Consider the following 72,089-nt stretch of genomic DNA (forward strand, 5'->3'; position numbering starts at 1 on the left):
TTAAGCAAAATGTCATCAAAATAGTGGCAAAGTACTCTTTCCACCTCTGAGATTAAGCAACGGATGAGGGAAAAACGTTCTGATTCATTATCTTTGACAATGTCAATTAAAACATCGCAATGAACTCTCAAGCGTTCAAAAATGTTCAACTTTACGCGTACAACGTCCCGTAGAAATGCTAAAAATTCAAAATCTAAATATTTAACTTAAAGACAAGTGGGTGAATTTCTGTCGTTCCACTCTCTGGTGTGACCGGGGCCTGAAAATCCACTAAGATCCACGTTGTTTATGAGTTTTTTGCTAACTTTAAGCCTTTGTACAGTGGGTGTTTATCATGAAACAATGTGCTGTGACCCCATTACGTAAAGAAGAAAAAACAACAAGTTTTAAATTTCAAAGGTTCAACCTCGTGTCCCGATAAAAACGACCATCCCTCAAACACTGTTTTTGAACTGATCTGAAGTCGCAGGTGACTTTTTCTTCTTCTTCTTCTTCTTCTTCTTCTTCTTCTTCTTCTGTTGTTGTTTTGCGACTCATCGCTGTTAAGCAGAACCTTCCCGTGTGTCTGCGACGTCACATGAGCTGCTCACTTCGTACGAAAAAAGGACGTGGGCAGACGGGTCCAAGGCCGCGGGGACGCCGGACACTCCGCACTAAGGGCTATTCCGAACTATCTTTGTGTACGTGTTTGTGTTCTGTAACGTTGTCTGCTTCTCTTTCTCATTGTCGTACGTTTCCCGGGAGGCGTGCTCACGCAAACACTCACCGTTTTTCTCCATGCAAAGAAATTTAAACGTAAACTCGTGATTGCCGGGGATGCGGCGGCCATATTGATGTCATAAATATCGTCCATTTTTTCCCGTTTCTCTTGCCGTGAGTAGGAACCTGTTGTGGTGCGTTCACATCGTACGGGAAGCTGTTTTTCGCACTACGATGTGCCCGATATACGTTACGTATACGACGAAAGATGACCTAGCGTGAAACTAATTATTTCGTCGTAACGTAAAAAGGTTCAGATACAATCAAGGCTAGCCTGCATCATAGCCCACGTTTCAACTTTATCGCACATTCTACGTACATTTTACTTCATGTCGTATCTAAATTTACGTGCTACGCAAATTTGCGTCATAGCCTACGATTCATCATCGTTATACTTTTCTATGCACGTCTTACTTCTTCACACCGTATGGGAAGCTGTTTTTCGCACTACTTTTTGCCCGATATACGTTACGTATACGACGAAAGATGACCTAGCGCGAAACTAATTATTTCGTCGTAATTCTACGTCGTAATGTGAAAACGTTCAGACACGATCAAGAATAGCCTGCGTCATAGCCCACGTTTCAACTTTATCGCACATTCTACGTACATCTTACTTTATGTTGTATCTAAATTTATTTGATCTGTGTCACCTTTTCACGTTATACGCAAATTTGCGTGATAGCCCACGATTCAACATCATTACACTTTTCTACGTACATCCTACTTGTTCACACCGCATTGGAAGCTGTTTGTCACACTACGCTGTGCCCGATATACGTTACCTATACGACGAAAGATGACCTAGCGTGAAACTAATTATTTTCGTCGTAATTCTACGGCGTAATGTGACAAGGTTCAGATATGATCAAGACTAGCCTGCATCATAGCCCACGTTTCAACTTTATCGCACATTCTACGTACATTTTACTTCATGTCGTATCTAAATTTACGTGCTACGCAAATTTGCGTGATAGCCCACGATTCAACATCATTACACTTTTCTACGTACGTCTTACTTGTTCACACCGCATTGGAAGCTGTTTTTCACACTACGCTGTGCCCGATATACGTTACCTATACGATGAAAGATGTCCTAGCGTGAAACTAATTATTTCGTCGTAATGTAAAAAGGTTCAGGTACGATCAAGAATAGCCTGCATCATAGCCCACGTTTCGACCTTATCGCACATTCTACGTACATCTTACTTAATGTCGTATCTAAATGTATTTGATCTGTGTCGCATTTTCACGTTCTACGCAAATTTGCGTCATAGCCCACGATTCAACATCATTATGCTTTTCTACGTACGTCTTACTTGTCAGATACGATCAAGAATAGCCTGCGTCATAGCCCACGTTTCAACTTTATCGCACATTCTACGTACGTCTTACTTCATGTCGTATATAAGTTTATTCGATCTGTGTCGCCTTTTCACGCTCTACGCAAATTTGCGTCATAGCCCACGATTCAACATCATCGTATTTTTCTGCGTACGTCTTACTTGATGTCGTACCCACGTTTATTCGATTTGCGTCGCCTAGCGTGATTTGCAATTGTGGTACGGAAAGGACGAGTAACTTGCGTGCGTGAATATTTGAACCGCTGCTTAAAGTCGAGGACGCTAACACGGATTACTTGTTTTCACGGGATTTCGTGTCGCGGTAATTGACGAGCGCATAATCTCATGGCGCAAAAATATTCCTACGTTGTGAACGCACTTTGACGGCCACCATTTTTTCCACCAATTTCCACCAAGTCTTTTTGGTACGTGTTAGCATTTTTACGATTTTTACATGCAAAGATCCCCCCCTCGATCCGATTTTGGGCATTTTTATCACGTTTTATTTTGTTTTTGTCAAATATTTTGCTCAAACTTTTCTTCGTGGAATTTAAAAGAGGAAAAAGGGAAAAACTCCGAAGAACAAACAACGAGCCGATGCAATCAAAGAGAAACGCATGACGATGTCAGAAGCCAGTGTTGATGATGTCATAGTGCTGACTGATGATGTCATGGCGTGTATGTGTGTACATGTACACGTGTGTGTTTTTCATTTGTGTTCCCCGTGTTTGCGTAACTCCCTCTCGCTGTCGTCGTCTTCTTCTTCTTCTTCTTCTTCTTCGTAGGAATGCTAAACCTCATTTTTTTGAGCGAGCTCTGGGTTTTTTTTTCTTTTTCGTCTTCCGAACGCGAAGATGTTTAGAACGACCGGACGACTCACGACGTGTTCATATCAACGGAAACGTTTTTAAAGGACCTGTCGTTTATGTTTTCCTTCCTTTCATCTCTTTGTTTCGGGGGAACATTGACGAATCGCAGCGTTTGCCGTCGAGCGACGTTCACCAAAGCACCGAGGACTTTTGACGAGGACTGCAAAAAAAAAACTTTGAACGGAACTTTAAAATGTGACTCAATGTTCGCTATGAAGTCTGGGAAATTTTTTTTTTACGTCGTCAGGAACTCGCCTGAGACTGAAAACATGGCCGTCAACGATTTTAGCCACTTCATAAAAGGCTCAGCTAAAAAAAAAAATCTACACTCAACTTAAGTCTGTGATCTCTGAAGACGATATTTTCTGCTTTGTTTTGTGATTACACAGCTTTTCTCCAACAAAATAACTGACGTTTGTCTCCCACACCAAAGTCACTCACTCTCCCACACCAAAGCCCATAGAGAAACCGGCGATTCTGACATCACGGCACACAGGAGTTCACAGGAGTTGTTGATCCACTGCTGCCTCCATCACTAACTTCAAACATCTTATTATTATAGTGAATTTGGCTTTTAAAAATCGTCATTCACATTGATCTCAGTGACACAAAGTGACCACACGAGGCAGCAGTAGACCAGCAGCTCCTGTGTCCCCCGTGAGCTAAAATCCCTGATTTTCTCAATGGGGTTTGGTGTGTGTGTGTGGGAGAGAAACTCCAGTTTCCTGTTGGAAAAGTGAAATAAAGACGTGAACATCGTTCTCAAGATGTCGTAGACTTCTTCTTCTTCGTGGGGTTTAGCGGCAGCTTTCGTCCACGACGTTGCATTTACTGCCACCTTCTGGAATTAGAAAGCTGCTGCTGCTCCTTCTCTCTTCGTAAACTGGCGTAGATTTTTTGTGTTTGTGGAGTTTTTTGTTAAGTGGCTCGATTTTTTTCCCCCTCGCTGAATTTAAAATTGACCTTTCAGGATTGTTGTTTGAATGAATCTGCTGCCATAGAAACACGTGTTGTTGTTGTTGTTATTGTTGCTCGCGTCACTCATATGGAGGAGGAGGGAGAATGAGTTGTGACTAAACAATGGAATCTCATTAACCTTTAAAAATAGATTTTCAAAATAAACTCCCCCCCCCCACACACACACACAAACAGGAGGGGAAATGTAAATGACACGTGAACTTTGAGTTGTATTTCTAAACGTCTCATTTCTCCTCATATTTTCAAAGGTCTGATGCACATTGTTCTATAATCTGTGTGTGTGTGTGTGTGTGTGTGTGTGTGTGTGAGCCACTGAGGGGGGCGGGGCTATGGGGTGGGCGGGGTCCACGGGCACATTTGTATTCTCAAAGCTACTCTGCATACCTCAACTTGTAAGATACATTGATTTGTAACATCCCCCCCCCCCCGTTTCCTTCTATCGTCTATTTCCAAGAATAATCCAAACAAAGGCGTCGCGGATGAAAAGTGCAAAACGCCTTTTGTTATTGGTGATCAATTCTTGCGTTTATAGAGATCATACTGTTCAATTGATGATATTAAATTTGAGAAAAAACAAAACATGTCTGTGTCATGAATCCTGACTCTTTTTTTTTCTACAGAAGAAATATTAAAAACTATGGTATATACAGTACTTCTGTACAGTTGCGTCTGTCTGTGACAGGCATATCTCACTGAAATCAGGAAATGATCCATTTGCCCTGATGCACTTTGACAGTGAGCTGAGTTTCTTCTCAAAAATAAAAAGTATCTCGGAATGACTTGAAATTTACCATCATAATAGTCGACATCGCCCTGAACAAGGATCAGTTGAAAATATTTGCATATCTCTCAAGGAATAATTTTGATGAATTTTTGAATATCATGAAATTATCCATTTGCCCTGATGCACTTTGACAGTGAGCTGAGTTTCTTCTCAAAAACAAAAAGTATCTCTGAATAACTTGAAATTTACCATCATAATAGTCGACATCGCCCTGAACAAGGATCCGTTGAAAATATTTGCATATCTCTTAAGGAATAATTTTGATGAATTTTTGAAAATCAGGAAATCGTCAATTTCCCTGATGCACTTTGACAGTGAGCTGAGTTTCTTCTTGAAAATAAAAAGTATCTTGGAATGACTTGAAATTTACCATCATAATAGTCGACATCGCCCTGAATAAGGATCAGTTGAAAATATTTGCAAACCTCTTAAGAAATAATTTTGATGAATTTTTGAAAATCAGGAAATGATCCATTTGCCCTGATGCACTTTGACAGTGAGCTGAGTTTCTTCTCAAAAATAAAAAGTATCTCAGAATGACTTGAAATTTACCATCATAATAGTCAACATCGCCCTGAATAAGGATCAGTTGAAAATATTTGCAAACCTCTTAAGAAATAATTTTGATGAATTTTTGAAAATCAGGAAATGATCCATTTGCCCTGATGCACTTTGACAGTGAGCTGAGTTTCTTCTCAAAAACATTCGCACATTTGCGTTGTGCCTAATGAGGTTGTACAGTGTTTGTATTATGTTAGGGACCGTTCGTGGACCGCGGGCCTCAGGTTTGAAACCTCTGCTCTTGTTTTTAAATTACGTGGTTTTATGTTTATTGGTAAAATAAAAAACACCTCTGGCAGTATGTGTGTGTGTGTGTATGAATAATTACGTGTAATTATGTGCTAAAGGATCGTTTATTATAAAACATAAATGTGTGTCAGTGAGTACAACACACACACACACACATATATTAACTAATTGTAGGCAAATTGGCCACCAGGCAAAACAGCAACAGGATCACACACACACACACACACACACACACACACACACACACACACACACACACACCATGCATCATAGTGATATCTTTAATTGACTAATTAACATTTCACACACTTGGTGTGAAAAGACACACATTCACACAAACATACACACTGACTGGGGGAGGGGGGGGGGTGAATGAAATACAGTGTCACACACACACACACACACACTTGTTTCTCTGCAGTTGTGAGGACACTCAGAGACGTGTATTAAACCTGAACCTCCTCAACTAGAAATAGATAATATCGTATTATGTCTTCAATATCATATAGTGACTTACATATTGTGATAATATCGCATCGTTACTTAAATATTATTATAATATTATATCTCAATAATATCGTGACTCAAAAATTTTGATAATATCGCATCGTGACTTAAAATATCGTAAAAATATTGTACGTGTGTTATCAAAATCGTGATAATATTGTATCGTGACTAAGAATATCGTATTGTGTCATCAAATATCTTGATATTATCGTATCGTGACTCAAATATTGTGATAATATTGTACGCGTCTTAAACATCGTGATACTATCGTATCGTGACTCAAATATCGTGATAATATCGTATCGTGACTCAAATATCGTGATAATATTGTACGCATCTTAAACATCGTGATAATATCGTATCGTGACTCAAATATCGTGATATTATCGTATCGTGACTCAAATATTGTGATAATATTGTACGCGTCTTAAACATCGTGATAATATCGTATCGTGACTCAAATATCGTGATAATATTGTACGCGTCTTAAATATCGTGATAATATCGTATCGTGACTCAAATATTGTGATAATATTGTACGCGTCTTAAACATCGTGATACTATCGTATCGTGACTCAAATATCGTGATAATATCGTATCGTGACTCAAATATCGTGATAATATCGTATCGTGACTCAAATATCGTGATAATATTGTACGCATCTTAAACATCGTGACAATATCGTATCGTGATATTATCGTATCGTGACTCAAATATTGTGATAATATTGTACGCGTCTTAAACATCGTGATATATCGTATGGAGACTCAAATATCGTGATTATTTTGTACGCGTCTTAAATATTGTGATAATATCGTATCGTGACTCAAATATCGTGATAATATCATATCGTGTCTGTGGCGAGTCCCACCCCTCGTCCTTAGTCTCCATGAGGACGCGTCGTCCTGACACGGTCGGTGTTTACGTCAGAAAAAGATCGTAAACAGGTGAGACCGAGTCTGGTTTCCATGACTACAGCTGTCCTCATATCGACTCACATTCATTTCCTGGAGATTTACTCTGACCTTAACCAGAACCCTGACCTTAACCTCATCCTAAGGGTGCTCATTTACCTTATAAGGACTTGATTGTGTCCCCCATGATGGGGACATGATTTGTGTCCCCACAAGGAAGACAAGTCCCCATAATGTGAGTGTACGACCAGATTTAGGTCCCCACAACATGAGGAATACCTGCACACACACACACACGCGTTATTTCTTTAGCTCCACGTTACTCAGGTGAGGGGGAGCAGAGGTGGATGTTAGCGGAGCCGTGCTCGGTGCTCTCTCGGCCGGACACAGCACCGACCTGTGGCCGGCGCCACCCGGAACCATTCTGCAGACAGGAAACGACCATTTTAAGGCTAACAGCAGCAGCAGCAGCAGCGGCACCACCACCACCACCACCACCACCGGAGGAGCCGTCGACTACACGGAGGAGGGGGGAGAAACCTGAACCCGACACGGGCCGGAAAGCAGCGAAAAAGAGGGAAAAAAAACACGACGGAATCAAAACAAAGAGGCGGCGAGAGGCCGGAGAGCTGCGGGGGAGAGGCGGACGACAGTGCGGTGACATCGGGCCGGAGCAGCGGGAACACTTTTTTTGTTAGTGAGTGAAAAGCAGCAGCAGCAGCAGCGCCGGCGGCAGTCTTCCTCCTCCTCCTCCCCCTCCTCATCCTCCTCCTCCTGGGCTGATGGAGAACCAGGCCCCGCTCCGTGCTCGTACTCCATGGATGTAGAGGAGAAAGGCCCCGCGGACAGGCAGCCTACAGTAGGGTCCCCGCTCTCACGGAGCTCCCCGTCCTCGGCGCTTCCACACGGCCTCCACCCGCCCGTTGCCCCCGCCTGTTTGTTGACACCCGGTCGGCGCTTGTTTACAGGTAAACAAAAACTGAACTAAGCAAACAAAACAAAATCAGTTTCCAGCAGTGGGAGTGTATTAGCTCGCATGCTAGCTACCGAGCTAACGTGCTAGCTGCCAAGCTAACGCTGCGAGCGCTCTAATGGAATACGTGATTTAAACCTCGTTATTCCGCTGTTTCCTGCGCTTTGGTTCATTTTAAACCGACCGTTGTGTCTTTGCGTCTTTAAATAAAATGTTTTATTGTCACTTTAAGCAGTTTTTTACACCGAACAGACACAACATTTACACGCAGTCATCTGTGATGTTGTGGCAGAAGAACATGTACGTGCACAAATGTTAGCTCCATGTCCAGGTAATGTTAGAAAGAGCAAAACAACAGAGATTACTTTAATAACATGCTTTCACACACATTAAAACAAATAAATAAAGTGATTTTCGTTACATAATCACATAAATTAATAACTACTTTGCATAAAATCAGGTGCACGGATTTAAAGTCAATAACATTAAGTCAATAGTTAACTCAGTGTATTCTGATTACTAGTTTGAGCTTATTTATGAAGAATTAAGTACACAATGGTGTAAAGTTACTATCTTTATGCATTTTTTTTTTTGTTGAAATTGAATATAAATATGAAATGCGATATTTATCAAACAAAATAGTTGTTTTTCACGTGCTTTACTATGTTCTTGATTAATTGATTAGTCTGTTGGTCCATTAAATGTCAGGAATTTTTCCAAATATTTTGTTTACAAACCAAAATTAGTTCCGTTTTAACAGCATTTATATACAGATAATGGATTCAAGAAGGGTTGTGGGTCAAACTGAATTTTTAGTGTTTATTTTCAAATAATTAAGGATAACAATGCAAAGTTACTGTCGTTGTACAGAAATAAACTAGTTAACCTCGTAATGACGCTCACTGTTTGCGTCATTAAAACACACCTGGTTTTTAATGTCAGAGCTGATTGGCATATGTAATTACATCATACGTGACGACTGCACGTGTGTTTAATTCGTGTTTTTATCACTTTACATGTAACGCAGTACGTTTCCACACACATCTGTGTCCAAATTTGAGGATTTCAGTTTAGTATAAGCGTTATATGTGCACGCATGTTTTAAAAATTCCAGTTTTGCGTAGACGGACACAATTATTCATAACATATATAAATATTCATGTACACAAACTGACAGTTGATGGATGTATGCTAACTGTTAACTGCTGCTTAGATGCTACATGTTTCCCGGTCTAACCCGCTCGTATTTCCGTTTCAGACGCTTGGCCTGGAGTTGTCCAGGTTTCGGAGGAGGAAGTGGACATACTCTACGCTCGGACCCAATACACGACGTCAGAAGAAGAAGAAGAAGAAGAAGGAGCAGCAGACGCCGGCGGCGGCGTCCAGCAGATGAGCTCCAGATCAGCAGCTCAGCAGGTAAAATACTTTGTTTAATGTGTAAACACTGTAATTGTTTGGTCAGTAAATGCTGAAAAATGTCTTGGTTTTTGTCCACAAACCAAAATGATTCAGTTTTACTGATTTCTTTCTTATGTGGAGCAAAAATAACAGAAAATATTCACATTTAAGAAGCGGAAAAATCACTTAAAATTCACTGGTACCTACTATCACTGCACAGCTGTACAACTCTTTTACTTTTACTTAAAAATCTGTGTTCTTATATTTATATTGTTATATTTTTTCATTTCAATAGTTTTTGTTTAGAGATTGTTGTTTGTCGTGCACCAATGACACCAGAAAAAAAGCTTTTCTGATTCTGATAAACCGATGAATCGATGATCAAAATAGCTGACTATTAATTTAGTAATCGATTAATAATCCAGTAATTGTTTCAGCCTCTGTCAAAAACCCAGTTTTAGCTGCAGTGTCACAAGGGGGGGGGGGAATCGATTCACATAGGATTTTTTTTTTTAAGTTTCTATTTTGAAAAATACACCAGTTTGTGTTATGTTTATGTTTGTAACTTCTGGGAGGAAAAGGCAGCTAGCCTCAGCTTTTATTAATTTTAAGTTAATTTAAGTTATTTGTTGTACAGTTTTTATTAGTTTTGAATGAATAAATGTGAACTTTTGTCTTAAATTTGCCTTTGTGTGATCACATTATCACATTATCTTATGCAAACTCTATTGTTTTGATGCCATAATTTGCCTTAACGCACTATGCATCGTATCAATTTTTAAATGGAATCGTGACCCTGAGAATCGGAATCAAATCGAATCGTGAGCCACCCAAAGATTCACGTCCCTCAGTGTCACAGTGTCGTTGTTTTGCTGATCTGCTCACGATCAGATTCACTGACGTATATTTGTTTCCGTCTCGTTTACAGCGGAGCTCCATGAGAGGAAGGAAGAACAGGCCGTGAAGCGATGGATTAACGTTAACACCTTTCATGGAACTGTTGACCTGGAAATTGCCGTACGCTTATGGAACACTTTAAAGAAACACTACAGTTTCATTTTTTAAGTATTATTTAGTATATTGTCTATTTATGGCCCCCCCTATTTTTTTTTTTTTTTACATATAACCTCCCACAAAAGCACTTGAGGGCTCGACTCTTTCCGATGTGAGAAAATCAAACACCGGATTTTGATAGGTCAGTCAGGGTAGAAGCCACAGCAAGGACTACCTCTGAAAATCGGACCTTTTATTAGTTCCAAAGGAGCTCACTGCTGTTTCCAGCTACTCACGGACTGAGAGTACGGACTTGTTTTTTTTGCCCCGGACACTTTGCTACAGCTGCTCGGCAAGATGTTCCAGTTCAGCAAGTACCCCATGGACATTTTAGAGATGCTGAGTGGCCACCAAGCCCACCAGTTCAAAGGCCTCGGATTAGAACGGCAACTGAGCCACCAACAGCAGGTCCAGCTGCAGCATCAGCAGCAGCTGCAGCAGCAGCACCAGCCCTCTGCAGACTCGTCCGGGAGCCTCCTGTCGGGCCTCGGACTCGGCTCCCTCCAGAGCTCCCGCAGCAATGCCTTCGCCGACTCCTCGTCGTTATTTGCCAAAATGAGTGCCCCGCCCCCGTCCATCTCCCACCAGAGCCAGTCGTCCTCGTCGTCTCACAGCTCCCGGAAGTCGAGTAAGATGAGCAGCAGCAGCGGCAGCGCCGCATCAGGGTATCCGCAGTTCCTGCGGCCTTTCCACCCGGCCGAGGCTGCGCTGGCACAGGAGCAGCTCCACTCTGGGATGGGACGTTTTGACTTTGGGGGGGGCAGCAGTGGGGGAGGCGCCGGGGTCATCGGGGGCGTGGTCACACCTGCGCCTCCGCCTCCACCGCTGCATCCAGGCCTCTCTGTGCCCCAGCCTTCCACTGGTCCCTCCTCCTCCTCGGCCTCTCCCGCCACCTCTGCCTCCAGCAACCCCCCCAGCAGCACTGCGGTCCCTTTAGTCGGCCAGTCCGACCCCCGCAGCCTCCACCAGCAGTTCAGCTGCATGCTGGCGGCCAACCAGTACTTCCTGTCCGGAGTTCCTACCAACAGCAGCCTGGAGCAGTTCCTGGTCCAGCAGGGCACTCACAACCACCTGGGCTTGGGCCTCAGCCAAGGGCCCGCTGAGTCAAACTCGGCCCTGGCCCCTCCCCCCGCCCTCCACTCCTCCCACAGCCACGGCCACCCGGCTCCACAGCCTCAGCAGCAGCAGCAGCTGGCGTCTCACGCCTTATCGCATCCCCACAGCCACGCTCACCACCCGCACCCTCTCCACCCGGCGCCGCAGCCCACCCCGCTGAGCAGCTTTGATTTCCAAGGTATTCCAGTCCTCTCCTCCAACCAGATAGCCTCGTTAATGCAGCAGGAAGCCGGCCTCCCCCTCCCCCTCCCTCTGCACTTGTCCCTCTCCAAAGAAGATTCGTCAAAGTCCGTCGACAGCTCTTCCACGTCCACTTCCATTGGTGGAAGCAGGAGAAAGAAAGCAATGGCAGGCTACCTGCCGCAGAGGAAGTCGGAGAGTAGCAGCCACAGCAGCAGCAGCAGCAGCAGTGTCGGCAACTGTCACAGCAGCAGCTCCAGTGGCCACAGTCAGAGTTCCTCATCAGGTCTCGTGGGAGGAGGATCTGGGAGCGTCGGCATGAGTGGCATCGGAAGCGAGCAGCAGCACTCCTCCCTCCTCTCCTCGTCCTCACAGCGGTCTTCCTCCACAGTATCCTCCTCTTCCTCCGCCCCGCCTTCCTCAAACTCCACCTCTGTGCTTGTAGCCAACGGTAGCCAGCAGTTGTCCAAAAACCGCGAAAGTCATAGGAACAGTTCGTCCAGCCAGCCCGAGCCTGAGCCCCTGTACCACTGTGGCGAGTGTGGCAAGACCTTCACCCACCTCTCCAGCCTGCGACGGCATCTCCGCAGCCACGGCCTGACACCCGAAAGCCAGAGCAGAAAGTCGGACTGTAACTCGCCGAGCCCCGAGAGGATATTCTCCTGCGGCGAGTGTGGGAAGAGGTTTAAAAAGCGGGGTCACCTCATCCAGCACAGCGTCACCCACTCGGAGAACCGTCCGTTCGCCTGCACCGTCTGCCAGAAGTCCTTCAACCGCAGAGAGTCGCTCACGAGGCACGAAAAGATCCACGACGACAAGCCTTTCCGCTGCCCGGCGTGCGGCCGCTGTTTCCGCGAGAGCACCTCCCTGCTCAACCACGCGGCTTCCGGCGCCTGCGGCAAACCTCCGCGGAGTTCAAAACACCGAGTCAACCCCGGTGGAAGTGGCTCGTCCAACCCGAGCAGCAGCAGCAGCAGCAGCAGCAGTAAAATGGGGAGTAGCGGAGACAGAGTGGGCATTTCAAACAACGGCGCGGCATTGGCCAACGACAAGTACTCGAGCGATTATTCCAGAAGTCGCTACCAGAACCAGTCGCCCTACAACAGCGGCATGGACATCTACAGGCGGTCGCAGTCTTCTCTGTACTCCCCGGGGAGTACGTTAGCCAGCGAAATGGCCAACCAAACTCTCCGTAAGGCCCCTTTAGCTCCAACTCTTCACCCTCACCCTCAAAGTCAACAGCACCACCACCCGCCGCCGCCGCCACACCCACACCTCCCCCTCTCTGCCCTACTGGATGATTCAGAGGATGAAGTCACCAGCAGCGCAATGTCGGCCATCGCTGCCGCCGCCGCCGCTTCCTGTGATTTAAACGCTGAGGGCCGCGATGGAGAGAGGCGGGACATCATCGGCGGCCTTCTGGGGGGTTTGGGGTTTGGTAACTTGGGTGGACCATCGTCCACATCTGCCCTCAACGGTTCCACCATGCCCTTAACCCACCCCCACCTGCACACCAAACCCAGGAGGCAGAGGAAGCCCAGGGATAAAAGGGACCCGAGCAGCATCATCAGGAGGAGGCGGAGTCCCGCCCCACCGGGGGACGGCTCAGAGCGGCCGTACGGGTGTCAGATCTGCGGCAAGCGTTTCAGGAGAGCGGAGACGCTGCGGCGCCACAACCGCGTCCACACGGGCGAGAAGCCGCACTCCTGCGAGGTGTGCGGCAAGATGTTCCGCGAGCCGTTCCACCTCACCAAGCATCTGACCGTGCACTCTGGCCAAAAGAACTACAAGTGCAACCTGTGCGGGAAGATGTTTGCGTACGCTCAGAGCCTGGTGAGACACGGCAAGCTACACAGGAAGGGCGAGATCGACAGCCAGGGGAGGAGGGTCAAAGGAGCTGCCGCCGCCGCCATCAGTCAGGTCGCCAACTCTGGAAACTCGGACTACTTCTCAGCCTGCTCTCAAGGAGAAAAGTCGCCGACATCCGGCACCCCCTCGCAGAGGCTGTACACCTGTACGGTGTGCTGGAAGTCATTCCGCCACTACTTCCACATGACGGCGCATCAGCAGACCGTCCACGGCGGCATTATAGGGCGAGAGAAGTCCTTTCGCTGCGACGTCTGCGGCAAATCCTTCGCCTACTCCAACAGCTTAGTGCGGCACAAGCTCTCCCAGCACGGCATCGACCGCAGCGGCCAACGCGTCAACCAGCCCCAGCCTGCTGGATTCTCACCGCTCTTCTACGATGCGGGGTCAGGTTCCGGCTACACCGGGTCGGCTCATATGCAGCAGGGGGCCCCCGGTGGTCAACCACCACCGCAACAGCAGCAGCAACAACAACAACAGCAGCAGCAGCAGCAGCAGCAGCAGCAGCAGCAGCACCCTTTTCACTACCGCTCAAAAAACTACCAAAAGCGGCACGGACTGACAAGAAAGCACCGAAAGAAAAAAAGGCGCGTGGTCATCCACAGCATCATGAGGGACGGCAAGCTGGTCGGCTTCCCGCTGAGTAAAGACACGCGCAAGAGGCTGAGCGTCCTGAAGAGGAAGAGAGGCCGGCTGCAAGCACAGATCAAGAAGAAGAAGCTCCTGGCTCAGCTGAGGATGAAGGGCGGCATGATGCGGGTGAGGTCGTGGAGCGGCGGGGCCGTCAAGGTCTCCGGGCTCACCTCGCTGGACGTCCAAATCAAGCGCTTCCCCTGCCCCATCTGCCCCAGCACCATGTACGCCAAACAGGGCTCTCTGCTGGTCCACCACGCCATCAGGCACCCGCCCAGGAAGTCGGGCCGCCACGCCCGACTGCGGTGCCAGGTGTGCGGGAGGCGCACCAGCTCGCTGCACAAAGCCCTGAAACACCGGGGCCAGCATCTGAAACAAGCCGCATTCCAGTGCCACAGGTGCCGACACCGCTTCTGGAACTCCGGCCTACTGGTCCGCCACATGTTCTCCTGCCGCGGGTCCAGCGGCGGGGGCTGGGAAATGATGACGGTCAAGTCGCCGTCGTCGCACAGCCAGTCCGACAAGGAGCCGTCTCCGGTGCGGCTAGCGGTCCCGGTCCCGGTCCTGCCGGAGAGATCGACCGTTCTGACCGAGTACAGTCAGTGAGCAGAGCGACAAAAAAAAAAAAAAAAACGGACAGTTTTTTCTAGAATAGATTGTTTTGATGTTTTATTTTTCTGAAATAATACAAGACGCAGAACAAGCAGCGAGTTTTAGCAAAGTTTTTAACACAAAGAGATCGGGGGAGGGTTTTAGTGCAACTGCCATGAAATCCCCGCATCCTCGCACACGGACACACTTTTTAAAAACCCCCGGACACAATCCGAGCTAACGACGGAGCCGGTTCAGAACCTAACGTGGACTTCAAAAGGCCAAGAATCAGAACCGCTCCGGTCGTCCTCGTCAGAGAAACCTCCACACATACCCGCACTAAGTGACAATTTTTTGTTTTAGAAAAAATGCATTCATCCGCTCACCTTCCGACACTTTTTTTTTTTTCTTCTTAGTTTGTATTATTTTATTCAAATTAGCATCACTTCCGCACAGACGCGGAATCGGATGCCGACTGTAAGAAGTGAGGTACCTTTTTAGTACCCGTTTATTTTTACACGACCGTTCTCACGTTACTGGCAGTAGTTTAAAAAAAAAAAACGGTGTCGTCGTCCTCGTCTCTGGCTCTGTACGTCTTCTTTGTCTCCCCCCGGTGGACAGTCGCTCTCTTTTTTTTTTTAATGCAGAGACGACGCATGCCCCATATCTCGAGAAACAAACAAACAAACAAACAAAAATCCTGATCTGGACGACGTAAGAGGAGAAGAAAAAAAAAAGAGGTGTTACAGTGAAGTGTTGTTGACCTTGTTTTTAACGTACACTACTTTTTAGTCGTTTTTTGAATTGAAAAAAAAAAAAACGCGCAACCGAAACAAGCTCTTGACGTTCAGGATTTGAAACAGAAATACGCAGAGTGTACTGTACAATTCGTATTATATTTTATTATATATGGATTATTTGCTGTTTTTTACTCCAAGTATGGTTTCTTTTAATCACTGTTGTTATTGTACGGGCGGGAGGGAATGCGTCGGGGTTTTATCTTTGTAAAACAAGGGGGATGAATATATGTATCGATGTGTTTTGTTTTGTTTTTCTCTCTCCAAACTTTTAACCTGCTCCCTCGTTTTCCGCGGTTACGCCACCGACCTTTTTGTAACACAAGCGTGTACACATAGTTCATTACTTCCTTAGGTCCACGTCCGACGTGTTTTTGTTTTCCTTTTATATTTTCCTGTAAAACTAAAAAAAAAAAAAACATGTAATATTATTACTAAATTACTACTATTCCTTTGCCTAAAAGTGAGTTGTTGAGAAAAAAAAAACTCAAATCCAATAAAACAAAAAAAAAGTCTGAAATGTTTGTTGGGAAGATGTTTTTTGGAAAATGGCTGCAATGGAAAATTTGGTTTCAAAATTTAAGACTTTAAAACTAAACTTTGTGTGGAATCGATAAGAAAAGCCCAGTAAAAAACAAACGAAACATACTTTTGAAATCGTTAAATGTTGGTGCCAATGTAGCATCTGTTACTTCGGGGAGTTCATGTTTGCTGCATTACCGCTAAATGGCCACTAAATGGTGCCAGAGTATCATTAAATATGTTTCTGGAGGAAAATGGAGAAAAATCATTAGTGGAGTTTAACTATTGTTCACCCATTCGCACACACACACACACATTCATGTACAGGTTCATTAGAGAGGACACTCAGTACATTAACCCTTTAATTTAACCTTAACCATCACTAACTAAATGTCTAACCATTTAACTTTAAACCGAATTCTAACCTTAAACCCACAAACACAAGGTCCTTGCAAAGACATACAAGAACACTGGTGTGTGTGTGTGTGTGTCTTATTTTAGATTCTCACTACAAACACATTCCAGTCGTGTATATTTGACGAGCGTGTTTAGAACCAGACGCTCAGGTTTCTTCGCGTCTTTCTAGGAACAACAACAACGACGACTGTCACTGTCAAAGAAATGTGAAACAAAACGTGAGCAAATTATTCTGTTATTTACGCCTTCAAAATGTATTTTTATATAATCATTATTATTCATTAGAGTAACCCTTTAAATATGAATAATTTGTAAAAAAATTAAAATAAAAAAAACCCTCTGTAAACATGCAGAGAAAGATTAAAAATCTCAAGTATTAATGTAACAAACAATAAAAGAGCTAAAATGCTGTCTTTTTTAAAAAAAAATCTTAATATTATTGATATTTTTTGTCTTAATTGTCCTAATATTTAATCTCTATCCTTAACCATTTCAGTTATTTTATTCAGTTTTGTTTCTACATAATATATAAACAATACAATTATAAAATTGTAGTTAATATATATATATGTGTGTGTGTATTTAAGCAAAAATGCTGTCTTTTTAGAACATATTTCTTAATATTATTGATATTTTTTGTCTTAAATGTCTTAATATTTCATCTTAATCCTTAACTATTTAAGTTATTTTATTCAGTTTTGTTTCCACATAATATAAAAACAGTACAAATATAAAATTTCAGTTAATATATATACATATTTATGTATGTATATATATATGTATTTAAGCTGAAATGCTGTATTTTTAAAAAATATTTCTTAATATTATTGATATTTTTTGTCTTAATTGTCCTAATATCTCATCTTAATCCTTAACTAAGTTATTTTAATCTTTATTTTTTTTCAGTTCTGTTTCCACATAATATACAATTGTAGTTAATATATACACGTATATATACATATATATATATATACGTATATATATATATATATATATACACACATATATATATGTGTGTATATATATATATGTATGTATATAGCTGTGTTTCTGTTGATAAATGGATTTAAAGGCCCCTCCCTCTTTTCCCTCCCTGTCCTCCTCACGCGGCTCTGGCATGGGGAAACACGTGGGCGGAGTTTGTGACCTATTTTCAGCCAATCGGCGGCCGTCAGCGGCAGCGACTGACCTAGTTTGGGCCAATCACAGCGCAGCACCGTCGCCGGTAGGCAGAAGGCGACGCGTGCCGAAGCCATGTGCTTCCTCCCGGTGAAGAGACATCGGTGGAGCCGCTGCCGCCGCTCGCTCGGTTCTCTCTCCGTGTTCACGGCCATAAAAACACACACTTTGACCGAAACAAACACGTGACGTCACAGCGTCTATGTGTGTGTGTGTGTGTGTTGAACGTAAACGTGACTCAGCGTGACGCAGGAACAAACAAACGTTAATTGTCAACTTTCCTCGGGTCACGTTTTCCCCCCCCCCCCGACTAATAACAACATGGCGGCGGACTGATGTGTTCAAGTACCACAGGAGTTTTTTGTTTTTATTTTATTTTTTTTTTAAATATAAAACGTTAACACGTGTCGCTGTATTCACGCTGTCAAATGACAACATAACCACATTCACAGTCATTATTCAGGGTGAGAGGGTGAGTGTGGGGGGGGGAAACGTGAAATAACGACGTTTTTAAGGAGCGAGTGTTGCGTTTAATGTCCGCACATAATCAGCGCCTGTTTCTTTACTGTTTATTTGGTCTCTGGTTTAAAAAATGACAGCGTGAGAGAAGAGCAGGGGGCGGGGCCTGGCAACAGTGGCAGTAGTCTGCAGCCATTGGTTGGAAGCAGACGGGAAAGGGGGTGGAGTTACAGGCACACGTGAGAGGCGTTCAGGTACAGCGGGAGAAAAGAGAAGTAAGTAATGAAAGTGGTTTTTTTTTTAAACACATTTAACTTTGTGTTACTTTAGAATACGACTATTTCATATTCTTATTTGTTATTTAATAGTTATCATATTTAATGCAGTATTTCCCCAATTGTGAGTTACTATATTTTTAATTATTAGACCAGCCTTCACTCATAGTTGTCCACATAATATTAAATATCAATAATATCAACGTGAAAATGGTGAAAATAGAGGTTTTTTAAACAAATATTACGGGGTGATTAAGTGTGTTAATTTGCTCCTTCAGAATTGAATTAAATTAATTAAAATATAACAACAACAAATATAACCAAATTATTATAAATATAAGTGAACTAAAACAACTAAAACGTTTTTTGGGTTTGTTTTACGTTGAAACTCAAATTTCCCAAACTCTATTTGGCGCCGTGAAGGCATCACAGACAGGCCTCCAGAACACGGGAGGGAAAGGGGGCGTGTGTCGCGGAGGGGGGGGGGGGCGTGGCCGCGGCATGCAAACGAAGCACGCCTCCGAGCGTCTGTCCCCCGTGAGCGGTGACGTCACGTGAGCGGCCCGTGTTGGTTCCAGCTGACTGAGAGAGAGAGAGAGAGAGAGAGAGAGAGAGAACAGCTTCATCTCGGTGACTCTCTCTCATCTCGTCCAGATTATTGTTTTCTCTTTATTTCCTCCATCTTTTTGCACTTTTTTCGCGCGTGTTTTCCTTCATTTCCGGTCATTTTTCTTCTTCATTTTGCTCTTTTTTCTTCTTCTTCTTCTTCTTCTTCTTCTTCGCTGCTGCTGAGACTCGACTGTGTTAATCCTCTCTCTCTCTTCACTCATTCAGCGGGACTACAATCATCACCCTCTCACTTTTTTTCACCCGGGATTAAAAATAGAGAATAATCTCAGACAAACCAGCAGGACCGGAACCGGACTGGACCGGACCAGCGTCAGATCCTGAATCTGGATTTTCTTCTTCTTCTTCATGTGACGTCTTTTTTTTTAAATTTTGCTGGAGTTTTTTTTTCGTGTTGCAGGTGACGGCATGAATTAAGAATAACCCCGACAACATGCTGCCATTTTGGAGATAAAGCTCCAGGTCTTTATTTGTGTTTTTTCCCTCCACTCTCGTGTCCTCATGGGACGGGCGGAACACCGGGACACCAGGGGGAGATACTGAGCGCAACACCTGCACCGTTTGACGGCGCGTCTGTCAATTAGCGTCACTAATTGGATTATTTTGATCTTGAACTTAAAGAGTGTGTAGAGTCGCTGCTCCTCCTCCTCCTGCTCCTCCTGCTCCTCCTGCTGTAGACTGAAGTCATGTCGAGGCCCCTCACTCAGCTCCTGCCTCCTGACCTTCCCGCCGGGGCCACCAGCCCCCAGTTCGGGCCCAGTAACCCCGCCGGAAGTGGCCCCCAGGGCGGACAACTGACCTCCATGACCAACCTCAAGTCGCTGCTCCAGCTGCCAATCAAGAGCGACCAGAGAGAGGTGAAGGACTGCTGCGAGATGAAAGGTGAGCGGGTCACGTGACTGTGTGTGTGTGTGTGTGTGTGAGAAAAAGTCTCTTAAAGGGCCAGTTCAGGTGTTTTTTTGAGTGTGGTTGTTTGAGGCACTGACACGTGTGTGTGTGTGGTGCGTTTAAATTCTCATCGGAAGTTGGAATTCTGCGTGAAGTCACCTCCGAATTCATCTCGTTCTAGTTGAGAAGTCGGGGAGGAAAAAAAAAAAACAGACGCAAACTTATCCTGGAACTGGTATCGCTAACGAGGGCTAATGATGGCTAACAAGGGCTAACGATGGCTGAAAAGGGCTAATGATGGCTAACAGTGGTTGATAAGGGTTCACAATGGCTAACAAGCGCTAACAAGGGCTAATGATGGCTGAAAAGGGCTAATGATGGCTAACAATGGTTGAAAAGGGTTAACGATGGTTAACAAGGGCTAATGATGGCCGACAAGGGCTAGCGATTGTTGTTATTGCTAAAAAGAAACGATTTTAGCACCCAAACAAAATGCTTATCAAGTAAAAATCTACGTCAGTTTAAGTCTACGATATCTTTTTCACGCGTTATAGTCGTAGCGCGGCTCAGTCACGTTGTTTTCCGACGGGAATCGGTATCGGTCAGTATCGGTAAAGACACATTAGGAATTACGACACACGACACAAACATCTGTCGGTTGGCGCCGCCTGGTGGCCTGTTGTTGCAGCTGCAGTTTTTCCCGTGTAATTTGGAGGTGATGATGATGGTGACACACACACACACACACACACACACACACTGATGATGATGATGATGAGTTCATGGCTGTGTTTAAAGATGTTTCTGCTCGTTCTCTGAAGAGCTTTGTTTTTAACGCCCACACACACACACACACACACACTCACGCACACTCGTCCATCACATCATCACTCTCTCTTCCTCTCTCTCTTCCTCTTCCTCTCATCCCTCTCTCTCTCTCCTTTTCTTCATCCCTCTCTCTCTCTCCTCTTCTTCATCACTCTCTCTCTCCTCTTCATCCCTCTCTCTCTCTCCTTTTCTTCATCCCTCTCTCTCTCTCCTCTTCATCTTCATCCCTCTCTCTCTCTCCTCTTCCTCTTTCCTCCCACATCTCTATCACATTTGCATTCGTCCTCTCGCCTGTCGTTCTTTTTCTGTCCTCTCACTATCCTCGTGTTTCCTCTCTCCTCTCCTCCTCTCCTCTCCTCTCTCCTCTCCTCTCTCCTCTCCTCTCTCCTCTCTCCTCTCTCCTCTCTCCTCTCTCCTCTTCCTCTCATCAGTTTCTCTCCTCTTTTATTTTCTCCCTCTGCTGTTCAAACAAAGGCACTTCCCCATCTCCTCCTTTCCTTTCCTTTCCTTTCCCCTTCTCTCCTTTCACATGCTCTCGTCTCCTTCTTTCCTTTCCTTATCTCTACTTCCCTTTCTTTTATTTTCCTTTCCTTCCATCTTCTTTACTTTCCCCTTCTTTCCTCTCATTTCCCCTTCTTTCCTTTCCTTATCTCTACTTTCCTTCCATCCATCTTCTTTCCTTTCCTTACCCCTACTTCCCTCTCCTCTCCTCTCCTTTCCTTCCATCTTCTTCCCTTTCCCCTTCTTTCCTTTCCTTACCTCTACTTTCATCTCCTCTCATTTCCTTTTCTTTTATTTTCCTCTCCTTTCCTCTCCTCTTCTTTCCTTTCCTCGCCTCAGTGAAAACACATAAATTAAAGGACTAGTACTTCAAAACGATGCTAGCTGCTACACTCTAACAAACAAACGAACAAACGTCTCCGAGCGTTAACGTTCACAAATTCATGAATGTGTATTGAGGCTAACCGTTAGCTTCCTGAAGCTAATTTTCCTCTCAGTAAAATGATGGTGAGTTTGTTTATTCTGAGATTCTGTGAAAAAGAAGATGAAAAGTTTGCAGTAAATAAAAGATTAGGAGAGACATTAAAGCCTCGTCTGCTTTAATCTCAAGTGTATTTTCTGTTTTTTTTTTTTTAAATCTCTTCAAATCTTAATCTCTGTCCCCCCCCCCCCTCCCTCTCCACTGCGTCACAGGCTCATTTAAATATTCTCTTTTTATGACTGTTTTATTGAGCTTTATTATTCTCTCTGCCATTCACTCAATAAGCACTTTTGGAGGCAGCGTTGGTTTGGATTCTATTCCCAAAGGAAGCAGCAGAGAAAACAATCTGTGCAGCTCCACGTTCCTCACAGTGGTTCATTAAAAAAGATCCGGCTCGTTTATCGATGTCTGGATCCATGTTTCCCTCTCTGAGAGGTCAGAGGTCAGAGGTCAGGGTCAGTCCAGAGACACAGCGGCTAAAATATACTGACGCTATATTTCTCACAATTATGTCGGGCCTTTTTCAACGGGAAACTGAAGTTTGTAAACCACTCACTCTCCCACACCAAAGCCAATAGAGAAAATCGTCGATTTTAACATCTCGGCACATAGGAGCTGTTTATGAGGTGTTGATCCACTGTTGCCTCCAACAGTAAATTCAAATGTCTTATTTTGCAAAATTCGGCTTTTGAAATCCTTTGTTCAGATTGACCTCAGTGGCACAAAGTGACCACACGGGGCAGCAGTAGACCAGCAGCTCCTGTGTCCTCCGTGTGCTAAAATCGATGATTTTCTCTATGGGCTTTGGTGTGGGAGAGTGAGTGCTATGCAGACTTAAATTTTCCTGTGGTAAACGCGTTAGCATTATGTCGCCCTTTTTCAACGGGAAACTGAAGTTTGTGTTGCTTTGTAAACCACTCACTCTCCCACACCAAAGCCCATAGAGAAAATGCTAAAATCACTGATTTTCTCTATGGGCTTTGGTGTGGGAGAGTGAGTGCTATGCAGACTTAAATTTTCCTGTGGTAAACGCGTTAGCATTATGTCGCCCTTTTTCAACGGGAAACTGAAGTTTGTGTTGCTTCGTAAACCACTCACTCTCCCACACCAAAGCCCATAGAGAAAATGCTAAAATCAATGATTTTCTCTATGGGCTTTGGTGTGGGAGAGTGAGTGAGTGAGTGAGTTTGCAGACTTCATTTTTTCCATCTTAAAAAGGCTGTATAATGACAAGATAAAGTAAAAAAAAAACCACATTCTTGAGATATGTTTGGAGTATTTTACACAGCACAGCCATCATTTTGATAAGCGGGAGCGTTCCTGTCTTATCCGGCTTCACGGTGCCAGAACCTCCTCAAACAACCACACCTTCATTTTAAGGTGAAACCATGTGTTTGAAATGTTTTGACGGCCACACGGTGGATAAAAGTCAGACTTTTATAAACCCCCTGTCACGGTTTAGTCTATTGTGGAAAGAGATTCTGCAGAGAATCTGGATTCAGTGCAGATATTTGAAGTCTGTTTCCACATACTTTCACTTCATGGCACCTTATCACGCTGGATATCAGCGGTTATTGGCTCTTATCTTTACTTTTGCCCTTCAACACAAACATAGAGCGAGGGAGGGAGGAGCGAGGGTCGTTCACCTCTGTGGTCGGACCAAAAAAACAAACAACAACACCGCACACACGCAACGTGGTGGAAATGGCTGAGTATAAATCGATAAATGACCAAAAAACGATGCATCACGTCCGCGTCGCTGTCTCCGCAGACAAAGACAAGCCGTCGGAGTCCGACGAGGACTCGCTGGCCGCCAACGCCGGAGCCCCCGGAGGCGGCGTGCCGGGTTCTGGCGGACTGAGGCCCAACTCCCAGTCAGCGTTCCTGGGTCCGCTGCTGTGGGAGAGGACGCTGCCGTGCGACGGAGGCCTGTTCCAGCTGCAGTACATGGACCTGGAGGAGTTCCTGACCGAGAACGGCATGGGGATGCACGGCAACGGGCCCAGCTCCACCAGCGCCCAGATCCCGTCACAGGTAAAACCGACACAGACCAGAAAATAAACCTGGTTTTTTAAGTGATTTTTCAGAATAAAATAGGGTTTTTTTTTATTTAAGATTTGGCACAAAAATCACAAAGGGAGCATTCGTCGTCTAACCGCCGACATCGCTAGCATGGTATAGCTTTGTTTACATCTTAGCTGAAGTTAGCTTAATGGATGGATAGTTGACTTTCTTTAAAAAAAAGTATCTCGGAATGACTTGAAATTCGCCATCATAATAGTCGGCATCGCCCTGAACAAGGATCAGTTGAAAATATTTGCAAATCTCTTAAGGAATAATTTTAATGAATTTTTGAAAATCAGGAAATGATCCATTTGCCCTGATGCACTTTGACAGTGAGCTGAGTTTCTTCTCAAAAACAAAAAGTATCTCAGAATGACTTGACATTTACCATCATAATAGTCGACATCACCCTGAACAAGGATCCGTTGAAAATATTTGTAAACCTCTTAAGGAATAATTTTAATGAATTTTTGAAAATCAGGAAATGATCTAACTGCTAACAGTTGGAGTGAAGAGTAGCAGCTACTAGCAGCTAAGAGTAGCAGCTAACAGTAACAGTCGTACTTGATGTTGATGTTAGCGGCGACTGATGCCAGTAGATGCTAAGGTCAAGGTTTGATACCATGGCAACAGACTATAGTAGCAGCTAACAGTAGCAGCTAACTCACAAACACCCAGTCTTAAAGCTTAGTTCAGCGAATCAATAATATCACTGTTTGTTTGAAGATAATAGTAAACATCAGCCATCTTGATTGATTGATTGATTGATTGTCTTGTCGTCTCCTCCCAGAGTTCACAGTCAGCGGTGCCTAACCAGAGCTCCCAGTGTCCTCCCACGTCTCCTCCTCCCTGCTCCTCCTCCTCCTCGTCCTCCTCCATGTCCTCCTCATCCTCCTCGTCCTCGCTGCTCGGACTGGAAACTGTACAGCCGCCGCCGCCGCCGCCGCTGCCTCAGCAGCAGCAGCAAAGCATGATGGGAGGACCCGAGTGTCTACATGGTGAGTGAAACCGTTGTTTTTTTTTGTTGAGTCGGCCATTTTGTGTCTCAGTGTTTCTACAGTAGCCTGCATGGAAAAACTAGTGACGTCTGTATTTGTGTGAACTCAGTGTGTTGTTGGAGTAAATATCGGACTCTGGTTTGTTGCAATCTGCAGTGTCACCACTAGATGTCACTAGTTCTTGCACACTGGACCTTTCACTTCCACACGTATGGCACTACAGATCAGATATTTGTGTATATTTGTGCGACGAAATGGCTGCACAAATTTGTGTTGTCGGATTGTTGTCGGTGCGTTGAACACTAGGGGGCGGAATCACGTACAGGAAACTGAAGACTGCGAAAATAACGTTTTTTACGTCGGATTGATTCTCCGTCACGTGACACTTTAGCACAGGAATTGAACGGAAAAAATCTCACGTCTTGTTTCGTCTTCAGAATTACCAAAATAAAAGCCCAAAACATCTACATGGAAACCACCTAAAAATCGCGGTGATATCACGTATCATTTAGCGTTAGCGGTTTTTTTGAGCAACTGATTTTGTTGCAATTAATCCAAATATTTTCCTTATTAAAAATTCATTCATTTATTGTGAAATCTTTTTTTTTTTTAATGCATTTTTGTCACTAAAACGTGCAACATCCAAAAATGATGAAGTTTATGCAGTTTATACATTATTTTTTATTGAAAATCCTGTATATAATGTCACTGCATGTCGATCAGAGAGATTTTTGTCATTTAACGGTTAAATTATACGAGAAAAACGAGGAAAATCAGCCGTAGAAAAACCTCACATCGATCGACGTCTCGTTGCGACGAAGAATTTATCCGAATTTCCCAGTTTTTTTTATCTAAACGTTGCGTTACTTTAGTGCTGGAGAGCGTAAACGTAATTATAAGACCGTCTTTTCTCCTGCAGCCTATTTTCATCTGTTAAAGGGATTTATAATTTATCGCTCTTTCCTTCTTTTGATGTGAACCAGATCATCACCACTCTCTCTCTCTCTCTCTCTCTCTCTCTCTCTCTCTCTCTCTCTCTCTCTCTCTCTCTCTCTCTCTCTCCTCTTCTTCTTCTTCTTCTTCTTCTTCTATTTTCAAACTTCCACTCCGGACTAATTGAAACCACTAAGTCGGTCGGTCGTCACTTTTGGTTTCCGTCCCGCGAGACGATTCCACGATGTTTTATTGATAACAGATCGTCACATGTTCACAGACAGTTAGAGGAAGCAGCAGATAACGAGTGAACACACACACACACACACACACACACACACACACACACACACACACGCACACACACAGCACAAATGTGTTCATGTGTTTTAAAGATTTAAAACCTCTGTGTGGCTTTATTTCCTTCAGTGGAATCGGAGGATAAAATTACACGGGGGCTGTCATTTAAAACACACAATAAATAAAGAAAACACCTTTGAAAGGACAAGACGTGTCATTGTTTTTTGAACTAATTCAAACATAATCGATAAATGGCGTTTTTTCAGAGAACTCACTCTCCCACACCAAACCCCATAGAGAAAAGCGACGATCTTTAACCTAACGGCGCACAGGAGTTGTCGATCCACTGCTGCCTCCGTCACGAAGTTCAGATAATAAACAATAATATCATTTTGAGATTTCGGCTTGTAAAATCATTCGTTCAACATAACCTCAGTGACACAAAGTGACCACACGAGGCAGCAGAGGACCAGCAGCTCCTGTGTCCCTGTGAGCTAAAAATCACTGATTTTCTCTGTTGGGGTTTGGTGTGGGAGAGAAAAGTGAGATAAAGACGTGAACACGTTCTTAAAGACATCGTAGACTTAACCTGACGTCGATGTTATTCATTTGGGGTTTGTACGTTCATATCTTCTTATGATAAAATGCAGAAGTCAGTTTGAAACACTTCATTAATCACTACCTCGTGTATAATTTTATGTTTATTTGTTGTTTTCAAACCTAAAGCGTGGTTGTTTGGATGATGCAGCTGTGAGACAAAAACCACACACATGTGTTTGTGTTTGAATAAGTGATAATAGACGATAAAGACGGTGAGGGGGAAAAGAGAGCTGCAGTTTATACCTATTTATATATATATATACATATATATATATATATATATATATATATAAATAATAAAAACACACATTGACAGAGAAAGAGTGAAGCAGAGTCAACGTTGAGGAGAGAATTACACTGGAAACTGCTGCCAGGCTGTGTGTGTGTGTGTGTGTGTGTGTGTGTGTGTGTGTGTGTGTGTGTGCACGTTTGTGTGTGTTTGTGCACTGAACTTTTAACATGCGTGGCTGAGTGTCCTCTTTGTTTCTGCATTTGTATGCAACTGTGTAGGCTTTAATGTGTGTGTGTGTGTGTGTGTGTGCACACATGCACGTGCGCGCTTTACTCTGAATTACAAACACGTGACTGGGCCGAGCGTGATGATGATGATGATGATGATGATGATGATGATGATGATGATGATGATGATGATGAAGATGATGATGATGCATCCAGCCAGAAATCCCTGAGGTCACAGTGTAGCTGCAGTGTTACTACAGCAGAGGAATAGATGGAAAATAGACTGGAAGTAATAATGTGATCCTCATGCACATGTTTTAGTTTGGTTTAAATTCACTGTGGATTTAAAAAAAATAAAAAACAAAATAGAAAAAACCTCAGCAGGAGACAAAACAAAGAATGTCCTTCATGTTTTCATGTCTAAGTCTTTAAAAACAAACATTCTCTACCGATTTGGTATTTTTCCTTCGTGTAGTTTAAGGAAAGAATAAATAATAAATATATGCTTTTTACACGTTATTCTGTAACATGTGTAAATTAAAAGAAAGAGAGACAATACTTTTTATTCTTTAATCATTTATTCTTTTATTTCACTCTGGAGCCGTTTGTATAATAAAATAAAATAAAAATATAGGTGTACACACATATATGTACATACAAGAGATTCCCAGCGACAGACAGTGAGTCAGCAGAAAAAAACGCTACTTTGGAAGGACAATGAGTCAGCAGAAAAAAACACTACTTCAGAGGACAATGACTTGGCAGAAAAAAACGCTACTCTAGCGGACAGTGAGTAAGCAGAAAAAAACGCTACTTAAGAGGATAATGATTCATCAGAAAAAAACGCTACTTTACAGGACATTGAGTCAGCAGAAAAAACGCTACTCTAGAGGATAATGATTCATCAGAAAAAAACGCTACTTTAGAGGACAATGACTCGGCAGAAAAAAACGTTACTTTACAGGACATTGAGTCAGCGGAAAAAACGCTTCTTTAGCGTTCAGTGAGTCAGCAGAAAAAACGCTACTTTAGAGGATAATGATTCATCAGAAAAAAACGCTACTCTAGCGGACAGTGAGTAAGCAGAAAAAAACGCTACTTTAGAGGATAATGATTCGTCAGAAAAAAACGCTACTTTACAGGACATTGAGTCAGCAGAAAAAACGCTACTCTAGAGGATAATTATTCATCAGAAAAAACGCTACTTTAGAGGACAATGACTCGGCAGAAAAAAACGTTACTTTACAGGACATTGAGTCAGCCGAAAAAACGCTACTTTAGCGTTCAGTGAGTCAGCAGAAAAAAACGCTACTTTAGAGGATAATGATTCATCAGAAAAAAACGCTACTTTACAGGACATTGAGTCAGCAGAAAAAACGCTACTTGAGAGGACAATGATTCGGCAGAAAAACGCTACTTTAGCAGACAGTGAGTCAGCAGAAAAAACACACAGCTGCAACTTCAAGATGTTAGCCTGATCATATATAATTGAAAGTTTCAGACGTATCAGCAGCTGTTCCTGCTGGTTTTCGTTAGCTAGCATTAGCTCTTCATCCGCCTGGAAACAGAGTGAAGGAAAAGGAAAATAGATTTTTGGATTTTTTTAAAGAAATGCACATTTGAACCAAAACACTAAAGCAGATGTTTTGCTAACTGTTCACTGTCAGAGCGATTACTGAGCAAACCTGGCAACCTCGCAGCGTTTTAGTCTCCTGAGAATCAGCTGAGCAAAGTTATGTTTAGAAACCTAATCTTTCTTGTTGCTGCTGGATCACTGCGATGAAATGTAAAGTTTACCGTGATAAACGTGGTCTACGGATAACGTGACATCATCGTGTTCACTTGTGTGACTAATAATTCTGCTGCGTTGAATCAGGAGCGAGTTTTGATTCTGCCGTTTTTCAGCCTTATCTTTTTTTTTTATTCCAGCAGAATTTTGTCTTCCCACACAAATCCTACGCTCGTGTTTTGTGCTGCGTGAACGTCTCATAACGACAGTTACTGTTTGACTGGAAGGAAAACACAGGAAAAAGGCTTTTATTTTACGCCGTTTGTCCATCGTCCTCACACCTACATCACCGCTGGGCTTTCACCTCACGTTTAAGTCCATATTTGTTTTAAATTCATGTTTATTTTGCTGGATGATTTAGACGAAATTCAACATTTTCCTTGTTAAAAAGGCTGTTTTTCTTGAATGATTTCAAAGTCTTTCATTGATCAACTGTTCGGCTTCATTCTGTCGTTTTAAACTGTTTTATTCAGTACGTCATTTGTTTTGTAGTTCAATGCAGTAAGGAAACAACAACAAGTCTGTCAGATTTCATTTTAAGGTGAATACTTTCATATCATTTCTGGTAAAGAGAGAATTGATAAGGAAATGTTTTGTTAAAAAAATTGCAGGAAGAACACGCTGTGTGTTTGTTTTCCTGTTTGAAAAAAATCCTTTGTTTTCTCGACTCGAGGAAATAGATCATTTATCAGGACGGCTCATTTGAATCAACGCAAATACTCGTGTCTTAAATTCTCTACGGATTTTGGTATTTTTCATGAATGCAGTTTAAGGAAAGAATATAGATGTACACACTGTACATACAAGTGAGTCCCAGCGACAGACAGTGAGTCAGCAGAAAAAAACGCTACTTTAGAGGACAATGATTAGGCAGAAAAAAACGCTACTTTAGAGGACAATGATTAGGCAGAAAAAAACGCTACTTTAGAGAACAGTGAGTCAGCAGAAAAAAATGCTACTTTAGAAGATAATGATTAGGCAGAAAAAAACGCTACTTTAGAAGATAATGATTTGGCAGAAAAAACCGCTACTTTAGAGGACAATGATTCGGCAGAAAAAAACGCTACTTTACAGAACAATGATTCGGCAAAAAAAACCCACTACTTTAGAGGACAATGATTCGGCAGAAAAACGCTACTTTAGAGGATAATGATTCAACGGGGAAAAAAACGCTACTTTAGAGGATAATGATTCAACGGGGAAAAAACGCTACTTTAGAGGATAATGATTTGGCAGAAAAGAACGCTACTTTAGAGGATAATGATTCGACAGAAAAACGCTACCTTAGAGGATAATGATTCAACGGGAAATAAAACGCTACTTTAGAGGACAATGATTTGGCAGGAAAGAACGCTACTTTAGAGAACAGTGAGTCAGCAGAAAAAAACGCTACTTAAGAAGATAATGATTTGGCCGAAAAAACGCTAGTTTAGAGGATAATGATTCGGCAGAAAAAAGCTGCGTAAATTGGGTTAAATACCAGTGAAGTCAGTGAGTGTCCTGAACCAAAGCCCGGAGAGAAAATCAGTGATTTTACCTCTACTGCTGCCTCGTGTGGTCACTTTGTGTCACTGAGGTAAATCTGGACAAAGTTTTTTTTGTTTGTTTTTTTTAAACAAAATAGGTCATTTGAATCTTGTCCTCAGTTCAGTGTTGATTCCTGATTTAATCCGGATTTTCCGCTGTGAGCCCGAGGCGACGTGAACTCGGTGAACTGTGTGTGATTCACTGCATCTGCTGCGCAAGACTCTTTTATTATAGTTTTTCTCTGTAAAGGTAATGAAGCGCTGCATCTGCACACATGACTGACAGCTCAGGAGAAGCTGCAGCTGTTCTCCTCCGTCTGAAACATCTAATCACACCATCTTCTCCTCTCTGACCTCCATGAGCAGCAGATTCATGACGCAGCAGAGATAGAACTGCAGGACTGACCTCACATTTTGATTTGACTGATTTATGAGCTGGATTTTCTGGATCCTAAGCCTCGTTTTTTTTTTATCAGGCTTCATCCGAAGTTGAATCTTCTGTGGGAACGTTCTGACTTTAAGCCGCTGGATTTATCTCTCTGCCCTAAAGTCGTCCGTCGCCGTTTTCAGACATGAACTCTGGGTAGAGTTCGGAGATTTAGATTTAGTCTGGATATTTTCAGGACTTTGCTTTTCACGTACAATGAATACGGCAAGACTGTGTATATCTGTGTGTGGTGTGTTCACAACAGCAGGAGAATCTGCAGAAGATCAGGAAGAAGAATCTCGAGAAGATCAGGAAGAAATATCCCTAGAATTCAGGAAGAAGAATCTGAAGAAGATCTTGAAGAAGAATCTCGAGAAGATCAGGAAGAAGAATCCCTAAAATTCAGGAAGAAGAATCTGAAGAAGATCTTGAAGAAGAATCTCTAGAAGATCTGGAAGAAGAATCCCTAGAATTCAGGAAGAAGAATCTCCTGGTGATCTTGAAGAAGAATCTCCAGAAGATCTGGAAGAAGAATCTTTAGAAGATATTGAAGAAGAATATCTTGAGGATCTGGAAGAAGAATCTCTAGAAGATCAGGAAGAAAAATCTCTTGAATATCGAAGAATAATCTCCAGTAGATCAGGGAGAAGAATCTCTTGAGGAATTTGAAGAAGAATCTCTTGAGGATCTGGAAGAAGATTCTCCAGAAGATCAGGAAGAAGAATCTCTAGAATTCAGGAAGAAGAATCTCTTGAAGATCTGGAAGAAGATTCTCCAGAAGATCAGGAAGAAGAATCCCTAGAAGATCAGGAAGAAGAATCTCTTGAATATCTTGAAGAATAATCTCCAGTAGATCAGGAAGAAGAATCTTGAGAAGATCTTGAAGAATAATCTCCAGATCTCGCTGTGGATCATCTGCCGTTCCTCACGTGATAATTCTCATATTTGGAGAGCAGTTAGAGACTTCCCTGTGTGGTAATAACCTCTGGCGATGCGGCGCCCCCTGTTGGTTTAGTTGTTAGAGTCGAGTACAGCTAGAACTGTACGATTGGAAAAATCAAGCGATCCGTTTTCGGAAGTAAATACGGGCGTTTTTCCGCTGAAACTGAGACTAAACACCAGCGTGGAGACGAGATTAAGCTCAGATTAATCTCAGATTAATGTCTGAAGGAGTCACTGAGCGCTGAAATCAAAGGTTTGAACGCGAACGTTCAGAGGATTAAAAGGTGTTTGTGCAAACGTTGAGCTGCTAAATGTTGCTGCTGCTAAATGCTGCTGCTGCTTTAAATAAAGACTCAGCTTTAACTCTGTGGACCGACATGAACGTGAGGGCGAGCGAAGGGTTAAACCAGATACTGAGAGAGAGAGAGAGAGAGAGAGAGAGAGAGCGAGCGTTAGCTTAGCATGTTTTTCAAACCTCGCTCTCTCACTCTCTCACTCACTCACACGCTCAGGACATGTGCAGCTGCCTCCTCACGTGCTGCTGCAGAGTACAGAGGAGGAGGAGGAGGAGGAGGAAGAGGAGGAGGAGGAGGAGGAGGGAGGAGGAAGAGGAGGGAGGAGATGACAGAGCAAATAAACACTGAAGCAAAAACAAAAAGGAAAGGAAGAGGAAAGAAATTCTCTTGTTTAATTGAAATATGCTGAGTAAAAAAAACACAAAACACACAAAAAAAACCGTGATCTTTATTTTCCATAATAAAACCCGAATCCAGCTTTTCACAATAAGAGGTGCAAGAACAAGAGGGAAAACAAATATACAAATAAAAGACGAGAGTGAGAAATCTGCGACTCTGTCTGTCAATCATCGTCAGAGGTGTCAATCAATCAGACGCACCCCCCCTCCCCCCAAAAAAAATCGAGATCTTTACGTTATTTTTTAACGATTATTAATTAAATTAAAATTCTGACAAAAACAGAGTAAATTTGAATGTGAATCGTAGGACTTTTTTATTTTTAAGAGATATGTTTTGTTATGAATACATATGTCAACCCCCTAGTGGCCATCAGTGGTTATGCATAGTAAATCATAACGTACGTTAGCTAGTCGAGGTTCTTGTGTCGTAAAAAATCTGGACCTGACATTTAGCCTTGTGCGGAAAGAGCTTAAATGCTAACTAGCATGATGCTAGCACACTGTTAGCTTGTATATATGAGTGTATATATATATATATACACTCATATATACAAATATATAAATATATGTGTTTATATATATATACATTTATAATTTTATGTATATATATATACATATACACACACACACACACACACATACATATGTATATACATACATATATATATATGTATGTATATACATATATAACAAAATATTCACAAACGTTACTGCTGTTTGTGAATAAAAACAGAATAATCATTTTCTTGTCGGCTAGCAGAACATGAACAGGCTCAAAAAGTTTATGCTAGCAGCACTAGCGTTTGCCGGCCCTAAAACCCGATAAAATAATGTTATTTTAATATAAATAATGAGATTTTTTTTTCCGTCATGTTTCCTAAGTTATTCTTAAATAAACGCATGTGAAGCAGCGACCGTTGACTCTGACGCGAGCGAAATGTGAAGAATGTGTCGTCGTCTTGTTTGTGCCACGTGTTCAGAGTCTGATAATCTGATTTGACTGTGAGCGAGTGGAGATTAGAAGAGATTACAGAGAGAGTGAGAGCGAGAGGTCACTGCTGCACACACACACACACACACACACACACACACACCGTGGTGACGTGTGTTGACATAAGGCGAAAGACTCCCGGGGTGTGTCACCTGGGCTGAATTGTTCCTTGTGTGTGTGTGTGTGTGTGTGTGTTTGCACACTGCACGTGTCTGACAGTGTGTTTGTTTGTGTGTGTGCAGATGGTGTGAGACCACGCCTGTGTGTGTGTGTGTGTGTGTGTGTGTGTGTGTGTGTGTGTGTGTGTGTGTGATAATGTACAGTAACTGATAAAGACACACACATAAAAGCACAGGAGTTACCCATAAACCCATAAACCTGCGTCGTCACATGACCTTTATGCCCACGATATACACAAAAACACTAAAGAGTACAAACCAGTAGGGGGCAATCATCTTTTTTTTTTTTTTTTTTTTAAACGACCAGACATAATACGCTCACTCTCCCACACCAAAGTCCATAGAGAAAATCAGTGATTTTAGCATCACAGGGACACAGGAGCTGCTGGTCCTCTGCTGCCTCGTGTGGTCACTTTGTGTCACTGAGGTCAATCTGGACAAAGGAATTTTTAAAAGCCGAATTTTATAAAATAAGACATTATAACTTAGTGATGGAGGCAGCAGTTGATCAACAACTCCTGTGTCCCTGTGATGTTAAAATCACTGATTTTCTCTATGGACTTTGGTGTGGGAGAGTGAGTGAGTTTACAAACAGATTTTAGGCATGTAAAAAAAGTCGTAAACTAATAACATTTATGTCAGTTTAAGTCTAGGACATCTTAAGAACATGTTCACGTCTTTATCTTCACTGTTAGACAGACTTTAACAACAGGAAACTGAAGTTTATAAACCACTCACTCTCCCTGCACCAAAGCCCATAGAAAAAATCAGTGATTTTAACATCACAGCACACAGGAGTTCACAGGAGTTGATCCACTGCTGCCTCCATCACTAACTTACAATGACTGATTTTTGTCAATTCGGCTTTTGAAATCCTTCATTTGCTTTTACCGAATGGAAGATAAAGTGTCACAAAGTGACCACACGGGGCAGCAGCGGACCAGCAGCTCCTGTGTCCCTGTGATGTTAAAATCACTGGTTTTCTCTATGGGCTTTGGTGTGGGAGAGTGAGTGGTTTTACAAACATCAGAAACACTGATATTCAGTCGCTCACAGTCTTTTTGAAGGTTACAAAAGTCAGTATTCACTCACTCACTCACTGGTGAATGAATGATTGATCAATGGCAGCAGAGGCCTCAGTGTTTACATTACAGGGAGGGGAGGTCTCTCTCTCTCTCTCTCTCTCTCTCTCTCTCTCTCTCTCTCTCTCTCTCTCTCTCTCTCTCTCTCACTCTCTCTCTCTCTTTATGTAACTCACTTCCTTCACTGTGTCACATGATCACATGTTGGACGTCCAGCTCATGTGTTTCACACACGGGTTCCAGGCGAAGGAACAAAAACAGCGATGACAGCATGAATAACACTGAGGCTGAGGCTACTGCTGCTGCAGCAGCTGACACAAAATGGACGCCGCTCTGTGCTCTCAAACTCGTGATCCCGACCTTTGACCTGTCAGGGAAGTCTTTGTTGACGTTCTACATCATTTTTTTAATCTCATTTACATACAAACCAGTGTGATCGCCCCACGATGGCCACTTGTGATAATACAGGTTTCCACATCGGCATCACTGGATATTCTCAGGATTTTGTTGTTCGCGTACGATGAATTCGGCAAGATGATATCTGGGTGTGTTGTGTAAACAAAAGTAGGAGGTTCTCCAGAAGATCAGGAAGAAGAATCTTTAAAAGATCTTGAAGAAGAATCTCTAGAAGATCTTGACGAAGAATCCATAGAAGATCTTGAAGTAGAATCTCTAGAAGACCTTGAAGAAGAATCCCGAGAAGATCAGGAAGAAGAATCTGTAGAAGATCTTGAAGAAGAATCTTTAGAAGATCTTGAAGAAGGCTCTTGAGAAGATCAGGAAGAAGAATCTGTAGAAGATCTTGAAAAAGACTTTTTAGAAGATCAGAAAGAAGAATCTGTAGAAGATCTTGAAGAAGAATCTGTAGAAGATCGGGAAGAAGATTCTGTAGAAGACCTTGAAGAAGAATTTTTAGAAGATCTTGAAGAAAAATCTGTAGAGGATCTTGAAGAAGAATCTGTAGAAGATCGGGAAGAAGAATCCAGAGAAGATCTTGAAGAAGAATCTTTAGAAGACCTTGAAAAAGAATCTGTAGAAGATCTTGAAGAAGATTTTTTAGAAGATCTCGAAGAAGAATCTGTAGTAGATCGGGAAGAAGAATCCGGAGAAGATCTTGAAGAAGAATCTGTCGAAGATCTTGAAGAAGAATTTTTGGAAGATCTTGAAGAAGAATTTTTAGAAGATCTTGAAGAAGAATCTCTTGAGGATGTTAAGAAGAATCCCTAGAAGATCTTGAAGAAGAAACTCCAGAAGATCTTGAAGAGCAATCCCTGGAAGACCAGGGATGTCAAAATCCATGTTTTCTAATCTAACGGTCACAATTCTCGTTAACCGTTGCATAATTATCATAATTACATCATGTGCTGGTGATTTAATACATGAAGAAGAAAATCACAGGTTAATGAAGATGATTGAGTTTGGTTTCACCTCCTACATTCTGCTGCTGCTGCTGCTGTTTCCTACATTTCCCAAAATGCTCTCTGTCACGACGCCCCTGAAGCCCTCGGGTGAAGCATCAGCAGCATCAGCATCATCTCCGTCGTGTAGGTGGACGTACGGAGTGAAAACAGTTGCTCACCTTCTTCAAACCTCAGCTCGGTCTATTTTCTGCCTCAGTGGGCGTCTTCGCCCACGACGGCTGAGGAGAACGATCCTGCAGAGATGATGGTGAACGACAGACCGAGGCTTCAACACTTTGACGTTTTTCTCCTCTTTGATGTGAGAGTTTTTAAAGCGTCCTCATCGTCCACATTCATCATCAGCCTCTTCATCCGAGGATCAACACTTCACGTCCTGGATGGATTTACGCAACACAGCAGCTGTTTTTATTTTAATTAAAGATTCCGTCCACGATCCCTCGACGTAATGAGAACACGAGCTCTGATTCTAGAACCGTTCATGTCTGCATGGAATTATTCACCCTCAATAGACAATAGGTCATTGAAAGTGCTTGAATTTGGATCAAGGAAGAAGTTGATATTTATGTAAATGTCTCCTAATACTGGTGAGCACTTCAAGGTTCCCACGGGTCCTTGAAATCCTTGAAAGTTTTTTAAAATCTCCTTAAATTTCTCCGCCAATGTGGCCTTTAGGGTTCCTAGAGGTCCTTGAAGGTTTGTGAATTTGGGAAAAAAAATGTCAAGGTCCTTGATAGTTTTTGAAAATCACCCTGAATGGACATGTCTTTCTTCATCGATGTGGCCTTCAGGTTTTCCATGGCGCCTTGAAATCCTTGAAAGTTATTGAATTTGAAAAAATTCAAGGCCCTTGAAAGTTTTTGAAAATCAATCCTAAATGGACATGTCTTTCTCTGCCTATGTGACCATCAGGTTTTCTATGGGTCCTTGAAATCCTTGAAAGTTTTGAATTTGAAAAAAATGTCAAGGTCCTTGAAAGTTTTTGAAAATCACCCTTAATTGACACGTCTTCCTCTGCCGATGTGGCCATCAGGTTTTCCATGGGTCCTTGAAATCCTTGAAAGTTTTTGAATTTGAAAAAAATTCAAGGACCTTGACATTTTTGGAAAATCGCCTTAAATGGACATGTCTTTCTCTGCTGATGTGGCCCTCAGGCTTTCCATGGGTCCTTGAAATCATTGAAAGTTTGTGAATTAAATAAAAAAATAAAGGTCCTTGAAAGTCCCTGAATTTGACGGGATTTGTCCCAGAATGTCCTTGAATTTGTGGGCAATGGTTGTATGTCGTATTGTTGGAACATGGATGTGGAGACAGACAGAAACACATAATCTGTGATAAATGAATGAAATCATCTGAGAATCTGCGGCGGCGGCTTCTTCATTTCCTGCTCAGACAGGAAATGAAGCCGAGGCTTTTTTTTTTTCCTCCAGCAGCAGAAACAGTTTTAGCATCAGGAGGATTTTTGTTCCTGAACCTGATTCAACTTTTCCACCTAAAATGGTCGCGTTTAGTACGAGGATTTGAGGCGAATTAATCCAGGATCAGAGCCAGAGAGCGAGATGAAGGCGACAGCAGCTGATCTGCTGCAGACAGATGGAGCTCACTGTGTGTGTGTGTGTGTGTGTTATAAATTCACCAACACGTATATATTGTTTGTAGAGTCTTCTTACATTAAACTCAGTATATTGCTTTATTTTCAAATTAAATTCACTGATCTTGATTTATAAAGCAACACAAAAATATGACAAAAACATTAGCTTTGATTCAGACTCATGTTTAAGTTCGTACAATCACCTCTTTTAGCTCCGTGTTTGGTCTCCACCACAGCGGGAAATATCGCATTAATTATTATCAGTCATTACCTTGTCTCATAAATATTCGATTCACACTCATCTTAAGTGCGTTGCCACAGGTCTTGCTAACTAGCTATGTCGAAACATCTATCTATCTCGTTAGCTAGCTAACTAACTGTGTGGATATCTATCTATCTATCTATCTATCTATCTATCTATCTATCTATCTATCTATCTATCTATCTATCTATCTATCTATCTATCTATCTATCTATCTATCTATCTATCTAGTACACTAGCTTGTTAGTTGTCTATCTAGGTAGCTAGCTAACTAGATGTGCAGATATCTATCTATCTAATTAGCTAGTTTGTTTGTTAGCTATCTAGCTTACTAGCTGAGTAGAAACATATCTATCTATCTATCCATCTATCTATCTATCTATCTATCTATCTATCTATCTATCTATCTATCTATCTATCTATCTATCTATCTATCTATCTATCTATCTAGTTCTTTTGTTAGCTATCTAGTTATCTAGCTAACTAGCTGTGCAGAAATATATCTATCTATCTACTTAGCTAGCTAACTAACTGTGTGGATATCTATCTATCTGTCTATCTAGTATGCTAGATTGTTAGTTGTCTATCTAGGTAGCTAGCTAACTAGATGTGCAGATATCTATCTATCTAATTAGCTAGTTTGTTTGTTAGCTATCTAGCTTACTAGCTGAGTAGAAACATATCTATCTATCTATCTATCTATCTATCTATCTATCTATCTATCTATCTATCTATCTATCTATCTATCTATCTATCTATCTATCTATCTAGTTCTTTTGTTAGCTATCTAGTTATCTAGCTAACTAGCTGTGCAGAAATATATCTATCTATCTACTTAGCTAGCTAACTAAACTCTGTGGATATCTATCTGTCTATCTAGTACGCTAGCTTGTTAGTTGTCTATCTAGGTAGCTAGCTAAGTAGATGTGCAGATATCTATCTAATTTGCTAGTTTTTTGTAAGCTATCTAGCTAACTAGCTGTGTAGAAACATATCTATCTATCTATCTATCTATCTAGTTTGTTTGTTTGTTTGTTTGATAGCTATCTTTAAGGAATATTAGTCACATTAAAATATTTCCATTTGTACGAAAATATGTGCGACTTCAACCAGAAGACTCCGTCCCCTTTTAGTTTAAACTGTAATGTCAAATATTTGTGCCATTATTGTGGCGGTAATGTCTCGTGATGCCTTCAGGCTCCTCTGTAAATCCCAGCTCTCATTCACACTCTCACATAAACCTTCTATTGTTAGGTCGGAGCAGGAAGTGTGGGATGTTTTCGTAGCGACTGCAGAATGTCACGACTCGTATTTGGCAGAATTTGTGTAAAAGTGAAGGCGTTTGTCTCTCTCTGCTCCAGAGTGGATTTTATTTGATTATTTTTTATTTTACAGTCTGGTTAAAAATCACTGCAGTCAAAACGCTGGATGTCGACACCAGATTTAATCAGAAAAACCACGGTTGACACGGTTTCAGACCTCGGCGTGTGTCACTCACTGTGTGTTTAAGTGTTTTCAGCTGCAGAGGATTTGTTGGTGGTTGTGTGGTCAGAAAAACCACTGACGTGTGTGTCAGTGGAGTTTTGATTCACTGACAGATTCAGTTTGATGGTTCTGGACGAAGGCATCAGGTGTCAGTGTTGCCACAAAACTGTTTTTACCACAAAATATCAAACCGTGCAAGTTCAGCGGGAGATTATTCTTTTCTTATCTCGCGCTCACAACAAACGTACATTTTTGCATGTGTATTCACGTCCGTCACGTCGACCAAACACTTTCTTTTTTTTAATAGACAGATAGATAGATACCTGCACAGCTAATTAGCTAGCTAACGAGATAGATAACTAGCTAATTCAATAGATACCTACACAGTTAATTAGCTAATTAGATAGATAACTAGCTAATTATACAGACACCTACACAGTTAGTTAGCTAATTAGATAGATAACTGGCTAATTAGATAGATACCGATGCAGCTTGTTAGCTAGCTAACTGTATAGATAGATAGCTAATTAGATAGATACCGACGCAGCTTGTTAGCTAGCTAAGTAGATAGATAACTAGCTAATTAGATAGATATCGACGCAGCTTGTTAGCTAGCAAACTAGATAGATAGCTAACTAGATAGATAACTTGCTAATTCGATAGACACCTACACAGTTAGTTAGCTAGCTAACTAGATAGATACCAATGCAGCTTGTTAGCTAGCTAACTAGATAGATAGCTAACTAGATAGATAACTTGCTCATTCGATAGACACCTACACAGTTAGTTAGCTAGCTAACTAGATAGATAGCTAGCTAATTAGATGGATACAGACACAGCTTGTTAGCTTGCTAACTAGAAAGATAACTAACAAAGTAGCGTGATAGATAGATAGATAGATAGATAGATAGATAGATAGATAGATAGATAGATAGATAGATAGATAGATAGATAGATAGATAGATAGACAGCTAGTTAGCTAGCTAACTAGACCAATAACTAACTCGCTAATTAGATAAATAGATACTTACACAGGTAGTTAGCTAGCAAATTAGATAGATGGATATCTACACAGATAGATAGATAGATAGATAGATAGATAGATAGATAGATAGATAGATAGATAGATAGATAGATAGATAGATAGATAGATAGATAGATAGATAGATATGACTATAACTGCTGAGTTCATTGGGAAAATCCAACTCCAACAAATGTTTATTTCGCTTTAAAACAACAGTCCAGTGTTGATATTTAGCTCTACTGAGATTATTTTGAATATATTATAAGTAATAAGTCAATAAGTAAAGTATATAAAAGTATATATCAGCTTGTTTTGTTATGAATATCACATGATTTAACCTCGTCTGACCCTCGACTTGGACACAGTTTTGAATTTGGTTTCTTCTCTTTGAGCAGAAAGGAAATTCACCACAATCAGCAGAGAGTGGGAGTTTTTTAGTTTGTTTGTTTTGCGTTTGTCTACATTTGACTTTTAAGGAAACTATTTGCCTTAATGTCTCATTTAAGTATGTATTTACTGCATATAATGAACAAATGTTTTTCCACTTTTCTCCTCTGCTGGAAAATGTGGTGCAGAATCTTTATAAATCTGCGGTTGATGAGAATAATTTATAATATATTGACTGTAAAACAAAACGCCGTCGCTGGTGTGTTTCATGCGCTGGAGTTTGGTGAAAAGCTTCCTGTGCTGCTTCACTTGATGTTGTTCACCAGCAGCAGCTCTGCAGTTATTTATAATCTGTGGCTCTGAGCCTGCAGCTCCAAAAAAAAAAAAAAAAATAGAAGAGGATTCACTGGGACGGGATTAATCTCCCTCTCTGTGTGTGTGTCTCTCTCTGTGGTTTGGGAAAATCAATTCAGAAGCAGAGTTTGCACTGAAAATAAAAATGGAGTCTTTTCTTGTTGCATTCACAAAAGCAGCACTGATGCACAAAGAGCTGCAGGGCGGAAAACATCACGCACACACACACATCATCATCAGGCCCTTTACAAAAAATATAATCTCATATAAGAGATTAAAGCAGATTGTCGATGTTTCTCTGCTTCGACACACCTGCAAAAAACTCCTTCAATTCAATGAAATCATTACATTTATGGTCTTTTTTTAATGCACTTTTGAGTAAATCAAACTCTTGTCGCTGTCGCCGCAGTTAGACGTGGATTTTAATCCCACACACTTAATAAATACTTGAACGTGTTCATCAACGTCCTGCGCCGCAAAGAGTTAACGCAGTGAATCCTGAGCTGCTGCTCATGTGAACCCGCTGCCCTCCGCTCAGGCTCTCTGGCCCCATACTGACACCTGCTGGTGGGCCAGGGTCACTGCGGTGTCTGTGGGGAACATCAGTGGGGTTTAAAACACATGATTGTGTGACTGTGGAAGCCTGTGTCTGCATTTTAGGACAAATAGAATGCATACCCAAGTCTTTATTATGATATACTAAGTTAAAATATGAGATACTAAGTCTTTATTATGATATACTAAGTTAAAATATGAGATACTAAGTCTTTATTATGATATATTAAGCTAACATATGAGATACTAGGTCTTTATTATGATATATTAAGTTAAAATATGAGATACTAAGTCTTTATTATGATATATTAAGCTAAAATGTGAGATACTAAGTCTTTATTATGATATATATTAAGCTAAAATATGAGATACTAAGTCTTTATTATGATATATTAAGCTAAAATATGAGATACTAAGTCTTTATTATGATATATTAAGCTAAAATATGAGATACTAAGTCTTTATTATGATATATTAAGCTAAAATATGAGATACTAGGTCTTTATTATGATATATTAAGCTAAAATATGAGATACTAAGTCTTTATTATGATATATTAAGCTAAAATATGAGATACTAGGTCTTTATTATGATATATTAAGCTAAAATATGAGATACTAAGTCTTTATTATGATATATTAAGCTAAAATATGAGATACTAGGTCTTTATTATGATATATTAAGTTAAAATATGAGATACTAAGTCTTTATTATGATATATTAAGTTAAAATATGAGATACTAGGTCTTTATTATGATATATTAAGTTAAAATATGAGATACTAGGTCTTTATTATGATATATTAAGTTAAAATATGAGATACTAAGTCTTTATTATGATATACTAAGTTAAAATATGTGATACTAAGTCTTTATTATGAGATTTAAGTCATAATTATGAGTTACTAAGTCATAATTATCTGCTACTTAGTCATAATTATCTGCTACTATTTCATAATTATCAGATTTAAGTCATAATTATGAGATGCTAAGTGAAGTTAAGATGCTAATTATTAGTTAGTTAGCTAGCGAGCTCAATTAATAATCCGTTAAATGTCCACTATCTTTGCACCTGACTTGTCAACATCTAAAACGTATAAACACAAAAAGACATATTAATATATGTATATTAATATATTTTCCCTCCGTCTTCTTCTTCTTCTTCACAGGCGCTCCATCTGTACCTCAGGACCAGTCGCCCTCGTCCACCTGTCCTCCAGGACCCCCCGGACCTCCGGTGGTCGCCAACGGCAACAGCAACGACGTGATGGTGAACTTTGACCCCGACCCGGCCGACCTGGCGCTGTCGAGCGTGCCGGGTCAGGAGGCGTTCGACCCGCGGCGGCACCGCTTCAGCGACGACGAGCTCAAACCTCAGCCCATGATCAAGAAGGCTCGGAAGATGCTGGTGCCCAACGAGCAGAAGGTACTACATCTCCCACAATCCTTAGCGTCTCCACTCCAGCACCGTTGGCCTGTCCTAGCTAAACATATTTACATTGTTAAAGATGTTAAAGCCAAACGTGTGAATATTGATTTGATCGATGATAAAGAAAAAATGATGATCTTTTTTGGTGCGTTTGACTTTAAATAATATACAAACAACTCTGCTGTTAGCAGCTAATGCTATGAGTCGTGTGGATTGTTTGTACAGATAGACATAGAGATAACTAGATAGATGGATAACTCACGAACTAAGTAACTAACTAGCTAATTACGTAGATATTTACACAGCTAGTTAGCTAACTAGCTAGATGGATAGCTAACTAGTAATTAGATAGATAGATAGATAGATAGACAGACAGACAGACAGACAGACAGACAGACAGACAGACAGACAGATAGATAGATAGATAGATAGATAGATAGATAGATAGATAGATAGATAGATAGATAGAAAGATAGATAGATAGATAGATATGTTTCTACACAACTAGTTAGCTAGATAGCTAACAAACAAACTAGCTAATTAGATAGATAGATGTTTATGCACAGCTAGTTAGCTAGATAGTTAAAAAAAAAAATAGCTAATTAGATTTATAGATGTTTCTACACAGCTAGTTAGCTCGCTAGTTTGCAAACAAACTAGCTAATTAGATATATAGATAGATAGATTGATATCTGCACATCTAGTTAGCTACCTACCCTAGATAGATAGATAACTAACTACATAGCCTATTAGATAGATAGATAGATAGATAGATAGATAGATAGATAGATAGATAGATAGATAGATAGATAGATAGATAGATAGATAGATAGATAGATAGATAGATAGATAGATAGATAGATATGTTTCTACACAGCTAGTTAGCTTGATAGCTAACAAACAAACTAGCTAATTAGATAGATAGACAGTAACTAGCTAGCTTGTTAGATAGATAGATAGATAGATAGATAGATAGATAGATAGATAGATAGATAGATAGATAGATATGTTTCTACACAGCTAGTTGGCTAGCTACCCAAATAGATACACAGTAACTAGCTAGCTTGTTAGATAGATAGATAGATAGATAGATAGATAGATAGATAGATAGATAGATAGATAGATAGATAGATAGATATGTTTCTACACAGCAAGTTAGCTAGATAACAGATAGCTAACAAACGAACTAGCTAATAAGATAGATAGATAGATAGATAGATAGATAGATAGATAGATAGATAGATAGATAGATAGATAGATATGTTTCTACACAGCTAGTTAGCTTGATAGCTAACAAACAAACTAGCTAATTAGATAGATAGACAGTAACTAGCTAGCTTGTTAGATAGATAGATAGATAGATAGATAGATAGATAGATAGATAGATAGATAGATAGATAGATAGATAGATAGATAGATAGATAGATAGATAGATAGATAGATATGTTTCTACACAGCTAGTTGGCTAGCTACCCAAATAGATACACAGTAACTAGCTAGCTTGTTAGATAGATAGATAGATAGATAGATAGATAGATAGATAGATAGATAGATAGATAGATAGATAGATAGATAGATATGTTTCTACACAGCAAGTTAGCTAGATAACAGATAGCTAACAAACGAACTAGCTAATAAGATAGATAGATAGATAGATAGATAGATAGATAGATAGATAGATAGATAGATAGATAGATAGATAGATAGATAGATAGATAGATATGTTTCTACACAGCTAGTTAGCTTGATAGCTAACAAACAAACTAGCTAATTAGATAGATAGACAGTAACTAGCTAGCTTGTTAGATAGATAGATAGATAGATAGATAGATAGATAGATAGATAGATAGATAGATAGATAGATAGATAGATAGATAGATAGATAGATAGATAGATATGTTTCTACACAGCTAGTTGGCTTGCTACCCAAATAGATACACAGTAACTAGCTAGCTTGTTAGATAGATAGATAGATAGATAGATAGATAGATAGATAGATAGATAGATAGATAGATAGATAGATAGATAGATAGATATGTTTCTACACAGCAAGTTAGCTAGATAACAGATAGCTAACAAACGAACTAGCTAATTAGATAGATAGATAGCTAGATAGATAGATAGATAGATAGATAGATAGATAGATAGATAGATAGATAGATAGATAGATAGATAGATAGATAGATAGATAGATAGATAGATAGAACATACCATTAGCTTCTGAAGTTAAAGAAAACTGTTGTAAAGGAACGTTAATCGTCTTTGTTTTCATGATTTCCTGTTTGTCGTCAACGATGACTCAGCTTTTGGTACTTTTCTTCTTCTACTGTCTTTTCTCTCTCTCTTATCACATAACTCATCCCACTCTTGTTTTGTCTTTTTTATTTCCTTCCTCTCTCTCCCTTTTCCACACCACCGCCGCCGCCGCCGCCGTTCACCGACGACAGGACGACAAGTACTGGTGCCGACGCGTGAAGAACAACGAGGCGGCCAAACGCTCCAGAGACGCTCGGCGGCTCAAGGAAAACCAGATCTCGGTGCGCGCCGCTTTCCTGGAGCGGGAGAACGGCGCCCTCCGCCAGGAGGTGGCAGACATGAGGAAAGAGCTGGGCCGCTGCAGGAACGTCATCAACAAGTACGAGAGCAGACACGGAGACTTGTGAGGGCGCCAGGGAACGAGGAAGCCAAGGAAGGAAGCCAAGGAAGGAAGGAAGGAAGGAAGGAGGCGGCAGAGGAGGTGTAATCCAACAACAACAGCAGCACTTTAGTTGAAGTGGCGACGACGGGGGAAGCCTGATGACGTAGATCTGCAGTAAACGCGGTGCGACACCGGGCGCAAACACAAGAGGGCGCCACTTTTTTTTCTTTTTTTTTTTTTTACCCACCCCTCTTTGGTCCCTGCTGCTTCACGGAATCCTCACCATACTTTACCGTACCGCCACCTTGTGTCACCACGCGGGCGTTACTCGCGTCGGGGTGTCGCGCGAGGTTTGTTTTGCAGCTAGTGCGTCTCAGTGCTGCCCCCTGCCTGTTCAAACAGGGTGTTAAGTAAAGATAGTTCACATTATGCCAGTGAAATCTCACGTTTTTAAGCTCGAGGGCGCGCCGACACACAAAGCCAGGAAAAAAAAGGTCAGGTGTGTGTGTGTGTTTATTTTCTTTTTACTATAAATAGAACAAAACAAAAAAGACGAGATATTTTTGAACTGGGCAGGAAGTCGATGGCGAGGAGTGTCCAGCAGCGAGGAGGAAGTGCAGGGAATATCGTCCGCAACGCAAAGAGATTTTGACATAGGATTATTGTATATTTTTCTATCAGCAGAGATAGTCACGAAGAGGATTTTGGAGATAATCTTTTGTATATTTTATATACGGGGCGCGGGAGGGTTAGCGGCGGTTAGCTGGACCAAGCTCTCTTCCTCCCTCCGCCGCTCCAAAACAAAAACAAATCAATCTATTTTCGGGCGCGACGCAGCAGCACGAGAGAGTCGGACGGAGGCGTAACGGAGAATGTATCGCGGTTAAATCAGGTATTTCACAAAGGTGCGAAGGGGCGATGACGTATCTTAGTAACGGCCGTTTTTTTGTGTGTTTATTTTCAGAGGAAAACGGAAAAAAAATTGTACAGTTTTTGAGGAAAATGCGAAAAAAAAGGCGTTTGTTTCTCCTACGCTTGATTTTCGTTCTTCGACTTGATTCCGTGTCAGATTATGAAAAACAATGGCAGGGCTCCTTCTTCTTCTTCTTCTTCTTTGTTTTCTTTTATTTTGAAGGTGAATGAAAAACAGGAAGTACAATAATAATAATAATAATTAGCCATAGAAGCAGCTGGACGTGACGCGACGTGACGTGACGACAGATGCTGGAGATGTTTTTTTTTTGTGGCTGCTCGCACAAAACTGTCAACAACAATAACACACACAAAAAAAAACACCTTTTTCTTTCCTTCTTCTTGTTGTTTTTCTCTCTAAAAACTCTTTGATTTGCCCTGAAAGAACAGTGACTGAGGACTTCAGCGCACACACACACACACACACCGTCCTCCTCACCCAGGTTTTATCGTCGTCGTTGATGTTGTTATGAACTTTTTATGGTGCTGATCTAACACACACACACACACACACACACACACTAATAGCGACACACACACATGCAAAAAAGCCCGCCTCCACACCTCAAACACAGTACTGAACTGCCTATAACACTTTGATTTTGTCTCTTATTCCTGATTTTCCTTACGTTGTATTTTTTGCGTTGCATTATTGTATTATTGATTAATATATATATATATATTTACACACAAACACTTGTCTATACCTCTCCTACAAAACTTTATCCAATGAGAATCGAGAAGTGCACCCCCCCCCCCCACCACTGCTACTGTACCATACAACTGTACTATTGAATAATTAAACTATTCTCTCACTAGATATATATATATATGTATATGATATATGCTTGAATTATTATTATTATTATTATTATTATTATGTGATTATAGTTGTAATATACATAATTGACGATATATATTACGGGAAAAGAAAAAACTTTGGAATCATAATGTCAGTTTTTTCTCAGGTGTTTTTGTCTGAGGTATTAAATACACATATTAAAAAAAAAATTGAAAACAGTCATTTTCTTTATCCTATTCTTATTATTATTGTTGTTTATTTTTAATGATGTGTGTGACCACCAGGAGGCGCCTCACGTCCACTCACACACACAGTAACACTTGTGTGGACACATGTCACATGTCATGGGTGTGTTTCCATGGGTACAGATATGACTACATGTTATTATGTAACACACACACACACACACACACACACCAGCCTGTTCTGTGTGTGTGTGTGTGTGTGTGTGTGTGTGTAGGGTGTGGTTTGTTATCGTACCACCTGTAAATGGTGGGTTGTCTCAGCTGTTCACCGTCCTCACAGCTCCTCCTCACCACGCTGACGAACCATCTGCACAAGCTGTCGTGGAAACTCCGCGAACACTGTGCCGAGCCGAGCCAGGTCCAGTTATAGTCCACACACACACACACACACACACACACACACACACACACACACAGACACACAGAAAAGAGGAATGAACAAATATAATCTGTATTTCACAGCGAGACACACTTTTCTGACTGGAAACTCACATTTTCTGTCTCCTCACACCAAAGCCCATAGAGAAAATCTGTGATTTTAGCTCAGAGGGAACACAGGAGCTGTTGGTCCTCTGCTGCCTCGTGTGGTCAACTTTGTGTCACTGTGGTCAATCTGAATGAAGATTTTTAAAAGCCGAATTGACAAAATCAGTCATTGTAAGTTAGTGATGGAGGCAGCAGTGGATCAACAACTCCTGTGAACTCCTGTGTGCTGTGATGTTAAAATCACTGGTTTACTCTATGGACTTTGGTGTGGGAGAGTGAGTGACTTTGGTGTGGGAGAGTGAGTGACTTTGGTGTGGGAGAGTGAGTGACTTTGGTGTGGTCAAAATTCTATTTCGGAAAACCGAGCCCGGATCACAATTTTCAGATTGTGGAAAGATTTTGTGATTGAAATTACATTTTTAAGGCATTTGACTGTGTGTGTGTGTGTGTGTGTGTGTGTGTGTGTGTGTGTGTGCGTGTGTGCGTGTGCATGTGCATGTGTGCATGTATGTGTGTGTGTCGTCATACTTGGAGGAGAATTGGGTGAGAGGTGAGTTCACTGTTCCACCTCAAACATCCAATGGGATCCAGATGGCTGACCACACACACACACACACACACACACACACACACACACACGCACACACACGTGGCCAGGCCTCAGGCTGTGACATCATCATTCAACCTGATCACTGATCAATAACATAAATGTATTACCTTGTCAGACACACACACACACACACACACACTTCTTTTTTTACTCTCCACTGCCATCACATTTGTCCTTGTGGTTGCCGTGACGACCACACATTAGAGACACACACACACACACACACACACACACACACACACACACACACACACACACACACACACACACACACACACACACGTGCCCTCCCTCCACTTCCAAGAAATGTTTTCCCTCTCTTTAACACACTGTAGGAGCCATGCTGAGCATGTGTGTGTGTGTGTGTGTGTGTGTGTGAGTGAGTGAGCTGCAGCACCACCTGGTGGCCAGAGAAGAGATGAAAACACTACATTTTGGGGACTGTGGGAAAATAGAGAAATAGACCATTTATTTTGCTTGCTAATTTAATCTGACTGGAAAACTCTCCCACACCAAAGTCACTCACTCTCCCACACCAAAGTCCATAGAGTAAACCAGTGATTTTAACATCACAGCACACAGGAGTTCACAGGAGTTGTTGATCCACTGCTGCCTCCATCACTAACTTACAATGACTGATTTTAGTGAATTCGGCTTTTAAAATCCTTCTCTAACATTTACCACAGTGACACAAAGTGACCACACGAGGCAGCAGTAGACCAGCAGCTCCTGTCTTCCCGTGAGCTAAAATCACTGGTTTTCTCTATGGGCTTTGGTGATGAGGAAATAATTGCTTAAAGTGTCGTGTGAGGAACTGAAACAGTGACTGTGAGCGCCCCCTGCTGCACACAGAACCACGAGGTTGTCATGTCACTACTGTACTGTGTACACACTCTTACATGTCACAGAAAGAAAGCAGGAGCAGCGACGCCATTTTATATCTGTCATTGATTTTTTCCAGCAGAGTGTCACTCAATCTTTCTCTGTAACACACACACACACACACACACACACACACACACACACACACACACACACACACCCACACACACACACGCACACGCACAGACACACAGTTCCCGCCCTAACCTTAACCTTAACCCCTTAACCTCACTTGAGTTTTGCCCCCACAACATGAGTAATACCTGTAACACACACACACACACACACACACACACACACACACACACACACACACACACACACACACACACACACACACACACACACACACACACACCAACAAACCTCCCTCCTCCTCCTCCAGCAGACGTTTCCATGGCAACGTCCAATCAGCAGCTGGTGCAGAGAAACAGCCAGAAGCTTCTTAGAGAAGAGTGATGAATTCCAATGTAGAGGAGGAGAGGAAAGAGGAGAGGAAAGAGGAGAGGAGGAGATGTAAATGAGGAAGCTTCAAAAAAAAGAAGAAGAAAAATATATTAAAATGATGAACAGGAAGTGATGGAAGAAAAGAAGAGGGAAGGAAGTGAGGATGGATGAAGTGTAAGGAGAGCAGAGAAGGAAGGAAGGAAGGAAAGAGTGGGGGAAGTAGACGATGGAGGGATGTAAAGGAAGAGAAGAGGACATATAACAGAAAAGACGTGTCATTTTTATTCTTATTCCGGGTTTTAATGCAGGATGTTTACATCACTGCCCTCTGGTGGATTAAATCTGCCAATCTCAGTGGCTGCACTGTAGCAAAATAATAATTTTGATATAGACATTCGACACATTAAAAGGTATTAACATAAAAATAATATATATATATATATATATATATACATATCTATAATAATAATAATATATATACATATATATTATAATAATAATAATATATATATATATATACATATATAATAATAATATATATACACATATTTATTATAATAATAATAATAATAATATATATATACATATATTTATATAATATATATTTTATATATATATTATATATATATATATATATATATATATATATATATATTCATACACCAAAAATATGAAATAAAATAAAATATATGTGAGAAATACAAAAAAAATCAAAAACTATAATAATCAAAAATACAAATAATAATTAAAAAAATAATACATTTGATCAAATTCTATTTTAAATATCTCATATTTAAAGTGTATTCAGTTTAATGTACCCTGTTATGTACATGTTATGTGAGTTTGAGGACCACCTGGCCAGCAGAGGGCGCTGTGTGCGCACAGGTGGACTGGACTCACGCATGCGGCGCGGTGAGACATCGCAGAGACAAGTGTGACGCAGAGGACTGACGTTCGTGTCCTTCATCGCTGTCCCCGCAGGTAAGAGACACGTTAATGAACAATAAAAAGTCACATAAACTAAAGGTAAAAGTCTTATAAACTGAGAGCGAAGCGTTTATATCCACTGTGAATGTGAGAGGACGAGACTAGCATAATAACGGTAGCATTTTTATTTTACAAAACTCTAATTTAAACGTATTTAAAGTTAATATTACGACAAAGTACAAACACACATGATAATCGGAAGATAGTCTTTGCTACTGTGTGACGAAAAAGGTTTTTTAAAAGCTTTATTTTTTGTGTGAATAAACCGTAGCTAAAGAGATGCTAACCGGAACATAGCCCGCAGGCCGAAGGCTGGCATTAGTTTCCGGTTTCTATTCAAAATAAGAGCGCGTAAACAGACGCGCTTGCTTTTGAGTATCGTAGAATAAATGATTGTTATTATTAAATGTTTTCATGGTTTTGGTGAACATTGAGCAAGACAGTAGTGCGGCAAGTATTTTGATAATCCATTAATTGGTTGTGTTTTTAAAATAACAAAAGCTGCTCTGTAGTGATTGTGAATAATTATTTTCTCTTTTTTTTTTTTTTTGCTGTATTTTTACAATTTTACTATTATGTGACCTGCAATAATTGTACAAGTGTTTTAAGCCCTCAGGCAGTCGACAGTTTCCGGTTTGTTTTCAAAATAAGAGCGCGAAAAAAGAGAACCGATTTCAGTTGTTTTCCCCTGTTACATTTCAAAATAAGAGTCTCTACTGCAACTAACGACTTTAAATTTTTATTTAAATTAGCATATTTAACATTTGCAGCTTTTCTCACAAATTTAAAGTCCCCTTGTCGTGAAGAATCATTATTTTGCTGCTCTAATCGTGTATCTGTTGCTTTAATTGTCACTTATGTGTTTTTTTTTAAAAACGATCTAATGATATATTTAAAAGACATTTTTAAAAGCGCTACGCTTGAGAATTTCTGATGAGTCATGTTGTACTCAGCGGGAGCTGCAACCAATCGAGTGTTGTTTGATTTGAGGCCACGCGGCGTTATAATTATAGTGTGAAAAAAATAAAAGCACACACACACACACCGACACACACTGAACTGTGGTTCAGTGAGCAAATGAGACGTTAAATGAGGCGAAACACAGAGTGTGTGTGATGTTAGTGGAGGGAGAAACACGGTGATGAATCACTTACTGTAATGTCACATGTGAGAAAATGACTGACTGTACTGTGTGTGTGTGTGTGTGAGTGAGTGAATATGAAGTGGTGAAGGAGGTGGAGAAGCAGAGCAGCTCCTCTCTCTTTTGCTCAGAAACTCATTAGCGTTAATTCAGTGAGTCACTCGTCCATAAACGGCCATTAGAGGAGGAAGAAGTCGGTGTAAGAGTGGATCACTTCACACTCTGCCGCGTCGGCGCCTTATTCTCCATTCGTCGCTTTAATTTGAAAAATCCATCAAACGCCGCGTGGAATAAATACTTCCTGTCGGTGGTGACGCGGAAGGCAACTTTCATTTAATTGTGATTTTCTGTTTTAGTCCACGAGGAAAATACAGCAGAACCTGGAATAAATGATCACGCACAAATCTACATTTACAGATTAAGTCTAAAAAAATGACAAATTAAAACATCGCAACTTGACTTGACTGGTTAGAAAAGAAATTGCGTAGTATTCATCGGGTGAACGTAGAAATGAACGTAAAAACACGCCGAGCCGCTCTGTCCGTAAAGTACGATCAAAATACGTCGCAATACAGTGCGGTGAAAACACCTAGCAGTAAAGTGCAATCAAAATACGTCGTATTTACGATCAAAATACGTCACAGTGTGGTGCGATAAAAATACGTTCGTATTACAGTGCGATAAAAATATGTCGTATTACAGTGCGATAAAAATATGTCGCAGTAGAGTGCGGTGAAAATACGCAGCGGTGCGATAAAAATACGTTGCAGTGCGATAAAAATACGTCGTATTACAGTGCGATAAAAATAGTTGAAAATATGTCGTAGTGCGGTGAAAATACATCGCAGTATGGTGCGATAAAAAATACGTTGCATGACCAATTTACACACAGTCTTTGTAATTTGTTTTCGGGGGAAATTGGTGAATTTTGAATAATCTTTATTGGTATCCTTCACCTTAACAATCACAACTAACCCTTAACCTGAAGCCAATTATTTGACAAAATGTCCTCACAAAGACATGTACACACGTCGGTGTGTGTGTGTGTGTGTGTGTGTGTGTGTGTGTGTGTGTGTGTGTGTGTGTGTGTGTGTGTGTGTGTGTGTGTGTGTGTGTGTGTGTGTGTGTGTGTGTGTGTGTGTGTGTGTGTGTGTGTGTGTGTGTGTGTGAACTGTCAGCAGCAGCATACTGATGAGAGAATCAGTGTCTGTGATCTGATTGTCCTCAGGCTGATCGTCCTTCTGTGGGTCAGATTAGAGCGGCAGCGAGCGTCCACGTCCCATCATGCATTTCTCAGTCTTCAGGTGTTTGTCCCTGACACATTGTCTCAGTGGAAGCTGAGTCCTTAAATGATGATTGATTATCCTTTTTTTATTCTTAAATTGTTTTTCCGTAGTTTTCTTTTCTTTCTTTTGACAACGGCAAAATCTCAAAACTCCACCCCTTTTGTATTTATGAAGGTGATGTCATAGCTCCGCCTCTCTCTCACGGTCTCTTCGTTCTGCTGTTCTGTTCTGTCATTGTTTCTGTGGTTGTATAAACTGCCACAGTGCCACATAGAGGCCTGGCATGTGTACTACAGCGTTGAGAGCGGATTAACGCGTTTCCTGAGACGATGCCGCCGTGAAAAAGACACCGGGCTTCTCGCAAATCTGTAGCTACGTGGACTGAAACGAGCTAAATATTACATAACACGATAAAAATACGTCGCAGTACTGTGCGATTAAAAATACGTTGCAGTGCGGTGAAAACACGTCGTAGTACGGTACAATAAAAATATGTTACAGTGCGGTACGATAAAAATATGTCACAGTACTGTCCGTTGAAAATATGTCATAGTACAGTGCGGTGAAAATATGTAGTACAATGTGGTGAAAATACGTTGCAGTACGGTGCTATAAAAGTATGTCACAGTGCGGTGAAAATACTTCGTAGTACAGTGCGATAAAAATACGTTGCAGTACGGAAAAAATACGTTGCAGTACGGTGAAAATATGTCGCAGTACAGTGCGATAAAAATACGTTGCAGTACGGTGCTATAAAAATATGTCACAGTGCGGTGAAAATACTTCGTAGTACAGTGCGATAAAAATACCTTGCAGTACGGTGCTATAAAAGTGTCACAGTGCGGTGAAAATACTTCGTAGTACAGTGCGATAAAAATACCTTGCAGTACGGTGCTATAAAAGTATGTCACAGTGCGGTGAAAATACTTCGTAGTACAGTGCGATAAAAATACGTTGCAGTACGGTGCTATAAAAATATGTCACAGTGCGGTGAAAATACTTCGTAGTACAGTGCGATAAAAATACGTTGCAGTACGGAAAAAATACGTTGCAGTACGGTGAAAATATGTCGCAGTACAGTGCGATAAAAATACGTTGCAGTACGGTGCTATAAAAATATGTCACAGTGCGGTGAAAAAGACACAGGGCTTCTCGCAAAACTGTAGCTACGTGGACTGACATGAACGGCCTGTAGACAGGGGGCGCCGTCTGGTTTTCTCTTCACTGGTTGATGCCTGGTTTTCATGTATAATGACGTCCTGTGACCTGTTAAAACACCAAAAGGTGACACCGCAGAACTGATGGGATTGAGTTCACGTCAGCGAGGGGACACGTTTTTATTTATTCACCGTCCATAAATGAAATTGTGTATGAAGTGAAGGTCAAGGCTCAAGGTCTCTGTGAGGTTCTGTTGTTTGGCTCTGCTGGTGGAGTTTTTCTATTTTGGTCTGTCTGAGGAGGAGGAGGAGGAGGAGGAGGAGGAGGAGGAGGCGCGTGTGATTGACAGCTGGTTGGGATCAGGTGGAGCCGGCGCTGAAGGTTTTTCAGGGCAAACGGAGCCTCTGAGAGGCATTTAGACTGACGTCCTCACAGCGAGACGGACGACCACGCAGCAGCAGATGTGACAGTTAAACCCCAGTCTGACACACACACACACACACACAGGTCGGAGGTTGTTTTTATTTTTTTAATATCAACCATTAATGATTGAAGACGCTCTCTTTCTCCCTCCCCCAGTGTCGTTGGAGGTAAACAAACACACGGACATGTTTGCCCGAGGTTAAACTGAGCTCAGACAGCAGCCTCACATGGTTTCTACATCTGTGAGCAACCGTGACGAGAGGCTTTTTTTAAAAGTGGTTTTCACGACTTAAAAAACATAACAGTTCACCTCAACTAGCGACGTCTCTCCGACTGTTGTAGAAACGCAGGGTTGGAGCGGCAGCATTTCAACTCTGCACCAAACCTCATAGAGAAAACAGGCGATTTTAGCTCCGAGCGGACGCGGGAGCTGCTGGTCCACTGCTGCCTCGTGTGGTCACTTTGTGCCACTGATGTAAGTGCGATAAAAGGATTTCAAACACAGATGTGACAAAATAAGACATTTGAATGTACTGACGGAAGCAGCAGTGGATCAACAGCTCCTGTGTCGCCCCCAATGGTAAAAAATACTGATTTTCTCAATGGGATTTGGTGCAGGAGAGTTTGTGGTTTCTGTTGGTTAAGTTTGTGTAACAGTGAGATAAAGACGTCAACATAATCTTAAGAAATCGTAGACTGTTTTGTTTGCTTTATCTATTAGAACCAGTTTATGAAACTGAAGACATGACACAGAGAAAACAACAGATTTGCCGAATATATTCTACGACATCTTAAGATCGTGTTCACGTCTTTATCTTCACTGTTAGACAGACTTTTACAACAGAAAACGGACGTTTAGAAACCACTCACTCTCCCACACCAAACCCCATAGAGAAAACCAGTGATTTTAGCAGGAGCTGCTAGTCTGCTGCTGCCTCGTGTGGTCACTTTGTGTCACTGAAATCAATCTGAAGGAAGATTTTTAAAAGCCGAATTCAGTAAAATAAGTCATTGTAAGTTAGTGATGGAGGCAGCAGTGGATCAACAACTCCTGTGAACTCCTGTGTCGCTGTGATGTTAAAATCACTGGTTTTCTCTACGGGCTTTGGTGCAGGGAGAGTGAGTCCACGTTTTCTGTTGGAAAAGTCTGTCTAACAGTGAGAAAAACAAGTGGACACATTATTTTATTTTTTTTAATCAGACTTTACGATGCGAGTCCTTTTATGAAGTGGGTTAAATCGAACCGTGTTTTTACTCCAAGTGAACTCCAAATTCCAGGCTTTTTCTTGTTGTGGGAAAGTTGGTTTTACTTCAAAAACTGTGTCCCACTTGTTTTACACTTCCCCTCCTCTGTCTCCCTGTGAAGATCTAAATTTAGTTCCTGGACTGAAAATATATATATATATATAAGCATATTTGAGCGTGAGGCTCAGTGAACCCTGTCACCCTCTGTCTCCACAGGGAGGGTGGAATCAGAGAGTGATTAAAGGGAGGTGATGTTTCACGTCAGCAGCAGCAGCAGTAGCAGCAGCGGTGGTGGTGTGGATGTTAGTGTTGGTGTTAGCGTGCGGCCGCTGTGGTCTAATTGGCCGCTCTGCCACACGAGCGCGGCCTCCTCCGAAGACCTTGTTATCCAGCGGAGTCCGTGAGCGAGAGTGCGTTTGCGTTGTGTCACGTCGTCGCGGAGGTCAGCGCGCTAACGAGTGTCGGAAAAAAACAAGAATTGGCTCTTATAGGTCACGGATATTATTAGGACAAAACATGGATTTTCTTTTTCCTTTTTTTCTTCCCAGTCTGACAAATTAGTCATCATCATCATCATCATCATCATCCTGCCATCCCTAAAATTGTTTTATTCATTTCTACGTTTCTGCAGTGGGGGCTTGAGAAGTCACATTTTTCTGGCAAAAGTTATTATACTTACTATACTTCATTATATTTATACAAAAAAATATTTTTAAAAACAGACTCAACTCATAAAATGTACGTCAGTTTAAATCTACCATGTCTTAATAACATGTACGTGTCTTTATCTTCACTGTTTGACAGACTTTAACAACAGGAAACTGAAGTTTGTAAACCACTCACTCTCCCACACCAAAGCCCATAGAGAAAATCAGTGATTTTAACATCACAGCACACGGGAGTTCACAGGAGTTGTTGATCCACTGCTGCCTCCATCACTGAGTTATAATGTCTGATTTTGTAAAATTCGGCTTCGTTCAGATTAGCCACAGTGACACAAAGTGACCACACGAGGCAGCAGAGGACCAGCAGCTCCTGTGTCCACTGTGAGCTAAAATCACGGATTTTCTCTGTGGGCTTTGGTGTGGATGAATGAAGGTTAACTATTTTTTTAATATCTTAACAGAAGACTCACCTGATGAAAAACCACTCACTCTCCCACACCAAAGCCCATAGAGAAAATCGGTGATTTTAGCTCACAGGGACACAGGAGCTGCTGGTCTACTGCTGCCTCGTGTGGTCACTTTGTGTCACTAAAGTTAACCCGAATGAAGATTTTTAAAAGCTGAATTCACTAAAATCAGTCATTGTAAGTTAGTGATGGAGGCAGCAGTGGATCAACGACTCCTGTGAACTCCTGTGTCTCTGTGATGTTAAAATAGATGATTTTCTCTATGGACTTTGGTGTGGGAGAGTGAGTGACTTTGGTGTGGGAGAGTGAGTGGTTTACAAGCTTCAGTTTTTTGTTAATTGGCTAAAATCTGTTTATTTTTTCCTCGCGTTCTTGTATTTGTTACCTCTTTAGGACCTTCCCTGTCATAAACAGTGACATTTTAGTCCTCATGGAGACCAAAACCTGGTCCTAATGAAAGGTTTGAGATGGTTGTGTGTGTGTGTGTGTGTGTGTGTGTGTGTGTGTGTGTGTGTGTCCTCACACTCCCGCTGTGACCCTCATAGCCCCCCCCCCCCCGCCTCGCAGTGTTACGATGACTTCCTCACATCTCCGGCAATGACTTGGCGATTTTCTTTTGTTATTTTGTTGCCGCGCTCTCCTCCTCTCATCGTGACGCCTCATTACCTCTCATCTGTCCGTCACTCTTTATTCTCACCTCCTCCTCTTCATCCTCCTCTTCATCTCTCTACCTTCTCCAATCGTCCCTCCGGCTGTGTCACTCACTCTCTTTCTCTCTCTCTCTCTCTCTCTCCACTGCAGGATTTCAGATGTGAGGAAGAGGAGGAGGAGGAGGAGGAGGACGAATAGTGGCGGAGAGAGAGTCATTTGCCAGATGAGAGGAGAGAAGTTTCAGTGGTTTTCGCTCATCGTAGCAGGTGTTAAACATTTCTGTTTGTTTTCGCTCTCACACACACACACACACACACACACACACACACACACACACACACGGAGGAGATGGAAACATGGTTATTGGTTCAGACACGAAAAGATCATAAAAGATAACGGTTTTTCCCTTTATTGCATCTGTGTCACAGTTTCCGCGAAGAAGCAAAAGAAAAGTGAGTTAAGCCTTCGTTAAACTGCCTTTTCCAACAGGAAACTGGCGTTTGTAAACCACTCACTCTCCCCACACCAAAGCCCATAGAGAAAATCAGTGATTTTAGCTCCACAGGGACACAGGAGCTGCTGGTCTACTGCTGCCTCTTGTGGTCACTTTGTGTCACTGAGGTGAATCTGAATCAAGGATTTTAAAAGCCGAATTTTGCAAAATAAGACATTTTAATTTACTGTTGGAGGCAGCAGTGGATCAACAACTCCTGTGAACTCCTGTGTGCTGTGATGTTAAAATCACTGGTTTACTCTATGGACTTTGGTGTGGGAGAGTGAGTGACTTTGGTGTGGTGTTTTAAAAACAGATTTCATCCACTTATCAACAGACTCTACTAATAAATTCTTCATCACTTTAAGTCTACGATGTCTTTAAGAACACGTTCACGTCTTTATCTTCACTGTTAGACAGACTTTAACTACAGGAAAATGACGTTTGTCAACCACTCACTCTCCCACACCAAAGCCCATAGAGAAAATCAGCGATTTTAGCACATGATGGACACAGCAGCTGCTTGTCTACTGCTGCCTCGTGTGGTCACTTTGTGTCACTGAGGTCAATCTGAATGAAGATTTTCAAAAAGCCGAATTGACAAAATAAGACATTTGAACTCGGTGATGGAGGCAGCAGTGGATCAACAACTCCTGTGAACTCCTGTGTGCTGTGATGTTAAAATCACTGTTTTTCTCTATTGACTTTGGTGTGGGAGGGTGAGTGGTTTACAAACTTCAGCTTGCACAAGGAAAAGTCTGTCTAACAGTGAAGATGAAGACGTGAACGCGTTCTTAAGATGTCGTAGACTTAGATTGGCATAGATTTTATTAGGTTTTCCAACAGGAAACAGAAGTTTGTATACCACTCACTCTCCCACACCAAAGTCACTCACTCTCCCACACCAAAGTCCATAGAGTAAACCAGTGATTTTTACATCACAGCACACAGGAGTTCACAGGAGTTGTTGATCCACTGCTGCCTCCATCACTAACTGATTTTAGTGAATTCGGCTTTGAAAATATTTCATTTAGACTTAACTCAGTGACACAAAGTGACCACACGAGGCAGCAGTAGACCAGCAGCTCCTGTGTCCACCATGAGCTAAAATCACTGATTTTCTCTATGGGCTTTGGTGTGGGAGAGTGAGTGGTTTACAAACTTCAGTTTCCTGTAGTTAAAGTCTGTCTAACAGTGAAGATAAAGACGTGAACATGTTTTTAAAGACGTCGTAGACTTAAAGTGATGAAGGATTTATTAGTCGAGTCTGTTGATAAGTGGATGAAATCTGTTTTTAAAACACCACACCAAAGTCACTCACTCTCCCACACCAAAGTCACTCACTCTCTCACACCAAAGTCCATAGAGTAAACCAGTGATTTTAACATCACAGCACACAGGAGTTCACAGGAGTTGTTGATCCACTGCTGCCTCCAACAGTAAATAAAAATGTCTTATTTTTCAAAATTCGGCTTTTAAAATCCTTCGTTTAGATTCACCTCAGTGACACAAAGTGACCACACGAGGCAGCAGAGGACCAGCAGCTCCTGTGTCCCTGTGGAGCTAAAATCACTGATTTTCTCTATGGGCTTTGGTGTGGGGAGAGTGAGTGGTTTACAAACGCCAGTTTCCTGTCGGGAAAATTCTGTGAACAACAATGTCAAAGACATAAGCAGGTGTAGAATATATGTCGCCCCCTGGTGGACATTTAACGCATCACTCTGAAGCTTCTGAATCGACTTCTCGCTCTAAAACCCGTTGTCGACGTCCTTTTTTTTTCTCCCCCCCCCCCCGTCAATTTGTTCAACTTTTTCTTCTTCTTGTCAGAGAATGAAACGATGCCCTTGAGTTTCCCCAGATAAAAACACGTCGCCTCCGAACGCGTCCAGGGTTGTTGATGTTCTGCACAAATAAAGTGGCAGAGGAAAATAAATCAGGCCGCTCTTTGCATAAATCCTGTCTCTACCACTTTGTTGCTAACGTGTCGCGTCGGCCTGAGCGTAATTATTCTCATTTATGCACATTTTAAAGACGCTCCATCACTGTCTGTCTTTTTGTGTGTGTGTGTGTGTGTGTGGCGAAATAATCCACGCGTCGACACTCGATGTAAATCCATCCCTTCTCATTAGCATAGCTAAAGTGCAGCTGAATAAATGCGTGATGAGGTTGTCATTAACCAGATGCTAACGCGCCGACTGAAAGAGCGATGGAGCGCCCTCTGTCTTTAATTCAAATTCTCCGTCTTTATTTCCTGTCGCGATGAAGCAATTTTTAGTCACTGTTCTTAAAAAAAAAGGCTTCAAAATGTTTTTATTTTTTTTTTTATTGTCCAAAATGACCATATTTGGCTTTTACTGTGATGGTTTTGCTGTGTATATTTTTGAGCCACTTGATGGCAGCAAAAACACCTGCTTATGTCTTTGACGACTCAAGAATACATTCACCACTTTATCTTCGCTGTTAGACGGAGTTTTTCCGCCGGGAAACTGACGTTTGTAAACCACTCACTCTCCCACACCAAACCCCATAGAGAAAACCAGTGATTTTAACATCACAGCACACAGGAGTTCACAGGAGTTGTTGATCCACTGCTGCCTCCATCACTAAGTTACAATGTCTTATTTTATTAAATACGGCTTTTAAAAATCTTCGTTCAGATTTACGTCAGTGACACAAAGTGACCACACGAGGCAGCAGTAGACCAGCAGCTCCTGTGTTCCCCGTGAGCTAAAATCACTGATTTTCTCTATGGGCTTTGGTGTGGGAGAGTGAGAGTGAGTGGTTTACAAACTGAAATGAAGCGGTAAACATCGTAGACTTAAGCGTAAAGTGTTTTGTTAAGAGGCAAAAATTTGTTTTCCTATGTGTTCCCTGCTATTGTCAGTGGAAATTGTTCCAACAAACTAGATTTTCGGAGCGTTTTGGAGATGAATTTTGAGCTCAGACTCTGCTATTATTGAGACAATACTTGGTTTTTGACACTTTGACAGTGGCTAAAAATCACAGTTTTTGCTCCGTGGGCTTCGCTGTGGGAGTGAACAGTTTACACACTTCACTTCTCGGCGGACAGAGTGATGCGACAGGACCTGTGATTTGCATCGGTGAAAGGCAGTTAGCGCTGAGCTCTTCTGTGAGACTCTTCGTCCTCGTCGACTCCTTGAGTTTCTCATCATCTCTGTAATGTGTCGGAGGCCTCGAGGGTCCTCAGCCGCGACGGCAAACATCACACATCCGCCCCGCGCCTCATTTCTCCCGAGTCACTGTATCCTCCATCATCTGTGCTGCAGCGTCTTTCATGTTCTTCAGGTTTTTAATCAAGACGAGAACAAACAAAAAAACACCTGTTCTGTCGACGAAAAATCAACCAAAAAAAAAAACATAATTCACAAATTTGTGAGAGGAACGTCTTGTTAGCCTTCAGATTATTATCATGTCCGTGTCTTTTACGTACATAAAACACTTGATTCAAACACTTGAAACTTGGCATGGAGGTCAGGTCTGGCGCAAATGCGATAGTGGCAAAGTTCTCGGACCTTGCGTTGGAGGAGAAAACGGGCAAAATTTAATTCCACCGAATTTCACGAAACTTGGTGGGAAGATGTTATCGACCAAGACGAACAAAAAAGTCGACCGTAACCATGGCTTCAACTCAACAGGAAGTCAGCCATTTTGAATTTTTCCATCCATTCTGTCCGTTTTGGCTACGTAAATGAGCGAACTCTTCCGAGTGTGTTTGTCGTACCAATTTGTATGAGGCAATTCAAAGGTGAAAAAGTTATCGATTTCAAAACGGCGTGGCCATTGCAACCCTTGGTGTTTTTTCGCAAATTTCGACCATTGGCCACGAAACAGGAAGTGCCCTATGACTTTGGCATACGCTGAGTTACGCCAAATTTCCTGAAACTTGGTGAGAAGATGTTATCAACCAAGACGAACAAAAAAGTCGACCGTAACCATGGCTTCAGCTCAACAGGAAGTCAGCCATTTTGAATCTTGGCGTCCATTTTGGCTACTTAAATGAGCGAACTCGTCCGAGCGTGTTTGTCGTACCAATTTCCGCTAGACAATTCAAAGGTGAAAAAGTTATCGAAAGGTTTATTTTATTTCAAAACGACGTGGCCGTTGCAACCCTTGGCGTTATTTCGCAAATTTCGACCATTCGCCACGAAACAGGAAGTGCCCTATGACTACGGCAAACGTTGAGTTCGACCGAATTTCCCGAAACTTGGTGAGAAGATGTTATCGACCGAGATGAACAAAAAAGTCGACCGTAACCATGGCTTCAGCTCAACTGGAAGTCGGCCACTTTGGAATCTTGGCGTCCATTTTATAAATAAATAACTACGAGTATTATACAGAGTACAGACTGTGCACATTTATTATGAAGACTTTTTTAAAAGGCTCAGGGGAAAAAGTAATGGAATGAAAAGAAAGAAATATTCAGAGAGGGTGGTCGGTCACCCTTTATGAACTTTGAATTATGAGACGATTTAAAAACGACATGAATGGTTTTCTCAAACGTTCAGGATTCAACGTTTATCTCAAGGAGAAGGACAAACTGTGTGTGTGTGTGCTGAAAAATACCATCATTCACTTCTTATAATATATATATATCTGTATATATGCATGAAGCTCTACGCTGATGACACACTGTTGTTTTTCTGTCCTTCACATGTCCTTGACAGTGTTTACATGTTATTATTCGTCATAAATATGAGTCATTCATAGAAATAATAATAATAATAATAATAATGAGGTGGAGAATCGGCAGATACTGGAATGGAGAGGAAGTCTTATAAGTCCTCTAAAGACCTGACGAGGAAAGGTTCCTCTGTCGTCGTGAAGGACCCTTGACTTTTCAAGAATTAGACGCAAAAAAAGACGCCTTTCAGACGCAGATAAAGAACAAGTTGTAGCAGTTTTTCTCCTCTTAAGCTCTCGTAAACTTTTACTCTCTTCTCTAATCTGTCCTCTCAGATTGGCAGTTTGGCGTTTGCCTGGAAGCCAAAGCTGGCATCAACCACATCCCATCATCCCATCTGTTCTCGAGAGGGAGGCTGACACTGAGACTGAGAGGTGTGTGTGTGTGTGTGTGTGTGTGTGTGTAAAAAGTCACTTGTGCTGTGTGGCTGCAGTAACATCTCCCTCCTGCAGGGGGCCTCAGTGTCTCTGTGTTCATGTTGAATGCAGAACATGAACTAATCTCACTCTTGGGATTTCCATACTGTGTTTATATATATATATGTATATAGTGTATATATAAAGAGAGTGTGTGTGTGTGAGGGATGCTGTCTCTGGTGTCTGTGTGGCACAGTGCTGCCACCCTCTGGTGTGTCCTCACCACTACACTTAATATAAGACAACATTCTCTCATTTCCTTTCAGCAAAAACAGTAAAAAAATAACTTACATTTTCTTTAAGTAACAAACAATGAATGGAATAAATACTTTGTGCCTAATGTTTTACGATAAATATATAAATTTAAATTTAAAACTTTTAAGGATTAAAGTTCAGTTAATTTCCTAAAATAGTGTCTGTCCGTGCATCTAATATCCGTCCATCAAGGGTTGGCGTTTTCATTTATAATACTCTTAATAAACAATAGAATAAATAAATTCAGAAATAGAAGATCTTTTTATTCCCAAATTCAAGGCCCTTGAAAGTTTTTGAAAATTGTCCCAAATAGATATGTCTTTTTCTGCCGGTGTGGCCTTCAGGGTTCCCGTGGGTCCTTGAAATCCTTGAAAAAAATTCAAGGCCCTTGAAAGTTTTTGAAAATCGTCTTAAAAAGACATGGGTCATTGAAAGTGCTTGAATTTTGTGCAAGAAAGACGTTAAGTTGATATTGAGTTAAATGTTCACAGTTCCCATGGGTCCTTGAATTCCTTGAAAGTTTGCAAGTTTGAAAAAAAAAAAATCAAGGCCCTTGAAAGTTTTTGAAAATCAGCCTAATTAGACATGTCTTTCATCACCGATGTGGCCTTCAGGGTTCCCGTGGGTCCTTGAAATCCTTGAAAAAAATTCAAGGCCCTTGAAAGTTTTTGAAAATCGTCTTAAATAGACATGGGTCATTGAAAGTCCTTCAATTGTGTGCAAGAAAGGCATTTTAGGTAAATGTTCACAGTTCCCATGGGTCCTTGAAATCCTTGAAAGTTTGGTCATTGTTATTGTCAAGGTCATTGAAAGTGCTTGAATTCTGTGCAAGAAAGAAGTGAAGTTGATATTTCGGTAAATTTTCCCCTGCCACTGGTGTCCCCTTCGTTTCCGTGGGTCCTTGAACTCCTTGATAGTTTGTGAATTTGAAAGATGTTTTTCAAGGCCCTTGAACATTTTTTTTTTTTTTTTTTTTTTTAAATGACTCTAAACAGACATGGGTCATTGAAAGTGCTTGAATTCTGTGGGGAAAAAAGAAGTGAAATTTGATATATAGGTCAATTTTCCCCTGCCACTGGTGTCTCCTTCAGGGTTTCCCGTGGGTCCTTGAAGTCCTTGAAAGTTTGTGTGCTGTGGAATCAGGAGATTATATGAACATTTAAAGGAGCAGTGAGTGTTGTTTCTTCTCCCGCTCACGTAATCAGGGCCTGATTATCATCAGATGTGAGCAGGTCAACAGGATGTTAATGGAGGACGATGAGCTTTGTTTACCACACGACCGCAGTCCAGGGAGTGTGAGAGGATTTAGATTTGATTTAGACTGTGTGTGTGTGTGTGTGTGTGTGTGTGTGTGTGTGTGTGTGTGTGTGTGTGTGTGTGTTTTAAACCAAATGACTGTGAGTATAATTCACTGTACGCTGCATATGAATGATTCTGTGGTTTCACTGCTAATGGGTTTGTTTATATTGTCGGGAGAAACTTCATTATATTATGATATTATGGAATCGGTCTCGCGCGTCCGCAGATTTTAGCCGTTAACGCGATAACTGGAAAGGCGTTTGAGATTAAATATTCTTATTTTTTTTATGGGTCACATACCCCCTGTAGATGATCCCTATTGATTTTGAGCTGTCTACCATTATTATTAATTAGTAAATTAATTAATTAATGATATAAAAACCATATTTTCGCCTGTATCTTCCAAAGTATTGCAGGTATTGGCTTCAAATGTTGCATGGGCATCACATACCACCTGAGAATTATCCCTATCTTTGTAGCTTTATATATTAATTAGCAAATTTATTTATTTATTATGCTAAAAACACATTTTGGGCTTTATCTTCCAGACTGATGGTGTAAATCATTATTACTTTGGCTATGATTGGTAAAAGTTATAAGTTAACTTATTAGTGAACACAGAAAAAATAGTTAAGGCATCTTTTTTCTTTATTATTGAGCTCATTTGGACACATTGAGGATATCATGGGTTTATTTAGCACTTATTCATAATATTTATTACATTATAATATAAATTTATTAATTATCATATAAAAAATAGTTTAGCCTCCATTTCTTTATTAATGCATTGAATGGAACGTTTGAACATATTGTAGCTTTTTCATGAAATTTAATAAATATAGTGTTTGCTTTTTCATGACATTTGGACACTTTGAAGATATGGCAGGTGTGGTTAGCATTTTAATATTCATAATATTTAACAAGGTATAATAGGTTAACTAGTTTTATTAAAAACTAGAGAGAAATGTATGAGTTCAGGTATTCTGTGTTCAATATGGAGTTTATATGGATACTTTGAACATGTATAAAGTGTAGTCAGCATTATGTCATAATATTTAACAGTTATTTTGTTGAATTTTATTAATAATCAATTAAAACAGTTAGTGGCAGGTGCGAGTGCGTATACTTTGGGTATATTGGAAAGTTGAGGATTGGACAAGTTTGCGGATATACCCCTTGCTGTCGGCCCCCGACAGCGTAGGCTAGTTTTGAACAGGCTTTTTGATCGTTTGTGAGTATTTTGTAGCAGTTTTCATCATTTTTGTACGGCACTAACATTTATGACGCTGCCAGCGACTCAAAAAACCTGACGTTGAGGAGAAACCAGGACAAAAATAGCTTCAATTAGAGACGGAAATAAAGATGGAGGACACATTTCTACTTCACAGACACATGGGAAAACTGATTTCAGCCACTTAACTAAATACTTAATATGTTTACGATATCTTAAGAACACGTTCACGCCTTTATCTCAATGTGAGACAGACTTTCCCTTGTGTAAACTGAAGTTTGTAAAATCACTCACTCTCCCACACCAAAGTCCATAGAGAAAACCAGCGATTTTAACATCACAGCACACAGGAGTTCACAGGAGTTGTTGATCCACTGCTGCCTCCATCACTAAGTGTCACAAAGTGACCACACGAGGCAGCAGTAGACCAGCAGCTCCTGTGTCCACCATGAGCTAAAATCTCTGATTTTCTCCATGGGGTTTGGTGTGGGAGAGTGAGTGGTATATAAACTTAAATTTCCTGTTCGAAAAGTCCATCTAACAGTGAAATAAATATGTTCTGAAGCCATCACAGACTTAAACTGATGTGGAATTTATGAAAAAAATATACAATTTAACCGCGCAATGAATTGGAAACTGATCGTTTTCCGTGTTGTGGCTGAAAAGTGCGATGTCACCAGTCAATAACTAATAACTTTGTTCCCGAAAATGTTTCCAAAAACAGTTCATTATGAATGATGACGGAAGTTTATTAATTTATAGCTGATAGCTCATTAATGTAATTCCAGAAGATGATTAAAATGTCAGGTCATCTTTGAGAAATTGACTTGACATCAGATGACATTTGTTTGGCCAGAGAAGCATCTGTGCATCACAAGGTCACTTTTCTATTTTTAACAAGTATAAATTGGAGCATGTGCTTTCCCAGTTTTTTGAGCCACATTATGCCAAAGACCTGCCTTAACGCAGATGGACGTTGGGCAGCGGGGGACATCGAGGATAGCGAGGATAGTTGGGTACAGCGTTGATAGCTAGGATAGCGGGGGACAGCGTAGATAGAAAGGATAGCAGGGGACAGCTTAGATAGCGAGGATAACGGGGGACAGCGTAGATGGCGGGGGACAGCGTAGATAGCGGGGGACAGCGTATATAGTGTGGGTAGCGGGGGACAGCGTGGATAGTGGGGGACAGCGTTGATATCGAGGATAGTGAGAGGACAGGGTGGATAGCGAGGATACCGGGGGACAGCGTGGATAGCGGGGCACATCGTAGATAGCGAGGATATCGGGGGACAGCGTAGATAGTGAGGGTAGCAGGGGACATCGCGGATAGTGGGGGACAGCTTTGATATCGAGGATATCGGGGGACAGCGTATATAGAGTGGGTAGCGGGGGACAGCGTAGATAGCAGGGGACAGCGTGGGTAGCGGGGGACAGCGTTGATAGCCAGGATAGCGGCGGACAGCGAGGATAGTGAGAGGACAGCGTGGATAGCGAGGATACCGGGGGACAGCGTGGATAGCGAGGATAGCGGGGCACATCGTAGATAGCGAGGATATCGGGGGACAGCGTAGATAGTGAGGGTAGCAGGGGACATCGCGGATAGCGGGGGACAGCTTTGATAGCGAGGATAGTGGGGGACAGCTTTGATAGCGAGGATATCGGGGGACAGCGTATATAGCGTGGGTAGAGGGGGACAGCGTAGATAGCGGGGGACATCGTGGGTAGCGGGGGACAGCGTGGGTAGCGGGGGACAGCGTTGATAGCCAGGATATCGGCGGACAGCGAGGATAGTGAGAGGACATCGTGGATAGCGAGGATACCGGGGGACAGCGTGGATAGCGGGGCACATCGTAGATAGCGAGGATATCGGGGGACAGCGTAGATAGTGAGGGTAGCGGGGGACATCGCGGATAGCGGGGGACAGCTTTGATAGCGAGGATAGTGGGGGACAGCGTGGATATCGAGGATAGCGGGGGACAGCGTAGATAGCAAGGATAGCGGGGCACATTGAGGATAGCGGGGGACAGCGTGGACATTGTGGATAGTGGTTGACAACGTGCATAGCGGGGGACAGTGTGGATAGCGGGGGGACGGCGCGTATAGCGGGGGACGGCGTTGATAGCGATGGACATCGTGGATAGCGAGGATAGCGGGGGACAGTGTAGATAGCGAGGATAGCGTGGGAACGGCGTAGATAGCGAGGATAGCGGGGGTCAGCGTGGATAGCGAGGGTCAGCGAGTATATCGAGGGACAGCGAGGATAGCGGGGGTCAGTGTGGATAGCGAGGATATCGAGGGACATCGAGGATCGCGAGGATATCGAGGGACATCGCAGATAGCGAGGATAGCAGGGGTCAGCGTGGATAGCGGGGGCCGCGCAGGACGACGTAAACTCGTCCCACGGACTGACATCCTGTCAGACACCTTGTGTACTTTGTCTAAATTGGCCAAAGATGTCATCATCTTCCAGTTTGAGAAAACCCCCCGCGCTCAAAATACGATTCATTAAAAATTTCCCCGGGCACACAAACACGTTCAAAAAAGCAGATTTTTCCCAAAATGTACTTTCTGCTTTAAAGTCGTGACACTGTTGACACGACCGGTCACATCCATGCGGTAATGAGGGAAACCAGTGAACCTGAAGTAATTCCACTAATGAGAGTGAAAGAGAAGTTTCTGGCAGCTGCGATCACTCTGCGAGAAATGGGAGGAGGAAGGAAGGGAAAAAAAATCAATCTCCGAGTGCAACTGAAGTGTGAGAAGAGTGAAGGAAGTTTTTATACTTATTAACTCTCATTTTGAAGGCCAGAATGGAAGGGGAAGTGAGGTGTGTTAACCAGAAGCTGCTGTAGCTGCTAGATGCTAACCGATTCCATGGCGTTTGCCTATGCTAAGGTCTCTTTTCTCTGTGTTTTATCGCAGTAAGCATCCGTAACGTTGTGTTTAGGGCAACTAACGACAGCTATCGCAACCGATTATTCTGTCTGTTCAGCTACAGCGGTAGCTAGCAGCAATAGTTCAAGTCAATAGCAGATATGGTGTTTAACGACAGTTGTAGCTAGCAGCTATAGCTAACATCAAAAACCAGATATGGCGTTTAGCTACACCGGTAGGTAGCAGCTACTAACGGGAAACACAGATGCTATGCTATTTAGCTACAGTGGTAGCTAGCTAGCAGCTATAGCTAACGTCAAAAACAGATATGGCGTTTGGCTACAGTGGTAGCTAGCAGCTATAGCTAACGCTAAAAAAGATATGGCGTTTAGCTACAGCGGTAGCCAGCAGCTATAGCTAACATCAAAAACGGATATGGTGTTTAGCTACAGCGCTAGATAACATCAAAAACAGATATGGTGTTTAGCTACAGCAGTAGCTAGCATCTATAGCTAACATCAAAAACAGATATGGTGTTTAGTTACAGCGGTAGGTAGCAGCTATAGCTAATGTCAAAAACACATGGCGTTTGGCTACAGAGGTAGCTAGCAGCTATAGCTAACGTCAAATACAGATGTGGTGTTTAACTGCAGCGGTAGCTAGCAGCTATAGCTTATGTCAAAAACAGATATGACGTTTAGCTACAGCGGTAGCTAGCAGCTATAGCTAACATCAAAAACAGATATGGCGTTTAACTACAGCGGTAGCTAGCAGCTATAGTTAACATCAAAAACCATATATGGTGTTTAGCTCCAGCGGTTCCTAGCAGCTGCTAACGGGAAACACAGATGCTATGTACAGAATGTGGCCACAGTTCTTGCTAGCAACAATCGTTTGATTAAAGCTACTTCAGCTACTTCCACGACCATCGTTGCGATTTCACCAGTTCCAAATCTTTATCCAGGTAACTGAACTACTGCTCGACTCTGCTTCCTTTAATGGTTTGTATGAAGTCTTCCCTGAGATGAAAACAGAGGCACTGTGTTTACTCTTCACCTGTTCAGCTGCAGAGGACACGTCGATAATTTGCTCCTGGAATAATCATCTCCTGTCGTCACACGCTGTCAGCAAACAATCACACGCGGTCATTAGCGTCACGTATCGACATCGGCTCAATCAACGGTTGCAGTAAATAAAACAGCAGGGAGGACGAGGACTCTCAAGGTCCAGTTTGTCCGTCTGTCCGTCCATTTGTTAGCAATAGAAGAATCTGACGCGTGTCTTCTGCTGTCATTTCTGCGTTTATTGTCCACTTTACATGGGTCCTTGAAATCCTTGAAAGATTTTGAACTTAAAGGATGTTTTTCAAGACCCTTGACATTTTTGGAAAATGGTCTTAAGTAGACGTGTCTTTCTCTGTCGATGTGGCCTTCAGTGTTTCCATAGGTCCTTGAAATCCTTGAAAGATTTTGAACTTAAAGGATGTTTTTCAAGACCCTTGACATTTTTGGAAAATGGTCTTAAGTAGACTTGTCTTTCTCTGCCGATGTGGCCTTCAGTGTTTCCATAGGTCCTTGAAATCCTTGAAAGATTTTGAACTTAAAGGATGTTTTTCAAGACCCTTGACATTTTTGGAAAATGGTCTTAAGTAGACTTGTCTTTCTCTGCCGATGTGGCCTTCAGTGTTTCCATAGGTCCTTGAAATCCTTGAAAGATTTTGAACTTAAAGGATGTTTTTCAAGACCCTTGACATTTTTGGAAAATGGTCTTAAGTAGACTTGTCTTTCTCTGCCGATGTGGCCTTCAGTGTTTCCATAGGTCCTTGAAATCCTTGAAAGATTTTGAACTTAAAGGATGTTTTTCAAGACCCTTGACATTTTTGGAAAATGGTCTTAAGTAGACTTGTCTTTCTCTGCCGATGTGGCCTTCAGTGTTTCCATAGGTCCTTGAAATCCTTGAAAGATTTTGAACTTAAAGGATGTTTTTCAAGACCCTTGACATTTTTGGAAAATGGTCTTAAGTAGACTTGTCTTTCTCTGCCGATGTGGCCTTCAGTGTTTCCATAGGTCCTTGAAATCCTTGAAAGTTTGTGAATTTGAAAGATGTTTTTCAAGGCCCTTGAAAGTTTTGGAAAATGGTCCAAAGTCAGTGTTGCCACAGTTACTTTGAAAAAGTAATCTGATTAGTGACTACTGACTACTCCTTTAAAAAGTAACTTAGTTACGTTACTGACTACTTGATTTTAAAAGTAACTAAGTTAGATTACAAGTTACTTTTTTAGTTACATTCAGCAGCTGCTGACACACTGTGTGTATAAAGGAAACAACAACAGCTTCTTTCATTCTCCGACATGGAAGAACTGTTGATCTGGTGTCATAAATGATTTTATGTTTCTCCACTTCAACAATCAGTCTCTCGTCGTACATTATGACTGTGCGAGACGCTCTGATTAATTGACTGTTGTCCTGGCAGCAC

General features: G+C 41.6%; 2 protein-coding genes across 2 annotated transcripts; both read left to right on the forward strand.

Annotated features, from left to right (window-relative positions):
- Positions 1 to 10,686: 10,686 nt before the first annotated feature.
- Positions 10,687 to 15,506, forward strand: LOC310936035 (uncharacterized protein; the record flags this gene model as incomplete). Its single annotated transcript, XM_083900057.1, has 1 exon — positions 10,687 to 15,506. The coding sequence occupies one exon, from the start codon at positions 10,687 to 10,689 to the stop codon at positions 14,788 to 14,790; it is 4,104 nt and encodes a 1,367-aa protein (XP_083756183.1). The 3' UTR covers positions 14,791 to 15,506.
- A 3,997-nt stretch (positions 15,507 to 19,503) lies between these two features.
- On the forward strand, positions 19,504 to 46,516 carry dbpa (D site albumin promoter binding protein a). The gene is made up of 5 exons (XM_083900074.1): positions 19,504 to 19,933; positions 23,521 to 23,783; positions 24,604 to 24,811; positions 42,978 to 43,234; positions 45,685 to 46,516. Exons 1-5 carry the CDS (start codon positions 19,738 to 19,740, stop codon positions 45,898 to 45,900), a joined length of 1,140 nt encoding a protein of 379 aa, XP_083756200.1. The 5' UTR covers positions 19,504 to 19,737; the 3' UTR covers positions 45,901 to 46,516.
- Positions 46,517 to 72,089: the final 25,573 nt, after the last annotated feature.

This window comes from Microchirus variegatus (assembly GCF_963457635.1).
Source record: "Microchirus variegatus genome assembly, chromosome: 13".
Taxonomy (NCBI): domain Eukaryota; kingdom Metazoa; phylum Chordata; class Actinopteri; order Pleuronectiformes; family Soleidae; genus Microchirus; species Microchirus variegatus.

Excerpts from the sequence above, each read along its gene's own strand:
- dbpa (XM_083900074.1), top strand. The coding sequence starts at position 19,738 with ATGTCGAGGCCCCTCACTCAGCTCCTGCCTCCTGACCTTCCCGCCGGG. Across the intron at positions 19,934-23,520 it reads GGACTGCTGCGAGATGAAAG|ACAAAGACAAGCCGTCGGAG; the intron begins GTGAGCGGGTCA and ends CTGTCTCCGCAG. Across the intron at positions 43,235-45,684 it reads TGGTGCCCAACGAGCAGAAG|GACGACAAGTACTGGTGCCG; the intron begins GTACTACATCTC and ends CACCGACGACAG.